The sequence below is a fragment of the Chenopodium quinoa genome, unplaced genomic scaffold (genome assembly GCF_001683475.1).
Source record: "Chenopodium quinoa cultivar QQ74 unplaced genomic scaffold, ASM168347v1, whole genome shotgun sequence".
Lineage (NCBI taxonomy): Eukaryota > Viridiplantae > Streptophyta > Magnoliopsida > Caryophyllales > Amaranthaceae > Chenopodium > Chenopodium quinoa.
Genome location: NW_018742798.1, coordinates 4,535,836 through 4,607,924, shown reverse-complemented (window position 1 = coordinate 4,607,924; position 72,089 = coordinate 4,535,836). Strand labels below are relative to the sequence as shown.

At 35.5% G+C, this 72,089-nt stretch overlaps 2 protein-coding genes across 3 annotated transcripts; both read left to right on the top strand.

Moving 5' to 3' along the window:
* Positions 1 to 28,553: 28,553 nt before the first annotated feature.
* On the top strand, positions 28,554 to 29,666 carry LOC110724938. The gene has a single exon (XM_021904426.1). It carries the CDS (start codon positions 28,554 to 28,556, stop codon positions 29,664 to 29,666), a length of 1,113 nt encoding a protein of 370 aa, XP_021760118.1.
* Positions 29,667 to 38,614: 8,948 nt separating this feature from the next.
* LOC110724991 lies at positions 38,615 to 49,583 on the top strand. Of its 2 annotated transcripts, XM_021904472.1 has the most exons (8): positions 38,619 to 38,777; positions 39,362 to 39,646; positions 40,735 to 40,787; positions 40,883 to 40,928; positions 43,256 to 43,333; positions 43,873 to 44,007; positions 47,222 to 47,301; positions 48,961 to 49,583. In XM_021904472.1, the coding sequence occupies exons 2-8, from the start codon at positions 39,392 to 39,394 to the stop codon at positions 49,046 to 49,048; spliced, it is 735 nt and encodes a 244-aa protein (XP_021760164.1). In that variant the 5' UTR covers positions 38,619 to 38,777; positions 39,362 to 39,391; the 3' UTR covers positions 49,049 to 49,583. The 2 variants fall into 2 exon arrangements, with proteins under 2 accessions (XP_021760165.1, XP_021760164.1); XM_021904473.1 differs by lacking the exon at positions 43,256 to 43,333 and having other exon boundaries at positions 38,615 to 38,777.
* The last annotated feature ends 22,506 nt before the right edge of the window (positions 49,584 to 72,089 follow it).

Below are 72,089 nucleotides of genomic sequence, written 5' to 3'. Positions count from 1 at the left end.
AGTGTTGCAATTATTATGAAATGTATGTAAAAGAATAGTGTAGCGATTGTTATGAAACGGAGGGAGGATATCGTTTTTGTCTTTTTTGTTACTATAATAAACCAATAATAAAAAAAATCGAAAAAATGATGAATCAGTTAAATAAAACAATTTATAATACATTTATTTAGAAAAAAAAAGGATTAAAAACCTTAAATTGAAGTGATAGATAAATATGAATCGCTAAAAGTATGATAATTAGAAGATAGTAATTGTGAAAGAGGGTGGAACTACTATATATGTATATGGTGAGTAATCACTCATCTTATGCCCTGTTCTTTTGAGCTTCTATGCCCTGCTCTGCTCTGTTGAAATCTACTCTGCTCTGCTGAAATATACTCAACTCTTCTAAAATCTACTCCGATCTGCCCTGCTTAAAAATAATAATTAATAATAGTTATTAAATTTAAATATAAATATAAATAGACATTATTAATATTTATTAATAATAACTAATATTTATAGACAATAATAATTAATATTAAATAATAATAATAATTAATATATAATACAAATTGATAAATATAACTAATATTTAATGATAATAATTAATATTTTATATTATTAAACGGAAAAATTGCTGGAAATAATCTCACCTTTGGGGCATCCGCGCAAAATAATCCCAGCTTTGGGATATTCTTAAATAACCTGACCTTTATACTCAATCCGCTTAAAATGGTCTCAACCGGTCATGTAACATGTTATAACAACCCTAACCACCCACCAGCCCTAGCCACCCTACCCCACCGCTCCTGACTCCCATGCCTTGTTGGCCACTCAAGCCCCCTACCCCAGCACCGACGCCGGCGCCCGACTCCCCGCCCTTAAACCACCACTTTGCCACCCTCTCCCACAAAAACCCAGGAACGTTTAAACCCCGACAGCTGCCCAAACCACCAACCCGCCTCCCTCCCCCATGAAAACCTAGGTAGCAAATAAACCACGCACCGTCGCGATTCTGACCACCAAAACCACCACCACGCCTCCTTCCCTTTCCCCGTTCCGATTTCGGCACCTCAACCCATCCCCGTCCCGATTACCGTTTCGATTCCGGCCTTCTTCTCCTAGAGTCTGGTTTGGTAGGTTTCGATTTTTCGAAATCCCACCTTTGGGGTTGGGCTGGGTGGGTGGGTTTAGGTCATCGGCACGGTGGTTTCATGGTGACGGTGGTTTCGGGGTTAAGGTTCTGGTGGTGTGTGGGGATGGTGGTTACAGAAACGTGGTGTTGGTTTTTTTTTATATAATTTGATTTTACTTTTTTTTGTTAATCTTTTTTTAATTTTAGACAAATCAAATAATTGTGACACGTGTACATTAAACTTAATAAAAAAAAATTACCTCATCAACCGATTACTAGTCACAAGGGACCATTTTGAGCGGACTGGTTTTAAAGGTGGGATTATTAAAAAAAATCCCAAACGTTGGATTATTTATCGCGGACGCTCAAAAGGTGGGATATTCCAGCAACTTTTCCTTATTTAACATATTTTCTAATGTTATAAAAAGAGTAAAAAAATCTTAAAAAATCAAGTCATAATAATAATAATAATAATAATAATAATAATAATATTGCGATGATAATAATAATGATGATGATTATGATAATAATAATATTAAAATAATAGTAATAATGCGATAATAATAATACTTCCTCCATTTTTTATTATTGCACCATACAAGTTGGCACAACAATTTTGGTGGTGAGAAAAGGGAAGAGAGATAAAGGTAAAAAATACAAAAGTGCCCATATAACGTAAAAATAAACTAAATAATGATTGTGAAAAAGTAAGGTATGTTGGGTATTTGTAGTGCGAACAAAGATTATTTTTGTCCTAAAATAAAAAAAGGTGCAATATTTGTGAAAATTCCTTAAAAGGGTTAGTGGTGCAATATTAAAACAAATGAGGAAGTAATAATAACATTTAATAATAATAATAATAATAATAATAATAATAATAATAATAATAATAATAATAATAATCTATAATATAATTACAGAGTCGTTTTGATGAGAGTGCTCCAAAACCAAATGCTCAACTCTCATGCATTTAGCCTTTTTTTTTAACAAAAAAAAACTATCAATCCCACTATTTTATTTTTAGTTTTTTTATCATATTTTTTTAAAAAAAATCAATAACTACCCATTCACTATTTCTTTTTGGTTTTTCTTTTTTTTTTCTTTTTTTTTCAAGGGACTACTACTAACATTTCACTTAGTGATTTTTTTTTTGGTAGGTTGTATAACATATAACATGCATTAGCACGAGTATACTTTTATCAACAATTCACTATAGCACTCAAAATCCCCAACATTTCACTTTTTTTTAGAAAAATTTGCAAATTGCAGCATTTAAAGTTCGTATTTTAAAAATTACAGCCATTTAAATTATTTTTTTTGCAAACTACAGCCCAAAAGTTTGTAAAAAATGTAAATTGCAGCCCAATTCAACTTTTTCATCGGTTAATGTCAAAAAAATCTTTGTTTAAGGTTTTAGGGGCCATTTTAGTGCTTAGAGGACCGAATTGAGCACGAAATTAGCAAAAAAATAATGCAAGTGTCTCATTTTTCTAGTTTCCCACAAATCGATATATTTTTGTTACGCAAAATAAGGCACTTATGTTATTTTTTTGTAATTTCGAGCTCAATTTGGACTCTTAAGGGCTAAAATGGCCCCTAAAACCTTAACCGAAGATTTTTCGACATGTAAATCGATGTAAAAGTTGAATTGGGCTGCAATTTACAAATTATACGAACTTTTGGGCTGCAATTTGCAAAAAAAAAATAATGACTGTAATTTGCAAAATATGAACTTTAAATGGCTGCAATTTGCAAATTTTCCTTTTCTTTAAACACTACGTACTAACATTTCACTTTGTTTTACGAGTATTTTTTTTGGTACATAGTATAATATATATCATGCATTAGCACGAGTATACGATTCCTTTATCGACAATTCACTATAGTACTCTAAATCTCCAACCCTTCAATTATATGCATTTTTTTAGAGACTACCCTCCAAACATTTTCCACTTCTTTAATCATAAATGTACAACACGTTTTTGTGCAATTGGCCTCAGCGAATAACTACTTGCAATAGAACAAAGTATGTAACTCCTAGAGCAAGACACTAACCCATATGACACTAACCAAGTAACACGAGTAACCCCTATAACATTAAACGGGTAACCTCTATAACTTTGAAAAAGTAAACCCCATAATAGCATTGCGTGGCCACCGACATAAAAGAGTAAGATTCTGTTTTTTGAGCTTCTAAGCAAAGCATAGAATATCATATTGCAGCATAGCATAGCACAGCACAACAGGTGTCAGCACATTATTAATACAATTATTAATACTCAGTACAACAGAGCTAATTAGGGTTCAACAAAACCGACCATTAAAGCTCAAGTCTAAATTACAACATCAAAATCAACTTTCCATATTTTGAATATATTTTTTCTTATATATCCCGTGCATTTTGCATGGGCTCACTCTAGTAATAATAATAATGCCCTGTTCTTTTGAGCTTCTGGACAGAGCAGAGCAGAGCAAATTTCAGCAGAGCAGAGCAGATTTCAGCAGAGCAAAGCAGAGCAGAGCAGAGCCGAGCAGAGCAGAGCAGATTTCATTATTATTATTATTATTATTATTATTATTATTATTATTATTACTACTACTACTACTACTACTAATATTATTATTATTATTATTATTATTACTACTACTAATATTATTATTATTATTATTATTATTATTATTATTATTATTATTATTATTATTATTATTATTATTATTATTATTATTATTATTATTATTATTGTAAGGAATTTTTCAAGCATTATCCCTAAGCTTGAACCCCACTGTGATCATACACTAAAGTACGGTGGCGTCCCAAGGGAAGGAAGATAGAGCAAAAGAATCGGTAACAAGTTTTAGGAACTTGTAAATCGTTCATGGGGTGAAGGTTACACCCTTTAACGATCCAAGAGATCGTCAACTCCAATAGGTCTGGAACCATGACTAGTAATTCGGGGATGAAGGTACAAATCCAACCTAAAAGAGATTGAACCGCCCTATTTATAGGCCTCTACTTTATTTTGATCGTATTCATGTGCGCTTTCTGACTAACATGCAATCAATAGGTTTACCCTAAACCTGTTTATCTATGTTAGTTGAATATTAATGCACAAACAAAACTATTATTGGTGATCACTTGAATTATAATCATATTAACCCTAAACAAGATTATTAATTATCTTATTAAAAGTGATTACAAGTACCAATTCCCTTTAAACATGCATAAAAGGCGTGATCAAGCAATAACAAATAAATATATATCAAGCAACATAATCATAATAAATAATAATCAAAACAATTATCATAATAATAATCATAATTTTAATAATCATGTTAAAGCATAATATTAATAGTAAGATTCTAGGCATGATACTAACAATATTAATACAAACCCTATCATGTCACTAAACATTAAAGATCAAATATATAGCCCTAACATGATACTAACATGCTATTAGAAAAGAATATAGGAAGCATCGCAGGAATCATAATTGATATAAGCAAATCACCTTAAATATCATACTAAAGAAAGCATCCTAACATGATACTAGGAACATCCTAAAAATGATACTAGGAATCAATAAAACATCCTAAAATGATACTAGGAATCAAAATAACAATCTAAGCATGATTTCTATATCATAAAATCAATTAATCAATTAAAGCACTTACTTGGATGCCTCGTACCTCTTTCTAATAACAAAATACACACGTTAGTAATTTCAAGGAAAATAAAATCAAAGAATTAAATTAAATAATTGAAAGAGAGATTAGGGACCAAACCCTCAGGAATTAAAACATTTCACGTCTAGGGCGAAGGCAAGCAACTTCGAATTTGGCTAGGTGTTTCTAGATCTTGTGAATGCGAAATTTTATTTGAAAAAAGATAGTTTAGAAAAGAGAGAGAGAGAGAGAGTAATCAAGAGATTCTTGATGAGAGTTGGTGATTGAAAAGGGGAGATATGACCTCTATTTATAGGAAAAAGAGAGTCGAAAAATAAAAAAAAGAATCCGAATTCGAATCGAAATAGAATTCGATGGACAAAAGTTTTTGCGGATTTTGTTTTTATCATATCTTTTGATCCAGAAGTCCAAATAAGTAATATAATATGTCGTTGGAAAGCTCTTAAAGTCTACTTTCCAACACAATTAAAATCAGATCAAAATATTATTTAAATAAAAATATATAGCCAAAATAGTGGAAGGGTTTCAGTTTTGGATAGAGTTTCATATCTCATTCATATCTTTTCGTTATAGCTCGGATTTAATATTATAATATATCATTGGAAAGATAATTTCAAGATCTATCCAACCATATAAAATTTGGATAAAGATTGTGAGGCACGAAAATAATATCTGACTATCTTTGAACATCTTTAAATTCGAATAGAATTAGGATTTAAGAAAAAGAAAGTTTTAAAAAAGGAAAGTTTTTATTTAACTCAAATTCTTTGATCTTATCTTTTCAAAAAGGATAATTAAGATCTTTTAGAAACTTATAGAAGCTTCCAATTAATCTGAATTAGTTTAGGAATAGGATTAAACCATTGGACCCTCCACATGATCATTGGGTCGTAGGTAAAATCCGGTTTGGGCCCAGTTTAGTATTTTAGCCATAACTTCCTCATTATTCATCGGAATTGGGCTTATAATATATCGTTGGAAAGGTCTTTTCAAGCCCCATCCAAGTACACAATTATTGGACCCATATCATGGACCAAATTAAACTGGAATGCACATTTTTTATAAATAGGGTGAGAAAAGAAATATTTTCAAAAACAAAAAGGAGATATTTTAATAAAAAACATCCTCGTCACTAGACTTTTCACACTTTCTCTTTGTTCGATAATCAAATGACATGAAAGGTATTCATCACTGGGTTTGGTTTTGAGGAGACACAAATGGGTGTCTACAGAAGCCCCCACTTTGACTGAGTTTGGAGAAACGCAAGTTTCGAAAACAAAAGTCAAAGTATTGATAGGGACGGAGAATGATTCAAAACGTTCTGCGATCCTAAATCATTCTTGCAACGCCGATACATGCAAACTAGCGTTAGTTAAAACAGATAAAAGAGTTAAGAAACGCGTATCTTGCACCGTTGAGCACACGTCTCTGAAAGTAACCGATTTGTTACTGTTTGTGACAACCTTCCACAATCTAGGGAACGCCATATTTTTGTTTTGATGTTCACTCGTCTCTGAACAATAGAGCTTTTTTTGTAGGATTTTTCACTTGTCTTTGAACAAAAGAGCTTTAATAGGATGCCCACGCGTCTTTGAGTAGGAGAGCTTGAAATACATGTCCACGCGTCTCTAAACAAAAGAGCTTGAAAGAAATGTCCACACATCTCTGAACAAAAGAGCTTGAAAGAAATGAATGTTTGTTGTGATAATATTCTGAAGAAAACTTCTGAAGACCAACGCTTGTCGATCTTTAAAGCTCGCTTGAACTTTGCTCCCGCTATGCCAGTACGTCGACGCTTTTGCTGCTTTTGAACCATTATGTCGATGCCTTTGCTGTTTATGAACCAGTATGTCGACGCCTCTGCTGTTTATGAACCAATATGTCGGTGCTTTTGCTGTGATGACAATCCTCTTTTCATTGGGAATAGTTGCCAACAAAACTCTTGTATGATGTATGACAATCCGATTTAGGGAAAGTTGTCAATGCTTCGTAGCAATCTGTCATAAGAACTTTTCTACGATCGACAATCCACATCTTGGAATATAACTCTTGAAAGCAATTCACCTTGGAAATTTGCCAATTTTATGCGACAATCCTTTTTATGAAAATATTGCCACAATTGACAATCCGTGTCTTGGAACATTTGCCAAAAAAAGAGTCGATCGACAATCCACTTCGGGAAAATTTGCCACTTGCTGAAATGAATGACAATCCACGTTGAGGAACTTTTGCCGAAATTTATGATGAGTAGAGACCTACGACAATCCTTTGGGAAATTTTGCCATAGGGAACTGGGTGTATGACAATCCAATCTCGGAAAACTTGCCAGCGATGACAATCCGAACTTGGAAAAAATTGCCAAACAGAGAAGGAGCACGACAATCCACGCTTGGAAACTTTGCCAGAGATGACAATCCAATCTTGGAAAAATTGTCGTTGAAGAATATGCGCGACAATCCATTTTTGGAAACATTTTCAGTTGAGGATGACAATCCAATCTTGGAAAAATTGTCGTTGAAGAAGATGAGTGACAATCCATATTTTGGAAATATTGTCAGTTGAAAAAGATGCGCGACAATCCATATTTTGGAAATATTGTCAGTTGAAAAAGATGCGCGACAATCCATATTTGGAAATATTGTCGTTTAAGTGCTTGCTTTTAAACCGATACATTGGTGCTTGTAATGAGCCAGTGTTTTAAGCGCTTAAGCTAAGTGAGACGATTTTTTGTCAGATCAATCACTTACTACGATTGTAATCGAGCCAACTACTAATCATGTCAATTTGCTTATAGGGGCTAACTAGTGTACCAAGGAACCCGAAATTGGTGTATGAGGTCGAAATAATCATTCTGAGAAGCTTCGAGCTCTGTCGGTGCTGAAATATTTCTGGCGCCAAGAATTGGCTCTGTCGCCAGACACTAGGATCTAGAGTCAGGCGTTGAACTCTGTTGATAGAAGCCAGATGTTGTTGCTAGACGACAACCTTGTCGTCTTGTGCTGGAGTCGGGTCTTCCCTATTCTGCTCTTGCTACCGCTGTTACTTGGTTTTGCTCCGAACTTTGAGCTTGGTCGTTTCCTTTCAACCAAATTCGCTCAAATCTTTTGTAAATTAAATTTTTTCATCTATAATATACTAATCTATGTAACTCCTCTTATCTTGGAGGAATCTCCTGTGTCATATTCGCGGTTTTTTTTAAAAAAACATCCGGGAATGTCCTCGCTTGCTGGGATGCACCTGCATTTATATCTTTAACCATAAGACTTTGCTTATCTTTCTTTAGGGTTAACCTAAGACTTAGTGTTTCTTGACTCATTGACTTGTTGTGACTCAAGGTATAAACTTGACTCGTTGTGATTGACTCGAGGTTGACTCGACTCGAAGTGAAATGATACGTGTGACTCATGACCCGTGTGTGCATTGTATTGTGATCGTGCGACTTGAAAATGCAAAAAAGTCAAAAATTTTCCATCATTTTTTGTGGAGGGTACCGACTCTCTCCTGAAAAAGAAAGACGCGAAAAAGAAAGACGCGAAAAAGAATCAAAGTTTTTGAAGGTGCATGTTGAATGAGCTTAATCCGTTAGCGTTATCTCTCACATTACAAGGATTGTAACATCTTAGACTATCCTAGTTGGCTCGATAATGAAAGTATTTAGGTGACTTAGGCGCGAAGGCTAAGTACTTCATACTTAATGATCCAATGATGATTGATGTTGATATGACATGGCATGCTTCAGCATTGTGTTAAGATTTCATGACAAAGGGTTCCTAAGGGAAGTATATTTGGTCATGTAACTGTGCAGTGTGTGAAAGTGATACTAAAGTTATGCCGCAAAGGCTAAGTGTGTGGGAAAATATTATTTCAAGAAGAGTCAAATGATGGTCACTCTTTAGTCTAGGTAAGTTAATGATGTAAGCATCAAGCCCCCAAGTCTAGCTCTAAGTAGATAGGGATGAGCATAGGATATCGATCCCTTGATATGATCATGGTGTAAGTGTGTGAATGTGAATATGAATGCATTTTTATTACGGTCGCACCTCGATGTGAGGTTGCCTACGTATCCGTTAGGAATCAGGTCGAATGTAGCTCTAGCCGAACCTCGCACAATGTGTGTATATCTCAAAAAGGCCTTTTTAAGGGTTGTAACGTGGTTAGGCTAAAGGTTGAAGAAGAAGGGGATAAAGGCTCAAGACCCTCGATAAGCCCCCAAGGTGTGCAACCTTGCTTTTGAAATCTTTATATTTTTATGCTTGAGGATTTTAACTCTTTTTTAGCTCTCTTTTTTGCTTTATTTTTTCTCTTTTTTTTTTTGCTTTTGCATTTTTTATTTTTATAAGTGTGGGCAATCCCGATCATGCGGTCTATCACTCACTTGGCATTCATGTTTCTCAGGCACAGTACCGAGCACTCGATAAGAGACGCAATCTGAGACGTGTTCTTATTGAAGATAATTTCATATCAAAGACATTGGAACACTTGCCCTTTTGTACACTTTTATTATTATTATTATTATTATTATTATTATTATTATTATTATTATTATTATTATTATTATTATTATTATTATTATTATTGCTTTATTATTTTTTTGAAATCACTCAAGCTTTTGAAGTTGCATATGTTACACACCATCCCATCCCAAGGTTAGGTAGATGTAGGTTGAAAAATAAAAGGTCTATCGTTAGACGAGACTCAAAGTGGTTTATGAAGAAAGGATTGCAAATTTGAAGGGTGAAAGGTGATATGTTGTGGCTACAAGGGGTGCCTCAAATCATTGGTATACCTTGTGCTTAATTTGACATGGATTTCTTTTTTATTTATTTATTTATTTTTTTGCAATGCAATGATCCTACAAAATAAATCTAAGGAAAGAAAAGGTGTTTATGCTAAACTTATTAGGGAAAGGGTAAATAAAAAAAATAAAAAAAAATATCATGAAATCTTGTCGTTGAAGCTTGCCTCTTGTCCCTTGGCTTATCATCACTTGGTGTTCTTGCCGACTGGAGGTATTGGAAGCCCATTATTGTCGATCAAATATTGGATTGCTTCCTTTAGCTTCCAACAGCTCTCAGTAGTATGACCCCTACCTTGATGGTACTTGCAGCGTACATTTGGGTTCCAACTAAGAAATCTCTTCTCAAGTGGGGGATCTTGAATGGGTCCAATAGGAGTAATGAGTCTCTTTGCATGGAGTCGATCGAAAGCATCATCGTAGCTAATTCCAATAGGGATGAAATCCTTTCTTAGTTGCTTTCTAAATCCTCGATTATCCATGGCGAAGATTTCATTAAGGTCGAAAGTACCAACACTGTTACTAGAGTAGGTGTTTTCGGAAGAAGAAGGATAGTCGTTCTTCTTTCCTTTATAGCCACTGTTGTTATCGTTGCTATTCTTGGCCTTCTTGTCCCGCGGGGGAACATGAAGGAGATTTGAATCAATGAGATCTTGAACACGGTCTTTGAGGGCGAGACACATTTCGGTAGTATGGCCACGACCTCTATGGTATCGGAAATAAGATTTTGGGTCCCAATTGGGATACTGTTTTTCAGGCGGAGGGTCTTGACTGGGACCAATGGGGTGAATGAGACCTTGATCGTAAAGACAGTCAAAAGCTTCATTGAAAGTCATTCCTATTGGTGTGTATTCTTCAATGGTCCGTTTCTCCCATGGCTTAGGAGCATTGAGTTCTTCATTAAATCCTTGGTGAGAATTTTATTCAATAACCATCACCCGAGTTGCTATTCCTTCTACCACATTCAAGAGCATGGCAACTACATCTTGCAGTTTTCCACTAGGTGAAAAAAGGCATTTGGCAGCGGTTCAAACCTGGTCTAAGGCACCGGTTTGAACCGCTGCCTATGTGAGGGGTGCTAAAAACTTGGTTTTTGGCACCGGTTCAAAACCGGTGCCATAGGGTGGAATAGGCACCGGTTAACCGGTGCCATAGGGTAAAATAGGCACCGGTTAACCAGTGCCTAAAACTGCTCTCCCGCCATTTTTTTTGGTGGTAGATATTTTAGGCACCGGTTGCTGCCTAACCGGTGCCTATTCACCAAATTTTTTTTTTCGTTTTTTTTTCCCATCGTGCAATAATATTTATAAAAAAAAACCTGTTTCCAGCAATAATAATAACCTGTAATTCTAGCAATTATATTAAATATAATAATTGATAATATTATTATTATAATAACTAATAATAATATTATTATTAATTATTACAATAAGATACAAAAATAATATTAAAAACAAGAATTCAATTATATATATAGATATAAATATTCCCAAACGCAATACAAAAAAAAATTGCTTACATATACAAATAATAGTAAGTACATATATAATGAATAATAAGTTATATAATTCAAAAGTTAACATAAATAATTTACAATTACAATGCCATTTACATGTTGAAGGTGATAAAAGACGCCAACATGTCACGAACTTCATTAAGCTCCTTGATTGTCAACGGACCATCCTTTTGGACCTTGCAAAACTTGAAATACAAAAACATTATTTTAAAAATAATTAATTAGGCAAACAATAATATGTATTTTATCAAATATTACCTATATGACTTCTATATAGCCCATTTCCTAATTACTTATCAAATGAACTATTTCTTTCTCATAACATGTCAATATTGGATAGTTGTATGTGTGTAAGCCCTAAAATTGTATAGGAGAGCATTTTATTAAGGTTTATGACGCTTTTTACTCAAAATGGCCCGAATATGGTCTATATGACCTTACTTTGCCCATTTCCTACATTTCTTATTAAATGAACTTTATTTATCTCATAACATGTCAATATTATCTAGTTATAGGTGTATAAGGAAAGAAATCACATCAAAAGAGCATATTAACACAAAATGGCCCTAATATGGCCCATATGACTTCTATTCAGCCCATTTTCTACCTTTCTTGTGAAATAGCCTTTTTGTTTCTCATAAAATGTCATTGTTGGATAATATTAGGTGTCTAAGACTAGAAATCACATCAATATAGAATTTTAAGAAGTTTAACAACGCATTTTACTCAACATGGCCCAAATAGGGCTTATATGACTTCTATGTAGCCCATTTTCTACATTACTTATCAAATGAACTATTTATTTCTCATAACATGTCAATGTTGGGTAGTTGTATGTGTGTAAGCCCAAAAATTGTATAGGAGAGCATTTTATTAAGGTTTATGACGCTTTTTACTCAAAATGGCCCGAATATGGCCTATATGACCTTACTTTGCCCATTTCCTACATTTCTTATTAAATGAACTTTATTTATCTCATAACATGTCAATATTATCTAGTTATATGTGTATAAGGAAAGAAATCACATCAAAAGAGCATATTAACACAAAATGGCCCTAATATGGCCCATATGACTTCTATTCAGCCCATTTTCTACCTTTCTTGTGAAATAGCTTTTTTATTTCTCATAACATGTCATTGTTGGGTAATATTAGGTGTCTAAGGCGTGAAATCACATCAATATAGCATTTCAATAAGTTTTAGGACTTACCTCATCAAGTTGTTGAGTGTCCGTACAATGAGTCACAATGTCAAGCATGAATCTCATCACATACAAAGCACAATCAAGTCCATTCTCTTGTTGTGCGCACTAGCATATGACAAACAAATCACATCAGTGAAACATGCAAAGGAAATGAGAAAATATTTACTACCATAGATTTTCAAGATAATCACAATATCATGTAAATTACCAACGGTGTCTTCCATGTTGGACCCTTTGGAGCACGACAATGTAGCTTCTTCATAACACTGTAGTATAAAAAAGTACATTCAAATTTGATTAGTCGTATGATTACTAAATTAGTTATTATTAGCAATAATCATCACTAGGTTGCTATATATATTTACTTTTGCAATATAGACTTCACGAGCCACTTCTCCGATGATCGAGCTGAATCAAGGTGATAAATTGTGTTAGTGGAATTACAAATCACCATGAGGCTCCAATGCTCCCTACATAAGTTCACAATAGACAAGGTAATTAATATTTAGGAGTCAACATATAATGAGCCCAAATCGATTGAATTTGACATGGTTAGACTTACTCTCTATAACATGGGGCGAATATGAACTTGTCTCCCGCACGCGCTGATTCCCTTATACTCTGTTCAACATAGTACAACACGTCATGGGGGTTGCCTATGATTTTAGTAGTGGATAACTGCTCGGGGCATAATCACCCAACTTTACAAGGAGAATCAGTGTCAGTTAAGTGCTCCTGTAGTGCTCTGCGTGCATGAACATTGAATAATTTATCAGATGTAGGATAATCACCATCAATTTGAATAACTTGAAAAAAGTATAGATTATGTGGGCATTGAAGTACCTCATGAATGTTTGAATGAGGGAAATGTTAAGCTTTGCACCACGTAGAAATTCCTTCACATCTTCTTTGCTGATCCATGCAATTGCATCCTCATCATAGTGGAACAATGCCTTAGGAAGTGCAACTTCCATGGGATCGACCAAATGACAAGCACGGTTGTGAAGAAAGGTCATGTCAGTAGAGAGCGATTGAAGAACAATGTCTTCAACAAGTGGAGTAGGTGGCATGGGTGAACCTTTCGAAGAGTGCAACTTCGACGCTTGTTCACTCTTGGACCGTTGTTCACTTAGTTTCTTCTTAGGTTGATCAATTCTTTTAGGCTTCTCCACCCTCTTTCTCTTTGAAGTTTTGCTTCCATTGGAAATCTGAAATAGTTTGAGAAATAATAAGTTTCAACTCACAATCACTTATACATATGTAATTATGATATGAATTGAGAATGTATAAGTTTAGTAGTTGAGAACTGAATAAAATAGTCAAGTGGTTATGAGTTTATAAGTTATAAATATGTGATTATGAGTTGTTTCAAATGACAAACACTTATAAATATGTGATTATGAGTTGTTTTGAGATGCAAGGAGTTTTTAAGTTGAGAAATGAATAAAATAGGCAAGTGAGTAGTTATTTCGGCTCAAAATGGCTTTATTTTGATGAATTGGACCCAAAAACTTAGAACTTGGCGATTTTTATGTAATTTCAAATGACAAACACTTATAAATATGTGATTATGTGTTGTTTTGAGAGGAGTTTATAAGTTGAGAAATGAATAAAATAGGCAAGTGAGTAGCCATTTCGGCTCAAAATGGCTTTATTTTGATGAATTGGACCCAAAAACTTAAAACTTGGCGATTTTTATGTAATTTCAAATGAAAAACACTTATAAATATGTGATTATGAGTTGTTTTGAGATGCAAGGAGTTTATAAGTTGAGAAATGAATAAAATAGGCAAGTGAGTAGCCATTTCGGCTCAAAATGGCTTTATTTTGATGAATTGGACCCAAAAACTTAGAACTTGGCGATTTTTATGTAATTTCAAATGACAAACATTTATAAATATGTGATTATGAGTTTTTTTGAGATGCAAGTAGTTTATAAGTTGAAAAATGAAGAAAATAGGCAAGTAAGTAGCCATTTCGGCTCAAAATGGCTTTATTTTGATGAAATGCGCCAAAAAAATTGAGAACTAAATAATTTACCTCCTTATTAATCAACTTCACCCATGCACGTGGCCAATCAACGAAGCTACCTACAGCTTGCCAAAGCGTTGTTATCTCAACCTCCTCTATCAGTACGGGTAGTGGGATGTCTTCGAACCCCGCAACCACTGAATCGATCCCAACCGAGTAATGATGTGGCCCCGCCGTAGCACCCGTCGTCGGTTGGGCACTACCATACGCCACCAAACTCAACACGGTACTATTTTCATGCCCCAGGGCTAGAAGTGCACACCGGGTGTCTTCCTACACAAGTATATATATAAAAAGAAGATAGTTAAATAGGACTTTTACAACAGCATAGATATAACAAAATTCATTAAGGTATAGGGTTACAAATCACCTGTAACTCTGGAAATTCATGCGATGTTGGATTTTCAAGCTCCCTCGAGTCCGCATGTGTAGGAGTAGGAACCTGCAACAGTACATCAATCATTGCACCTCAAATCTCAATTAACTCGATATTTTAAAACTTTTAATAACCCAATTGATTTTACCTCAAGTGGCACATCTTCACCACGTATCTCATCTCCTCCATGTCTATCACCTTCTCCTTGTCCTTTTGGTTCAGAACATGAGTCGACCGGAGTACTAGTGAGGAACGACAAAGTCGGTAAGTTCATCAGCTTCGCCCAAGCATTCAATTCACCAACTAACTCGTTGCGTACTAGTTCCTTAATTGATGCCACCTTTGCATCCAACTCCCCCGGTGAGTTAACACTGGCTCGAGATCTATCCGATTTTGTGTATTCGGGACCCATCACCTTATTCCATCCAAGCAATGACCATCCCGAACCTACTACTCGTTCTGGATGGTATGGCCTTCCCAAAGCCATGGTGAAAGGGTCATTCTCCACACTTGGTTCAAATTTTCCCTCCACCATCTCTTGAGTGTGCTCAAGCTATAGCATAAGGAAAAATGAGGTCAGTAAAACAGTTAATGGTTTGTACAGTGATTAGATGCAAAAGTGACTTAATTTCAACAATTTATAGGTAACTTACAAGCTTATTTCCCAGTTTTTTGGCTTCCGGACCCTTGATGAACCATTTTCCGGTTTTCTTATCAAACGAATGGAGAGAACAAAAGAAATCACCGGCACGACTCACCAATGTAGTGATCGTGGAACTAGAGGGTTCCTTCAATGCCACTAGAAGCGCTTTAGGGTCAATGGTCTAGGCGCAGTATCCTCTTCCACGGTTCCATCGAAAGCCTTTTTTTGCCTACGGTACGGGTGATCACGCCTAAGGAACCTTCGAGTCCGTAGGTAGACATCTTTGTGAGAATGAGTCAGGTATACGCTTGATGTGTCATCAATACATATGGGGCATTCTTTTTCCCTTTGACCTTGTACCCACACAAGTTGCCATATGCAGGGAAGTCATTCATGGTCCACATAAGGGCTGCACGCAATGTGAACATCTCGTTCTGATGAGCATCGAAAACGGAAACCCCTTCGTCCCACATCTTTCTCAAGTCGTCAATAAGCGGCGCAAGGTAAACATCTATGTCGTTTCCAGGTTGCTTAGGACCAGTTATTAGCAATGAAAGCATTACATACTTACGTTTCATGCACAGCCAAGGAGGCAAATTATAAATCACTAAAAGTACCGGCCATGTGCTGGGTTGGGTACTAAGAATGCCAAATGGATTCATCCCGTTCGTGCACAACCCAAGCCTTAAATTTCTGACTTCATTACCAAATTCCTCAAACTTCAAATCAATGTTCTTCCACTGTGGAGAGTCAGCTGGATGCTTCAGCATTCTATTTTTCTTTCTTCCCTCTGCATGCCACCTCAAGTTTTCAGCGTCTTTTGGTATTGAGAACAGACGCTTAAACCTTGGAATAATGGGAAGATACCACAACACCTTAGCAGGAGGTCCCTCCGTGCCAGGATTGCAACTCATGCGCTTGTACCGCGACCGCTTACATCGTGGACACTCCTGCAGTTTTTCATACTCATTTCGATACAAAATACAGTCATTAGGACATGCATGTATCTTCTTATACTCCAAACCAAAGGGACACATGAGCTTCTTTGCGTAATAATAAGACTTAGGAATTTCATTCCCATCAGGCAACATATCACTTAATGCGGTCAACAAAGAAGTAAAACTGATGTCCGTCCACCTATGCTTCGACTTAATGTTGAAAAGTGTTAGCACGGCCGATAGTTTGGAGTATTTTTTGCACCCAGGATACAAAGGCTTTTTGGAAGCCTCCGATAATAATTCAAACACTTCACCTTCAACACCTTGCAACATCTCATCCACTTGTTCATCCTCGACCTCATCCGCCTGATCTTCATCGGCTCCATCCTCACCATTATCAACAATATACTCATCATTCTCGTATTCCTCGTCCACATGAATCTCAGTGCTTCTAACACGCACATCATTCCGATCAAGATCCCCACTGTACTCTCCACTTTCTCTGTGCCAAATCCACACATGGTATAATTGCCTAAACCCACGACATAATACATGATCTCTAATGATTTCAACACTATCGACCACATTCACACAATTACAATCAACACAAGGACAATAAAGGCCTTTGCCTCCCAGTTTGCGTTGATAAGCTAAAGCCCTCTCGCAAAACTCTTGAACCCCATTCCAAAATTCCAATGTATCGCGTCTACCATACATCCAACCACGATCCTTCTCCATTTAGTAAATTGTCTATAAACATATATAGCAACATATAATTTATAATGTGTAAGTGCTACATATTTTATGTAAATCAAATTCAAGTACAAAACGTGAATATACCATTCATATAGTGAAAAAATGCATGTTTCCAAAGGGTCCTTATCACTCCAACCTAACCCATCCTTGAATGTCTACTCTCACTAGTGAATGTATGTCAACTTTTCAATTTTAAGGAAAATCCGGCAGCATTTCCCCCTAGTTCTCCAAGTACACGATGTAGATAATTAATTACCCACATATGAACCCAGAGAACATAGTGAGGAAATGGTAAGCCAAGATGTTCCTTAAAATCGAAAAGAAAACATACATTCACCACCTAAGTGAGAGTACACATTCAAGAATAGTCCCAACCGGGGACTATTCAAGACTTTCTCCTAATGAGAAAGCCTTGAACGGGTATCTAGGCATATGATGATGCAATTCAAGTATTCTATATATTGTTGTATTTATTTGCAATTAAACAATACACGAGTTGCAATTTCATGAATCACCTTTTATTAAATGGATAAATAGAAAGAAATATAGCTAATAAGTAAAGTTTATAAGTCATACCAGTATAGCAACTACCCACTTGAGCTCAATATGTAGTCCTCAAGCTAACTAAACTCGTGCTTCAATTCACATATGAATCTATATATTAAAAAAACAAAAATTAGCAACGTCACTAATTCTCTAATATATTCACAAATCTCTAATGTATTCACAATTCTCTAATTTATTCACAACTAATTAAGTGGAAATATCACTATTTCTCTAATTTATGCACAATTCTCTAATTTAATCACAATTCTCTAAATTATTCACAAATCTATAATGTAATCACAATTCTCTAATTTATTCACAATTTTCTAATTTATTCACAACTAATTAGAAGCAAGGTCACTAATATACACATTAAAACATACAAAAACTCAACTAAGGAACAAGGTAATGCAAAATTATTAATATATTCACAATTACCCATTAAAACAACCAAAAATTACACATTAAAACATACAAAAACTCAACTAATTAAGTAACATTTTTACTAATCTCTATTATATTCATAATTACTCATTAAATCAACCTCAAAATAACCCATTAAAACATACAAATTTTTCAACTAAGGAACAAGGTAATGCAAAATTAATCTATTGTATAATATGTATTCAAAATTTTCTTAACAATAATTGTTCAAAATGCTTGTTACCATCATATAGACTTCCCACATTGAATATCACACAAGTAGAGCAAATCTATTCAAGTTACAATGTAGCACAATTTTAATCTAAAATAAGATGAACCCATTAATTTTCTTCGCATTTCATATACAATCTAAGCAGATAGATAACAAATCTACCAATTTGCTCTACTTGAAAAGATGAACTTACCCTAAATTATTTAGAGGTGGAAGAAGCTAAGGGGATGAGAGAATGAGGAAGTCCCTCGCTGGTGGAGGTCGACAGGAGGTGGAGGCGGTGCGCGCTGGTGGAGGTGGAGGCGGTGCGCGCTGCTGCTGTTGTTATTTGTTTCGAACAGAGAAGGGCGGTGGAGGCCGGCCGTGAAAGATAGAGAAGGGCAGGGCAGGGAGAATGGAGGTGGAGGTGGAGGCGGTGCGCGCTGGTGAAGGTGGCGGCTGTGGTGGAGGGAAAAGGTGGAGGCACTTCAAATACTCTGAAAGAGAACGAAAGAAGGGATGAACGAATGAAGGGAAGGAAAGAGAAAGAGAAGAAGAAAAGAGAAAAAGACGTGGCATTTTTTTTTTTGAATTTGGCACCGGTTTGAATGGCACCGGTTCAAACCGGTGCCTTTTTTATTTTTGGCACCGGTTCAGGTTGAACCGGTGCCTTTTCTCTTTTGGTAAAATCCCGCCCAATTCTAGACCGGTTTTGGGCACCGGTTTAACCTGAACCGGTGCCATATGGGGGGTGCCTAATGCTTTTTTTCTACTAGTGTTCGAACGTCCTCTTTTAGACTTGACGAGTCTTCCGTGGTATTATCTAAGAGAATACTTTCATCCTCCTCAATCATGGCCACTTCATCAAGAGAGGCTATATAAGTTGTCTCAATCATGGGCTTACCTACAAGTGTGATAAGGAGTGAAGGATCGAAGGATGTTTGATCTTCTGCGATGGCTAGAATCTCGAAAGTTTTATTGTCATCAATCAGATCTTGAATAGCTTCTTTGAGTTTTCAACACTCCTCAGTGTCGTGACCCTTTCCTTGGTGATATTTGCAGTGCTTATAGGATCCCACTTAGGTGGCCTGGCTTCTGGAACTGGATCTTTGATAGGCCCTATGGGCATGATTAGTCCTTTGTGATGTAGCTTTTCGAAAGCTGTTTCATAACTCATACCAAGTGGAGTGAACACTCTTTTCGACCTTTGGATTTGTGATTTAGAGGCGTTCGTAGCATGTACTTCATTAATGGGAGAGGAAGAAGAAGGATGGTCGTTCTTCTTTCCTCTCGCACTATTATCTTTCAGAAGGTCATCTTCAATGTTAATGCCTATATTATACACAGCCCTGAAAGTATTCAAGTTGTGTTGGTATTTTAAGTGCTTTGAATACTTCCCTTGGAGATTCTTGATAAACATCCTCACAGATTCATTTTCGATAGGAACCTTGACCATATTAGTAGAAGTTTCCTTCCATTTGTTGAAGAAAGAAGTGAACCCTTCGTTTTCTTTTTGTTTTAACATCTCAAGCTGTCTGTGGTCTGTTTCGTCTTGAATGTTGCACTTGTATTTATCTATGAAAGCGTTTGTTATTGACTCCCAAGAAGAGGTTTTCTCTTTGTCAAGGGAAAAGAACCATTGTTTACAAACGGTCTCAAGATATAAAGAAAACAAGGAATGAAAGACTTTCCTATCAATCCCCTTAATGTTCATTATAGTTTCAAAGGCTCTTAGATGAAAGTAAGGGTTATCTGTTGCCTTGAATTTTGGGATGTCGTTGGCATTGAACTTATGTGGAAGAAGTTCCTTGTCCAGCGAGACCCCTTGTGAACTAATGCCCTGAAATTTATAGTCACTAGATAACTTGCTCAAGCTTTCTTGCATAAGGTTCATTTGTTGTTGCTTTACAGGGTCATCAATTTTGAGGGTTAAAGCCTTCAATGCTTCATTCACGGTAATCAATTGATTCCTAAGTTCGTTGAATTCTTATTGAGTTGCCATTATTTTTTAGCTTTCCTCTTTTGATGAATCGGTTTATCAAAAATTAAGACTTGAACAAAGGTGTTGTCCTTGATTAATCGCCCTTCTCTCCTTGACCAAGTACTGTGGAAAGGGAAATTAGGGATATCGATTGTTAATCATTTGACTCAAACAAAATTTAACATGCAATGTATAGAAGAATTTAGAAAAATGAGGGTGGTGATATGGAGAAACATGTAGATGGAGAGATGTGGAAAATTAGGAATAGAATGTACCCCCAACTCAAATGACGGAAAAAACCGACTCATGCATGAACCTAAGACATGGTCATGGTGATATATACTCAAAGTGTGTGCTAAGACTAGTGAGTGTAGGTGACATGTTAAGATTCGTGTCATGACCATGTGGCTAGACTATGCGACTAGACTCGAACAAAGACTAAGTTAAGACCTCACGTATATGAATTAAACTGGAAAGGTTGTGGTATGCACAAGTAAGAGATGCACAAGTAGTCAATGTTGGGGTTTGGTGAGTCCGACTCACCGCGGAAACGACCCCGACCCAAGGAACCATTCGTAATTAATAAAACCATAAAGCATAAATAAACACGAGAAAAGGAAGAACGAATCATACCCTTGAAGCGAGCTTCGCCCTCACAAAACGGGCTCTTACTTGAAAGCCATGAGCACCGCAAATGTCGTGCCTCCAACGGTATCCACCCACAAAGGACGAACACGACTTTTTAGGTCCGTTACCTTAGAGTTAGCAAGGTCCGACCAAAACCCAAGTGTTAATGGAGTTTAAGAGTTTTTCCAAAATATGGAATGCTCTTTCTAACTCCCACTCAAGCACTTTACTCCAAATCCCAAGGTTGGTATTTATAGAGGAAAGTATGAGTGGGAATTTCTATCCCATCAATGTGGGATCATGAAATTCCACAAATTAATTTAAAGCTAATTTAAATTAAAATTGCAAACTAATAAGAAATTTACAAGTGGCATTACCATGTGAAATGGGTTGGTGAGGACCACATGGAGAATAGGGGACCATACTTGTTCCCCACTCAATACTCTCCTTGTGCCACATGTCCTTACCCACTTGCTCCCATATTCCTCAAGCTTCTACATAGTAATCGGTCCTATGCTGCTGTTGTGCGTGGCTGCTAGCACGCACCTAGCCAGCCATGCTAGGCTCGGCTTGGTGCGCTTGCTAGCCACCTATGCTTGGACATTTTTGCCCCTAGCATTCGGATGCTCGGGGCATTCCGATGCTAGGGGTATTTTGGGAATATGGTCGATTTATTATTATTTTGCGCGTCTCGTCTTTTTATTATTTTTGACTCGACTTCCAACGATCGGTTTCGACGCTACAAGCTCGAATTACCGACGTCTAAATATTTAACACTCGGGCGACGAATTAATTTCTTCCGAATTAATTCGTCGAGTCGGTTCGTATATTTTTCTTGGGTGTGACCCGAAGGGTTCAGTCAAGATTAAGCTGTAATATTAATTATATTAATATTAATGATCGGAAGCGGCCTCCACCCAGGCATTCTGATCACTTGACCTTACTGAATATATTAGCTTTCTAATAATTCTAAACCCGCTATCAGAATAATACACTTGTTCGAAGGACACCATTCCTTTAAGTCAAGTAGTCACAACATGATGCAATGAGTTTGCAACCTAACCATGGCTCTAGTTCTCTAAAGTTCGGGATATGGGTTAGTCAAAGAGGGTCCATGGTTAATGGTCTGGATGCACCGCGTGGAAGCCTAACCGTGAAGGGTTAGCATGAGTGGATGGGACACCGCGAGTTAAAAACTCGCTTTCATGGTTTGGTGAATTCAACATTCTCGGATGTACCCTTTGTTGCACGGAGCGTTCAATCAGGTAGATGGAGCATGAATTCCCAGAGGGTTATGTCCATATATAGAACACATATGGGTTTCATAAAAGTGAGAAAACTCAATCAGGAAGTAGGATCGAGCAAACAGTGCTAAAACTGGTCGAAATTAGAACGCATATTTTTGGCTCGGTATTGGAAGAACTTGACGCCAGCAAACAGTGGTCGCGCCGCGATTTGGCTTTGGCGCCTGGCGACAGGAGTGTCGCCTGGTGCCAGAGTCAAATCCTCGGCGCTAGACTCTGTTTTCTGATGCTAGTTCCTACATGCCTCAACAGCTTCCTGTGCTCGATAAAATTTTCCAGTTTCGCGCAGCATTATTTCAATCCTAGTTGTGAAAGATATTCCTCAAATTTCCTACGTGTAAAAATCCTATGTAATTAAATCATTACGGATGGTCTTTCCAATGAGATCTTTTTTATGCATATGACAATAATGTTAATCAAAATTACGCACATGAAATACTTAGAACTTTTCGAGTCTCATCCACTTATTCTAAATCATTGCCGAAATAAATTTCAGGAATTAAAATAGAAATCCTCCCCAGCGGAGTCGCCAAAAATTATAGGGAATATTTCAAGCATTGTCCCTAAGCTAGAACCCCACTGTGATCATACACTAAAGTACGGTGGATTCCAAAGGGAAAGAAACTAGAGCAAAAGAGTCGCCAACCGTTCACAGGGTGAAGGTTACACCCCTTAACGATCCAGGAGATCGTCAACTCCAATAGGTCTAGAACCATGACTGGTAGTTCGGGGATGAAGTTACAAATCCAACCTAAAAAAGATTGAACCTGCCCTAATAATAGGCCTCTACTTTATTCTGATCGAATTCATGTGCGCTTTCTAACTAACATGCAATCAATAGGATTAGCCCTAAACCCGTTTAATCTATGTTGGTTGAATATAGGAAGCATCGCAGGAATCATAATTGATATAAGCAAATCACCCTAAATATCATACTAAAGAAAGCATCCTAACATGATACTAGGAACATCCTAAACATGATACTTGAAATCAATAAAATATCCTAACATGATACTAGGAATCAAAATAACAATATAAGCATGATTTCTATATCATAAAATCAATAAATCAATTAAAGCACTTACTTGGATGCCTCGTACCTCTTTCTAATAACAAAATACACACGTTAGTAACTTCAAGAAAATTAAAATCAAAGAATTAAATTAAATAATTGAAAGAGGTATTAGGGACCAAACCCTCAGAAATTAAAACCTTTCACGTCTAGGGTGAAGGCAACTTCGAATTTGGCTAGGTGTTTCTAGATCTTGTGAATGCGGAATTTTATTTGAGAAAAGATAGTTCAGAAAAGAGAGAGAGAGAGAGAGTAATCAAAAGATTCTTGATGAGAGTTGGTGATTGAAAAGGGGAGATATGACCTCTATTTATAGGAAAAAAGAGAGTAGAAAAATAAAGAAAGAATCCGAATTCAAATCGAAATAGAATTCGATGGACAACATTTTTTGCGGATTTTGATTTTATCATATCTTTTGATCCAGAAGTCCAAATAAGTCATATAATATGTCGTTTGAAAGCTCTTGAAGTCTACTTTCCAACCCAATTAAAATCATATCAAAATATTATTTAGATAAAAAGATATATCCAAAATAGTGGAAGGGTTTCAGTTTTTGATAGAGTTTTATATCTCATTCATATCTTTTTCGTTATAGCTCGGATTTAATATTATAATATATCATTGGAAAGATAATTTCAAGATCTATCTAACCATATAAAATTTGGATAAAGATTATGAGGCACGAAAATAATATCTGACTATCTTTGAACATTTTTAAATTCAAATATAATAAGGATTTAAGAAAAAAAAAGTTTTAAAAAAGGAAAGTTTTTATTTAACTCAAATTCTTTAATCTTATCTTTTCAAAAAGGATAATTAAGATCTTTTAGAAACTTATAGATGCTTTTAATTAATCCTAATTAGTTTAGGAATAGGATTAAACCTTTGGACCCTCCACATGATCATTGGGTCGTAGGTAAAATCCGGTTTGGACCCAGTTTAGTATTTTGGCCATAACTTCCTCATTATTCATCGGAATTGGGCTTATAATATACCGTTCGAAATATCTTTTCAAACCCCATCCAAGTACACCATTATTGGACCCATATCATGGACCAAACTAAACTGGAATGCACGTTTTTCATAAATAGGGTGAGAAAAGAAATATTTTCAAAAACAAAAAGAAGAGATATTTTAATAAAAACATCCTCATCACTAGACTTTTCACACTTTTGTTTTGTTTGATAATCAAATGACATGAAAGGTATTCATCACTGGGTTTGGTTTTAGGGAGACACAAATGGGTGTCTACAATTATTATTATTACTAATATTATTATTATTATTATTATTATTATTATCTTTATTATTGTTATTATTATTATTAAATATTAATTATTATTAGTATTATTATTAGTATGTATTTATTTTATTATTATTATTAGTATGTATGTATTTTATTATTATTATTATTATTATTATTATTACTACTACTACTACTACTACTACTACTACTACTACTACTACTACTACTACTACTACTACTACTACTACTACTATCGCATTTTTATTATAATCATTAAATTTTTAAAGTTAAATATTAATTATTATTATTATTATATTAATTATAATAATTATTTTTATTAAATATTATTATTATTATTATTATTATTATTAAAAATTAATAATTAGTATTATCTTTAAATAAAAGTTATTATCTTTATAATAATTGTTATTATAAAAATCAATTATTGTTATCATAATTAATATTATTAGTTATAAGTATTATTATTAATATTAGTATAATTACTATTATTATTACTGTTATTATTATTATTAAATATTAATTATTATTATTATTAATATTATTATTATTATTAATTATTAATAATTTATTATTATTATTATTATTAAATATTAATAGCTAATTATATTTTTTTATTAAATATCAATAATTAATTATTATTATTATTAAGTATTAATTATTATTATTAAATATTAATTATTTATTATTATTAAATATTAATTATTTATTATTATTCTTATTAAATATTAATTATTATTATTATTAAATACTACCTCCGTTAAATGTTATGTGCAACTTTGGGGTATTATTTGTGAGATATAAAATATTCCAAAGTTGCACATAACACTTAACGGAGGTAGTATTAAATATTAATTATTTATTATTATTATTAAATATTAATTATTATTATAATAATTCAATATTAAGTATTAATTTTAAGTAGAGCAGAGCAGGACAGATTGAAGTAGAGAACAGCAGAGCAGATTTCAGCAAAGCAAAGCAGAGTAGAGCAGAGCAGAGAAGCTCTAGAGAACGGGGCCTAATAAAGTCTACTCTACTCTACTTTACCCTACCCTACTTAAAAGCTCAAAAGAACAGGGCCTTAGTCATTTACAATCAAATACATACTAATGCAATAAATTTTATAAAGTTAATGTGTAACTTGACCTTACATTAGAAAAAAGATAAAGGGGGAGCGATTTTGTTTTGAGTAACTAAATTGGAGATTAGAGGGAATTGAGTTTATATAGTAGAGAATTGTTCTTTAGTTTTGAATTTTTTTCGATATCTGAAATATTACATATATATTTTAGTAAAAATTTTAAATTACCACCCAATTATGTATCCGTTTTTAAAATAATCACCTGTTTGATTTTTTTATTTTATTTTACCACCTCTTAAATTAAAAAAAAAAAAAAACTACTCAGATTATACCCACTACAAAATTCTGGTGGATTTATAGCATGTGGACCTAGCCAATGGCTAGTAACGACTATGTCTAAGCATTACAATCAACCATGTCTTCACTCCACCTCCCCTTTAAACCAATTTATTAAGTACAAGACAACCTAAAACCAAAAGAAAACAAGTAAAAAAAAACCAAGACCTTGTTATCTGAATTGCCACTACTACTGATCATGTTCTTCCTGTTACCACTAAAAGTTGTTAGGTGGGGCCCACATAAGAGAAATCCACCGGAATTTTGAAATGGGTGGTAATTTGAGTAGTTTTTGAATTTAAGGGGTGGTAAAATAAAAATAAAAATTTAATGAGTGATTATTGTGAAAATGGATACATATTTGGGTGGTAATTTAAATATTAATTTATATTTTAATTTTGATATTTTAAAATATAAGTTTTAAACAAATGTAATACACCCAATTTATTAGATACTTGGACCATATTCGTTATCCAATATTCGAAATTCGACTTATTGGATATAAATCAGAAATTAATATCGGATCGGATATTTTAGATTATCGGATCGAATTTTTGGATATAAGAAGGTTTTGTGTGAGTCCGTTTCACGTGAGTCCACCACCACTCCACCACCACCAACCCAAAAGAGCCCAAACCCAGATCGGTCCTCCTCCACCCTCCTCAACCTAGAAACGCAGCAATAATTAACAACCCACCTTCCTCAAATCGCAGCAATTGAACACCACCGTCATCGAACTCTAAACGCTAGACTCACCGTCAGTGTGCTGCGATTTGGCTGTGCTTTGATGGCCACCACAAGCAGTAAGGTTTGGAAGAAGACCATCAAGTGGACGTATACTCAGCCTGTCTCGAGACAGCGATACAAACATGTCGGTTGGCATGGATTACACGGTGGTGATGCCACCAACACTAGATAACCAACCAGGTGTTGAGCAAGGGACAAGAAGAACCTCTAACTCTTCGGCTTCTACATCTCCAATAAGTCTATGTTAATGAGAAGCCAAACAGGGGATTTCAGCCATAATCAATGGCTTTTCGAGACTAAAGGCAAGTATGGGATTGGGACTTCCTGTTGGTCGGATGAAGAAGATTAACCTTTGGGTTGTTGAGGAGAGAGAAACAGAGGAAGGAAGGAGGGGTTTTAATAATACTTGACTATTATAATCTTGTTAGAAGACAATGTGAATGCCAATCATTGATTTAATGTTGTAATGTTCATATAAGTCCAACCCTTGTGAACTAATATGTCTATATGTGTGTAATTACTGTACCCTTAGTTAACACTCATGGTTATATATAAAGAGTGTCATACACAAGAGAAAATTTACCGGAGCAATATATACTATCAATTTCTCCATCTTCTCTTACTCCTTTATAAAACTTTCTATCGGTAAAACTTTAACACGTTATCAGCACGGTTTTCCAGTCAGGTATATTTATACCTACTTCTAAAAATTTATAACAAGTAATATTATCTACATCTAAAATGTTTTGAGGAGTATGCTCTATAGTTGCCCATATTTGGGATCCTCTATACCAGAAACTCAAACATTTACTATATTATATATACCTCAAAAACAACGGTGAAAAAAAATAATTTCTTACTTATAAATTCATTACTATCCTCTTTGTTTGTCACGTTGATGTTTCTTGCTTTATTCATGTTGATGTTTCTTTGTTTGATTCATGTTGATATTACATACTCATGTCTTACGTAAATTTTGATCTTAGTTATTATAATTGCTTAGTAGTAACTTTGCATGCATATTACTAACTAGATTAACAAAAAGATGCAGCCTTTTATACTTATTATTTTTCTTACTTTTACATACTTTTTGTGTTTCTTTCCGTTTTCGAACCCATGATCTCTTGTAGATATTAGGGCTCTCGGACCACTATGGCTTGCATTCCCAGTGTGATAACCTTTTACAATTATAAATACATATATTTAGACCATAATTTTTGTCAGTATATTAGATTATTATATGATATTTTTTTACAGTTGTACAGAATAGTAACGGATAAACCTACCTCTATAAAAGGCAGATTTTTTCCCCCGATTTCACCACAAATCCCTTATCCCTTCCTACTTTTTATCCAAAAATTACCTAAAATTTTATCACCCCCTTTCTTCTTTGATATGTTCCCCGACGACGGCAATCAAAACACCCACAACTTCACTTTTGAGGAAGATTTAATGAAGATAAAACAATATTTCCTTCTAATTACGACGCTTGTAATTTTATTAGTAGCAATATTAATTTTTGTCATTATGTATAAGTAAAACTCACTTATTTTGTCGTTTTATTATATTAAAAGCTTGTTTTTGTTTTATTATGTTTGTTTGTTTTTATTAATCATCATCGTATAATGTTACCGTTTTCATTATAATTATTGTTACTACTGTTATTGTTGTTGCTTTGCTGTTTTTTTAACTAACATGATTAATTTTTTCCTAATCATATAATTACTCACAATAATAAACCAAGGGGGAGAAAAGACTATATTATTTATGGTTTATTATTAAATTTAATTATCACGTGTTTTATTAACTTAATTATAAATATAGAAGAACTAAACATGTGAGTTGTACATATAATTTGTTATTATAAACTAATTATCACGTAATTTGTTGTAGCTAAAATGGGAGACCTTATGAAAAGACAGTTCAGCATCTTAGATTTATCTGGAAAGAAATTTCTGGAATGGAAAGTGGATGCAATGATGAATTTGAAAGCTCAAGGCTTGGAGCACACCGTTAAAGAAAATAAAAGTCCCTCTGGTCAAACAATTGATACTACCACTTCTGCAATGACTGTTGTAAAACCTGTTACTGAACAAAATAAGACAAAAGCCTTAGTGTTGTTAAGACATCATTTACATGAAGGCCTTAAAACTGAGTACATGATGGTTGAAGATCCCAAAGAATTATGGGATTGCCTTAATGAAAGATTTGGACACCACAAAAGGGTGCTCCTTCCTAAGGCATTATTTGACTGGACAAATTTACGGTTCCAGGATTTCAAATCTGTAATTGATTATAATTCAACCATACATGAGATAGTGTCTATATTGAGATATTGTGATCATCCAGTTACGGATGAACAGATGATTGAAAAAACACTCACTACCTTTCATGCAAGCAACATACTGTTGCAAGAACAGTATCGTGAAAGAGGTTTTAAAAAGTTCAATGAATTAATGAGTGTATTGCTTGTTGCGGAACAAAATAGTGAACTTCTGTTGAAAAATCATAACTTGAGACCAACTGGGTCTTTGGCCACTCATCATGAGGCAAATGCAACAAATTCTTATCCACCCGAGTCAAATGCTACACGAAGAGGTGGACGTGGAAATTACAATGGTCGTGGAAGAGGCCGTGGAAATTATCGCGGCCGTGGCCGTGGTCGTGGTAGAAACAATTTTCAAAGAAATAGTAATTTTAAAAATTTTGAAAAACAGAAGGGACAGTCATCTAGAAGCCACAAACAAACTCCTTCGAAAGGAAAAGACACATGTTATAGATGTGGCATGACAGGACATTGGGGACGTACTTGTCGTACGACCAAACATTTGGTAGACCTTTACCAGGCTTTTGTAAAAGGCAAAGAGAAAAATGCAGAAGCAAATTATGTTAACGAGGAAAATAATCCTTGTCCCAGCCTTGATGTGTCTGATTATTTCATGGATAATGCTGAAATTGGAATTTCATTCTCGGAGAAAACAACAACAATGCTTAGGTTTCCCATCTACTAATGTAACATATGCTATGTTTTAATGTATTTTCTTTATGTCCTGTATTTTAAATTTCTAGTCATGTACTTTTAATCTCTATCATCAATAAAAGTTTGTATAATATTACTCTAAACTAATCTCAAATTTATTTTATAAAGATATGGATCTGCCTGAAGTTAGTTCCGAATATCAATGACTTTTGGACAGTGGAACAACACGTACTATCTTAAAGGATAGAAAATATTTTTCACAACTAAAGTTGTTTCAAGCAAATGTAAACACCATTTCCGGGTCAGCTAAATTAATTGAAGGATCTGGAAAGGCTTGTATAATGCTTCCAAATGGAACAAAATTAATAATCAATAATGCTTTTTATTCGAGTAAATCTCAAAGAAATCTCATAAGCTTTAAAGATAAACGCCAAAATGGCTATCATCTAGAAACAATGACGACATATCAAAAGGAATATATATGCCTCACGGCAGAAAAACATGGCAAGAAACATATATATGAGAAATTGCCAGCATACTCTTCGGGGTTATATCGTATAAACGTACGACCCGTGGAAATTAATATGGTATCTAACCAGAAGTTAGATGACAAACATTTGATTATTCTATGACATGATCGTTTGGGGCATCCAGCAACTGGGATGATGCAAAGAATAATAGCATATTCAGTTGGACATTCAATAAGAAATGTCAAAATTCCCCGATCAGATGAATTAACATGCTCTGCATGTTCACTTGGCAAATTAATAATAAGGCCATCTATGAACAAAATTGCTACTGAATCTCCAAAATTCTTAGAAAGAATTCAGGGAGATATATGTGGGCGAATTAATCCAGCATGTGGACCATTTCGATATTTCATGGTTTTAATTGATGCTTCCACACGATGGTCACATGATAGTCTGCTTTCAAGTAGAAATGTTGCCTTTGCAAAATTACTTGCCCAAATCATCAAATTAAGAGCACAATTCCCAGATCATACATTAAAGAAAATAAGACTTGAAAATGTTGGGGAATTTACATCCCAAACATTTAATGAGTATTGTATGTCAATTGGAATTGATGTCGAACACCCAGTAGCTCATGTTCATACACAAAATGGTCTAGCTGAATCACTAATGAAGAGATTACAATTGATTGCAAGACCATTATTAATGAGGTCAAAATTGCCATCATCTGCTTGGGGACATGCTATAATACATGCAGCAACGCTAAATAGATTGAGACCTACAGCTTATCATAAATTCTCACCACTACAACTTGTTTGTGGTCGAGAACCAAGTATCTCACATCTAAAAATCTTTGGTTGTGTTGTATATGTTCCCATTGCTCTACCCCAACGAACAAAAATGGGTCCACAAAGAGGGCTGGGAATTTATGTCGGGTTTGAATCCCCCTCTATAATTAAATACCTTGAACCATTGACTGGTGACTTATTTACGGCTAGATTTGCCTACTGTCACTTTAATAAAACAGTATTCCTAGCCTTAGGGGAGAGAAAGTGGACCCACGTAAGAAAGAAATTGAACTTATTTGGAATGCAACACAACTGTTGATGTTAGACCCACGAACAAACATGTGTGAACAAGAAGTCAAGAAAATTGTTCATTTACAAAGTGTTGCAAATCAATTGCCTGATGCATTTGTAGACACAAAGAAGGTGACGAAATCACATATACCAGCAGAAAATGCCCCTGCACGTATTGAGATTCCAACTGGTAATAAGGCCATAGAAAGTGAATCTCAAGCACGCAGAAAGCGTGGGAGACCACTTGGTTCAAAAGATTCTAAACCAAGAAAAATTGAAAAGATTGGATGGAATAGAAAATGAGACCAATAATGTTCCCCCGTTAGAAGGTCAAGAAAGACCAAATGTGGATGAAAGTAAAGAAAATGATGATAATCTAATAGGGCACGAACAAGAAGACAACCCTACGGGGAATGAACAAGACATTCAAAACATCGATAACAATGAAATTTCAATGAATTACGTCTCTACAAAGACTCAGTGGAATAGGAAAGATGTTATCATGGATGAAATATTTGCAAATTCCATCGCAATCGACATTGTATCTGATGAAAATGATGTTGAGCCAAGAACAGTAGAAGTGTAATCCCCCGTATTTTTAAATATATTATAAATGAAATTATATTTTATTTATAATATTTATTTGTATTTTTCCGGAATTTAATTTCAAAAGTTTCAAATTATTTTGGGTGGAAAATTATTTTTATTACAATATGATTTTTATGAACCATCATTATATAATTCATGTCCAAACAATCAAAGTCAATCTCACTTTACATACTTGATTGACCCATTAATTTTATGAGGCCCAATCTTACAACTTGCCCTACACCACTCTCTCTCCTATAAATACCCCATACATTCCCAAATTTTTCCCCACACAAAAAGGTTAGTAAATTCTTTTCTCTTTATTTTATTTCTCTTATTTTCCCTTTATTTTTCTTTTCTTTTATTTTTTTCCCCTTCTTTTTCCTTTTTCTTTTCTTTTCTTTTTTTTTCTTCTTTCCCTTTCCTCCTCCTTCACGTGAGGAAATCCTCACTCACACCACCTGCCGCCCAGCCACCTCCGGCGCACTCCCCCTGCCGGCCCACCAGCCCAGCCACCACCGTGGCCTTCCTTTCCTCTTTCCTCCTTTGTTTCATTATTTTTGCTTAATGTTTATTTAATTATTTTGGGTTTTGATTTTATAGTATAAAGATTATATTTATCAAAATCATGTTTTTGATAGTTTAAAGTTATAATTTCAGATTATAATTGTTATTATAATTTTCAGATTTTATGAATTATAAACCTAGGGTTTTAATTTATTCAAATTGGGATTTTAGGGTTCTAATGAGCAATTAATTTGGGGCTTTTATTCCTATTGTATTTCTATTGATTAATTAAGCATAAAAACATGTTTTAATGAAGTTTTAAGGACTTTTAATCAAATTTATATTGCTGGAAATTTGTTTAAGTGTTAATTTGTGATTATTGGTTGTTTTCTAGGAAGTGATTATTCCCTAGGAGACTTTTAATTGATTAAAAGTGGCACAAAAGATTGTTTATACGAGGTACGTACATGTCTACTTCGTTGTAAGTAGTATCATGTTTAGGTACCAAAGAAAAGAACTTAGTTTCATGATTAGAGAACACTTGGATGAAAATTGTTTGGTTATACATTTAATTAATTCATGTGCTTATGTTTATGAGACATGTTTTGGTGAATTGATTATGTTTGTATGGGATTATGGATGCAAACATGTTGAATTATATTGGATTAATTGTTTGTATGGAATGTTGATACAAGCATATTTTTATTGGATTGGTTTGTTAACCACATTTGGATTATTAAAGGATTGAAATTGAATGGTTTAAGTGGAATGAATTTATTAATTATTCCACAAGGTTGTTATTTATTTTATTACTCAATCATGACTTGTTAGTATGTTGAGTAAAGGTGGATTAAGCCGAAATGGTTAGGCGAGTTGACTATGTTCAACAATTTGGATAATTTGGAGGTTTAATGAAATTAAAGGTCAATTTGTGATGTGATCACCATTGTCCTAAATAAGATTAAAAGTAAATTGATGTATGATTTTTATGTATGGTCTATTTGATTGAGTCGGCTATTAATTAAAATTGTAATCACGTAAAGTGAAACATGGATGAGCAATAAAACTCTAGAAAGCGTGCACTTCTAGAGTATTGACAAGTATGGGTTGGGGTACACGGTGGTAGCCCGTGGCTTTCCGAGGCTTGTTTGATCGACATGTCCTCTTTTCTTTTGGTATTTACATTTTTATTTTATAATGAAAGTTAGATGGGATCCTAGTCTAACTTTGTGAGGATGGAGTCGCGCCCATTCTTGAATCGCGCTAAACTTTTATTTTAAATGGTCATTTGGGACCAAAATGATTTGGTGGATTGGACACCTCGTCTATTGCTTACTCCAAATTAAATTAATTAAATTAAATATAAACTTTTATTTTAAATGGTCATTTGGAACCAAAATGATTTGGTGGATTGGACAACCTCGTCTATTGCTTACTCCAAATTAAATTAATTAAATTAAATATAAAGAGTCAAGTGTTTGGAATTGATTAGCAAAGTATGTTGAGTCGATTGAATTGTTTAAGTGTGGAGTCTTGATTAATGAATTCGAGTTGTATATTTATTTACTTTAATTAGTTGAGCATGCTAGGCTTGGTACGTTGTAGCTTGTATGTACTCAGCTTTGCTGATTGCGTGCTTTTGTGTGTTTTATTTTGGTCATGGCCTTCGCCTTTCAATGACCCTGTGATGATCCAATTATTACACTTGTATTATTGGGGAGCAGTATTGCACAGATTAGCTTGATGATGTGAAGTTCGGGGATTTGACATACGCATTGTCAAGGGATTGGTGTGATTGAGAGTATTCGTTCTTTGTGTTGAACTTATTTATGTTTTACTATTTTAATTATGTTTTGGGATTTTGAATATTGGTTTGGTTTTAATAAGGGCCTTTATGGTTCCAATTTGTAAGCTTTGACTTATTGGGTTTCTAAATTATATTATTTTAATATTTAAGTTGGATTTCCGCTGTAATACTTTGATAAAGCCTTAATGTTTTAACACGTGGCGGTAACATGCCAATGGTTCCCTCTATTTTTATTTAAAGTAAGTGGTTTGGAAAAGGGAGAATTATTGGGGTGTTACAAGAAGAATGTCAACACAGGAGTGATTGGCCAAAGTGGAAGGAGGCAATGCTAGCTGAGTTAAAGTCACTTGAAAAAACGAGAAGTTTTTGGAAAAATAACCCTTACACCAGCCGATGTAAAACCCGTTGGATACAAATGGGTATTTGTGAGGAAAAGTAATGAGAAAAACGAGATAGTTAGATACAAGGCAAGACTTGTAGCCCAAGGATTTTCTCAAATTCCAGGGATTGATTTTGAAGAAACATATTCTCCAGTGGTTGATGGAACTACATTAAGATTTCTGGTAAGTTTGACGGTCACAAAAGGACTGCAAATGCGATTAATGGATGTAGTGACTGCGTATTTGTATGGGTCACTCGATACGGACATTTACATGAAAGTCCCCGAAGGACTAAAACTACCAGAAAACCACAAGCCTAAACAATTGCTTTCCATAAAACTAAAAAGGCAACTTTATGGATTGAAACAATCTGGAAGGATGTGGTACAACCGTCTGAGTGAATACCTTATGAGAGAAGGATTCAAAAACAACCAAGTTAGTCCCTGTGTTTTCATAAAGCGATCACAATCAGGATTCACTATCATTGCAGTTTATGTTGATGATTTAAATATCATCGGAACCCCAAATGAACTCGAGAAAACTGCAAAATACTTGATAAAAGAATTTGAGATGAAAGACCTTGGGAAAACTAAATTTTGCCTTGGACTGCAAATTGAGCACTTGAGTCATGGTATTTTTGTCCATCAATTAAGCTATACATAAAGAGTTTTAAAAAGATTCTTCATGGTCAAAGCAACTCCAACCAACTTCCCAATGGTTGTTCGTTCTTTGAACATGAAAAATGATCCATTCAGACCCCGAGAAGAAAATGAAGAGATTCTGGGTCTAGAAGTACCATACTTAAGTGCAATTGGAGCCTTAATGTACTTAGCTAACAATACTAGACTCGACATAGCTTTCTCTGTGAACTTGTTAGCCAGGCACAGCAATGCACCAACATATAGGCATTGGAAGGGAGTTCAACACGTACTCCGGTACCTACGAGGGACACAAGACCTTGGTTTATATTATCAACCAAAACAAGATGTTGCTCTCATTGGGTACGCAGATGTTGGATACTTATCGGATCCTCAAAATGCCAAGTCACAAAATGGATATGTGTTTACTTATGGCGGCACTGCAATATCATGGAAATCAACAAAGCAGACATTGACCGCGACATCATCAAATCATGCAGAGTTGATAGCTCTTTATGAAGCAGGACGAGAATGTGTATGGCTGAGGTCGATGATCGGTAATATCCAAAAGGAGTGTGGAATGAACTCAATAACAGAAAATCCAACCATCATCTTTGAAGACAATACAACTTGTATCGCTCAATTAACTGAAGGATATATTAAGGGAGATAAAACGAAACATATTGCCCCAAAACTGTTCTTCACACATGATCTGCAAAAAGACGAGGAAATAAATATCCAGCAAATTCAGTCTTGTGACAATCTTGCCGACTTGTTCACCAAATCACTTCCTTCGAAGAAATTTGAGCAGTTAGTTCACAAAATCGGCATGCGACATCTCCGTGAACTATGTTGAAATCACGGGGAGTATTATATGTACTGCACTCTTTTTCCCTTCGATCAGGTTTTTATCCCACTGGGTTTTTCCTGACAAGGTTTTTAACGAGGCAGTATACCAAAGCATATAATACTATATCGTTGTACTCTTTTTCCCTAGATATGGTTTTTATCCCATAAGGGTTTTACCTAGCAAGGTTTTTAATAAGGCAACAAATACCTTTTTTATGTATAAGTATGGGTATTCAAGGGGGAGTGTTAGAAGGCAATGTGAATCCCAATCACTGATTTGATGTTGCAATGCACATATAAGTCCAACCCTTGTGAACTAATATGTCTATATGTGTGTAATTATTGTACCCTTAGTTAACACTCATGGTTATATATAAAGAGTGTCATACACAAGAGTAAATTTACCGGAGCAATATATACTATCAATTTCTCCATCTTCTTTTACTTCTTTATAAAACTTTCTATCGGTAAAACTTCAACAAATCTAATTTTTTGATATATTTAACCTATTTTCTGATATATATATATATATATATATATATATATATATATATATATATAACTTATTTTTTGACAATTATAATATAGTATCTGACAATTATAATCTGATTTCTGACCATTATAATCTAATATCGAACTATTATTATCTGATTTCTGACCATTAAGATTTTTTTTTCCTCAATTTTTTTTATTCGGATCTTTAGATAGTTTACTCAACCTTAAGTCTTGTTTAATTCAACTTCTTTTTTACTTATTTCAAAGAAAATAATTTTAGATCAGAAAAAAATAAGTTTAGAGCAGATAAAAAAAAAAGTTCAAATTACAATATCATTTTATGTGCAATTTTGTATTGCTAAATATCTGTAATTTTGCTCTGAACAAAATTATAAAAATCACATATCAATAAAATACACATTATTACGAATCTAACAAGACCGCACTTGATGTTTTTATTTTATTTATTTTATAGATTATCATACACTTCAGGTCAAAGTTTGATAAGACAAATAGATCAAATCAAACAAGACCAGATCATACCAGTTCAGATAAACAAAAATAAACTAAACTAAACAAGCCCTTAAGCTAAAGTTTTGCTATTATTGTACTCCGTATTAGTTAATAATTTATTACGGAGTACGAAACATAAGAAGTGTATTTTAATTCATTCAACTCGGATTCTACAATCACGTGTCTAGGGATGGCAACGAGTCGGACTCGGAGCAAATTATGCTAAATCCGACTACGACCCTGCAAGAAGTTAGAGGCTAAATTTGACTCTGAATCCGACTTTGACTTTAATATCTGGCCTCCGACTCCAACTCCAACTCCAATCCGATCTAACTCTGGTATTTTTTTTTTTTTTTTTTCAGTTATTCAATTTACATTGAGAAATTGGACTATTTAGGCCTTTTGCAACCCGCACTACATACACTGATTATAAAAACAAAGCACTAATTGACTCCACAGTTAGATTATAAAATTACACATAACCCCAAAAAAAAAATCATATATAAGTTGGAGTTAGAGTCAAATTACGTTTTTTTTATTTTTCGGATTTTGTAGAGTTCGACTCCGACCCTTCTTTAACTCGGAGTCAGATTATTTTAACAGATTCAATCTTGACCTCGCCTTACTTTTTTCTCGGACTCGGAGCAAACTTTTTTTACAAATTCTTCTATGGACCCTAGTCCATTTAAAATAGCTAGACCTCTATTAAAACACAACCTTGTATAATGAAACACAACTTCATTCTCTTCTTCTTCTTCCCACCATCTTTACAATTTTTTTTTTTAATCTAATCTCTTTTTATTTCCTTATTGAATTTACTTCATTCTTTTTTTTTTCAAATTCTTCTTTTCTCTCTCCTCTGTTCTTTGATATTTTTTCCATTAAATTTTTGCATTTAACGTGATGGAACAAATTTAAATTCCCAAAGATATCAATCCAGGTTTGTTATTATGACCTTATTGTGATCAATATTAATTTATTTTTTGATTTTGAGATGAATTTGTGGATGAAATAGTTGTTTTAATATCAATTGAATTTGTGAAAGCTAATTTGATTAATTTCAATTCGTAATCGATTACCTGATTGTTTTTATTGTTCTCATTAATTTGTATGTAATTTTTTGATTTTGTGATGAATTTGTAGATGAAATCATTGTTCTAATATCAATTGAATTTGTTGAAGTTAATTTTGAACATTTAGTCAAAAAATCCGAACATCGCAAAGTTTGAACATTTAGTAAAAATATTTGAACAATCGCAATGACCACGCCTATATTTTTGAACATTTAGTAAAAAAAATCTGGACAATTGCAAAATTTGAACATTAAGTAAAAAAATCTGAACCTTTCAAATTTTGAACATTTAGTAAAAATATCTGAACAATCTCAACGTATGCTTGCACTTTTAAACATTTCGTAAAAAATTCTGAACAATGGCAAATTTTGAACATTTTGTAAAAAAATCCGAACACTGCACCACGTCCATACTTTTGAACATTTGGTAATAAAATCTGAACAATCGCTTGTAGTCCACCTATCCTAGATGGTCTAGGGTGCACAATAGACTTATTGGACTTTTTTCCCCTCAGATCGGGACGATGTAGGGTCGAATCCGGACTGGATTACCATCCCTACACGTTTCAATCAAATCGGGTCACCTAAAAAAATGGAGGGAGTATAGACTCGGAGTGAATTTAAAAGTTTATTTTTGCTCGTGTAACTGTGCTCGCTGCACCCCTCCACCCTCTCTCTCCTCCATTGCAGTGTTCGTTGAAGTAGCTTGTGGGCTTTTTCTCCTCCATTAAAGCTGTTTCCGAGGTAACATAGCTTATTTTTATTCATCGATTATCAATTTCATATATTAGGGTTTCGTTAATTTAATTGTCAGCATAGTCAATTTAGGGTTCGGATTATTGAATTATTGGTTATAAACAATCGAAGAATCTACAGAACCTAGTTTGATTATCAAGCCATAGTTATAGAGTAGCTGCTAATGTGTTGCAAGTTTTTGTTTATTCAACCCCTTTACTAGTTATAGTACTCAATAGACTTACTAAGTAATAGTTGGTTGCTAATGTCTTGCAGCGTTTTGTTTATACAACCCCTTTTACTGGTTATAATACTCGAAGGACTTATTAAGCCATAGTTGTTGCTAATGTATTGCAGCATTTTGTTTATACAACCCCTTTACTAGTTATAATACTCGAAGGACTTATTAAATAATAGTTGGTTGTTAATGTGTTGCAGCATTTTGTTTATACAATTCCTTATCGTAATACTCGAAGGATCTATTAAGCCATAGTTGGTTGCTAATTTGTTGCAGCGTTTTGTTTATACAACCTCTTTATTTGTTATAATACTCCAAGGACTTATTGTATTAGTTGGTTGTTAATGTGTTGCAGCGTTTTGTTTGTACAACCCTGGACGGATTTATGAAAAATGAGTATTTTTCCGTGGGCCCAGGGCAGCCGCCCGTCTTGCCATGGCTCAGGGATGGGGCTCCACGTGCTCCAGTTCAGTATCAACAACAGTGCCATCAGTCTCGACAGTCTGGTCCATTAGACACTTCTTACTCAAGTCATCTTGTACGCGGTCCTTTTTTGCATCCCTCTCATGCTCATATGTCATCTGTTTCAATCCCTGCCACTGCCAGAGGCGTTACCTTGAACAGTCATCCTCATACAAAGGTTCATTTCTTCTTTTCTTATATTTTTGACTTTATCATTGGTAGCAAATTTTTTTATCCCGATTATCATTGGTAGCCCTAAACTTCTGAAATTTGTCAAATGTGATTAATTATTGTTTTGGTTTAAATTTCGGTTTAATTTGACTTTATTTTTAACCTTGTATTTTATTTTTCATTGTTTAGTAATTCCTGTTATTTGGGTGGAATGTGTATCTTACCTAGCTAGATTTGGTGGGTATTACATTGTCATATACTTCTTTGAGCCTATTATTCACCAATCCTGAGTTCCTGACAGGTTTGGTTTATCCGCAAAAGTGGGTAGTTCATTATATTTGTTTATTGGATGGGAATCAGCTTCTTCTCTACATTAGGTTCCTTTCCATGTGATATCCGTACAAAATTTTCTAGGAAAGGTTCATGAAATCAACCATTTAATAGTTAGCTTTCACTGGTTCATAAAGCATAATGTAGGAGATCCAAGTAATCATGTGTATGGAGTACAGATGTACCAATGCTATGTTCAGATATAAGAGGATCTAGTGTTATGCTATGTTATATCTAAGTAAGCTACATGCAATTGCACTAATATAAATCAGATTTTGCTTGGCATAGAATGGTTAAGATTTATTTGGAAACTTTGCAGTTGTGCAATATATTGCTTATTGAGGACTGATGAGCTTCACTCATGCCCAACTTTTTTCTCCATCTTATTTTCAATTTCTGGAACAAACATGTCAACTGACAAGTGTACACTTGATTGTTTACGATTAACACGCTCTGCATAATTTCATACTTGTGGTGTCTTAACCTTGCCAACTGAGAGATGTCTTTCTGGTTGTCTGTGATAAATGTGCTTTGCGTAATTGCATTTTTGTGGCCTCTTTAAAGCTTGTGAACTGAGAGGTTCTTACTTGGTTGTTAATTATAAATTGTTTTTTGTAATTGCATTTTTGTGCTCTCTTTAAACCTTGCTAACCAAGAGATGGTTATTTGGTTGCTTGTATTGTGTTCAGCATTTGAATTTTTTTTCTTCTAAACATTGACTTTTTTTTTTTTTTTTTTTTCTTATCAAAATCTTCTTTTGTTTAGGCTGGTTCATTTTCCTACACTGCTCCTGAAAATAGTGCTCCTAAAGATCCCATGTGAGCAAGTTCTTCTGGTTTAGTTTGAATGTTCGATCCCCATGTTAATTTCTGTTTTTAGGTTTTAGCTATAATTAATTTTTTGATTTGTGCAGAGACAAAGGCACAGATGATACATTTGTCACTCTTAGGGATCGAAAGGTGAGGTACACTGTTTTTCTTTAGGAATCATGTGTATGAGATTTCTCACCCAGTCCCAGAATGATGCTACTTGCTTTCATCTCTGTTTTGCATATTCTCAATGCAATTAAGTAATGATATGGAAATATAGACATGTTGTAGGGGTAGGGTTTTTTTTTTTATTTTTTATTTTTTTTGTGCTGGTTTATTTTGTGCTTTAGGTACTTTTTTAAGTGATAGTCTGGAACTTGATCTTTTTATAGAATTTTTCAATTTTTACACTTCTGATCACTAAGATTTTGTTTTTTTGCTCTGCTGATCACCCTTGCTATAGCTTCTTATATATATATATATATATATATATATATATATATATATATATATACATATATATGTATACATATATATATATATGTATACATATATATATATTTGTTGTGAAAAATTCATTTTATTGCAAGTCATAAACTAGAGCTGGCAACGGGCAAACAATTTGGGACATAGGAAATGTTTAGTAAATTAACATTAGTTCAGTCCTAATATAATAAGAGATCAGCTTAAAAAGTCAACTTAATTTTAAACAATTTTAAAACTATAGCTAGCTTTACTCCACTCATATTAGACTTAGACCTTATTAAGCTATTACACTGATTTCAAGCCTATCAAACTTGGCACTGATAGAGTGCTAAACTACTTGGTTAAATAAAACATAAACTCTGATAAGTTTATGCAATGATGCAAATAGATTAAGCTTGGAATTCAAAAATCCTATATAACAGCTCGTACCTTTTGGGGAGGTTGATTTCCTTGTATCAAAAGAAGACGGTGGCTACAAATTCGTTTTGTGGGGTTTGGTAAGGACAATGGGAAGTTGTTGTGCAAACGTGCAATGCTAGTATGGCTATTTTATGGTGTATTTGGTTGGAGCAAAATTCCCGTCTTTTCTCACTCTTCCTAATTTACTAGATTTGGTCTGGGACAAAGAAACTTATCTCAGCGTCATTGAGGGCTAAGACTGCTGGGGCATTTAAGAGCTGTTCGGCTGGGGATATGCAAAGAAACTGGCTTAATCTGTATATTAGATTCGTAAACAGAGGAAAATTTGCCTTTTTTCTCTGTATGCAATTTTTCAACTGTTAAAATTTTTAAAAACGAATACATGTAACAATTTACACCTGTGAGCATCATTCTCCTTTATGTGAAAGAAGATGTGAGCAAGTGACCTGAGATCCTTTATTCCTTAGTTCGACTAGGATTAAGTACAAAGAATAAAAAGACAAAATATGACATTTTTTGCTGCACATTTGCACTAGAGTCAAGACACAAATCAGCTGCAAAATCTATACTTTTCCAACCTCTTTTGTTGTTGATAACATCATCACCATCACAGCAGTAAGGATTACTGTTGTGCTGCATATAAACTAGTAACTCCTTATAATAATTATGTAAACCAGATTGCGTATACTCCCTCCATTTTTTTTAATGTATCCATTCACTGTAGACTCTTGTTTGTAAGAGAAGTATGTGGATGTAGTAAATTGGTGGGTGAGTGTAAGAAAAGCATATAAGTAGGGGAGGTAGTTGGAAGGTGTAAACTTTATGGGAAATAGGAGTAAGAAGGAAGATTTTGTTTGCCAAAAGTATAATGAAGTAAAAGTAGGTAGAAAAAGTGTTGAACAAAACTCCCTCTTTATGGAAAGTGGGTACATGAAAAACAGAAAATAGGAGTAATAGTTTTGTATATCATCGTTGTCGCTGCATAAAAATAATAAATAAAGTGACTGCCTTTATAATAGTAATTAAGTCAATTGATTTTGCTTCCATTTCATTTTTTATTTTTATTTTTATTATTTATTTTTATTTTATTTATCTCACTCAAACAAAGCAGTTACTGTAGTATATGGTTGGGATTGAGTATGTGACTGTATATAGTCAAATAAGGCCGTGGAAGCTGCATTGGCTCAACTTCCATTATCAACAATTAAACTGCAATTCTAACGTCCCAATCTTACACCTTGACTATTAAATTTGATCCCTTTGCTCCTTTATAACCAGGATAGCTTGAAAAGCTCTCTGAGTTTTGAGCAGTTCACCAACAATCTCTGCTCATCATTCTCCTCCATAGTAGAAGCATCTTCTACTGGAAATTCTTTTTCCTTCAAGTTCCTCACTAATATATCTTTTGTAGGACCATTGTATGCCTATTAAGGCAGTCACTTTGCACATTCTCATTGGTGGTTATTTTGCAGAACCAAATTGGAAAACATGTGCAAAGTGACTGCCTTAATTCTGCACATGCTCATCAAAATTCTACACTCATTATATCTATCTTTTGCTACTTTTTTTAGGTCAGGGTATCAGATGGGGCTTCATTATATGCGCTTTGTCGATCATGGTTGAGAAATGGATATGTAGAAGATAACCAAGTATGTAGAATTCGTTCATGATTAATCAATGGATCTATCTTTCTTATCCTATGCAAGTGTATGCAGGCATGTTTAGATATCTATGTATCTCCAGGCAATTTTTTGTTTGATCAAAACCATATGAGTCTTGGAATATAAGACAAGGAAAGTTGTTATTAGGTATACCAAGTTTATATCGTGAACTTAGCAGTTGCCCTTACAAAATACATATCCTGTCCACTGGCAGAATGAAGGTAGTAAATAAGAATGTAAAGAATAAGAATAATATGTTATTTTATAATTAAAACTTGTTTTTTTGTTGGCTAATAGACTCTATTGTTTGAAGATTATCATGAGCAAACCACCTCTTCTCTGGTTCTCTCTCTGTCAAGTAGCTAACAGTTATAATCTCTATTCATCCATGGTTATTAAGTGAGTATGTATTTATGTTGGAGTTTGAAGTACCAATGAAACTTTTCTTACTTTGCATTCTTGTTCATTGTTCATCTCTCTCTCTCTCTCTCATATTTTTTTTTCCTGAATTGTTTTGAAACTTGCAGCCACAGTATGGCGATTTTTTGAAGTCTCTTCCGAAACCCTTGCCTCTTCCTCTTCCTTTGCCTCTGCCTCGGCCTTTGTATGAATCTTCTTCGCCTAAGAGAAAGGATAGAGATGATGAAACAGAAGCTGACGAGGTTGGTTTTTCTTGGACTATACTGTTATTACTGAGTCCTGTCTTTTATCTTAAATATCTGTAATTGCATAAGGGTGATCTTGCACTCTGTACTCCAATACTTGTCATCTTTTAGCAAAAAATTTGCATATTTGGTTGTTTGTTTGTTTGTTTGTTTTATTTTTTATTTTTTTAATTTTTTAATTTTTTATTTTTGAAGTTGGACCATTTGAATTATTATGCTTATTAATGCATAATTTTGATTGTGAATATTTTTTTATTGTCTTTCAGCAAAAAAAATTTAAAATATGATATATCAAGACGAAATTAGCTTGCCTTTTTTTCTTATGTACTTATGCATAAGTCACAAAATATGGTCAAAGGACAGTACGGATGTGTAAAGTCCAAATGATACAAGTATTAAACAAACGGAGAAAGTATGTAATTATGGAAATAATTAATTATATGCTAGATTACTTAATTTCATAGTTTTATATGTTGATAATTTAATAATTCGTTATATGTTGGTAAGTATGATTCAGTTAGTAAGCTAAGCAGTAGGCAAATGTGGATGTCATTAGAGTAATCAATCATGATAAGTTTTTGGATGTTAAACTTTTTATTATGAAATCTGGATGTTGTATTAGTATTTTTGTATGTTAGATTATTTAATATCATAGATTTAGAAACCATGCCACTGCGTCTCCCCCTTACGGCCCTACCTTGGTGCAATGCATATCATAAGATGCAGAAAACCACTAAGAGGCAAGGCACTGCGCTTTTGTGGTTTTTGTTCAAAGTGTATTCCGGAAGGCATAGAAGAACGCTGATCACCTCTCTGGCAAGGTGCAAGGTGCAAGGTGCAAGGTGCTGCGTTTGTGTGCTTTTTGTTCAAAGCGAACCTGAGTGAAAACCTAAAAAAAAACCAAAATTTCTTCAAATTAATTCTCAGTCATCAATAAATGTTTCCAAGCCCCTCAATTAGTTGCATGAATTTACTTGATTTTACCCTCCAAATAGAAAGCCCAAATAATTGAAAACCCTCTTCTCTTTTCCTTCTTGATCTGGAAGCATTTAACTCTTGATTTTACTCCCACTCTGATTTTGCTATTCTCTTTTCCTTCTCAATCTGGAAGCATTTAATACTTGATTATATTCCCACTCTGATTTTGCTAGTCACATGATACCCCCCTCTCTTCCTCTTTCTGATTTTTTAAAACTTATATTGGGCTTTTTTTTTTTTAAAAAAAATTTAATACCAGAATTTAAAAAATATAATAATTAGTAAAATAAAGTTGTGCAGTTGCACCTCATATACAAAAGACGAGTGCTTTGCACCTAGGCTAGGTTTTGAGGACCCTTTGCTCTGTTTAAAACTAATTTTATCATAATGCACTATTGTAGTGATTCACATTAACTTCATTTTTTACTGGAATGTTGCATTCTTTTAGATTACAGAATTGGAAAATTTTCAGTGAATGCCATTAGTTTTAATTAGGAGAGAACTTCAACAGAGTTATGGGGTGATCATCCCTCTGATGCCTAAGCTAGTGTTACTTTGCACAACGGAGAGAGAGTAGTTAGTTTGGAGAATGTAGATTAGTGTTATCAGAATTTCTGTTAGAGCCTTGTCTGTGAAGTTGAAATTTTATATGAATGAGGGTAGTTAGTTTTGAGCTGATTGTAGGGCTGGGTTGGACTTTTCAGGTCAAAGTATCAGGCTGAGCTAGCCTTTAAAACCCTGAAATTTTGGGGGTTTAAGATCTTGGGTCAATTCAGGCCAAAATCTGGTTGGGTCACCCTTCATGGCCAGGATGGCTGGGGTTATAAGTAAGAGGTCAGTTGTGAGGGAATGCTATTCTGAAATACTGAGTAATCTAGTTTTAAGGTCTGGGTTGTATTATCTCCTTTGGTGATTCAATTCAATAATACAAATCTGTCAGCTTTTTTACTTTTCCTGCTTTTCATAATTAATTGCTATTCAAGTGAATTCTATCCCTGTAATGTAACAATAGCACCTGATAGAAGGGAATGGAAAGAGAAGATCTTTGTTGATGACCACCGGAGATAAAAGTTTGGTTTCACGTAGCTGACCCGTTATGTTAAAATAAAGACTTTGCAGCGCCTAGAAACTCCTTGAAGAGAATCGAAAATCTTGGCCAGTTGTTATGCCAATAGCAGTGCCGGGCGATGTGAGGGATAACAGAGTGAATTATAACCAGCATGGATCCATGTTGATTCTTGGATCACAGATCGGTGTATTGTTGTTGTGGACTTTCTTAGTGCTTTACTCTCTCTTGGCCTGCTGATTTACACTATGTTTGGATAACAATAGTGAAGGGAAAGGGAGGGGAAGGAAAAAGAGGGAAGGGAAAGGGAGGTGAGGGGAAGGAGAAGGGAGCTTCCATTTTCCTTCCAAATCTCTCCAACAATGGAGAGATGTGGTTTATTAAAAGGGGAAGGAAAATGGATCCTTCCAATCCCCTCCCCTTCCTTCCTTGCATTAGCATCCAAATAAAGGATGATGTATCCTTCCTTTTCTCTTCTCTTCCCTTCTTTCCATTTCTCTATATCCAAACATAGTGTAATTTTCTCTCTCATGCTGGCCGATTACTATTGGCCTGCTAGGGTAGGACTTGTGACCTTGAGTAGTTGAGTTAATTTTGTGACGTGAATCTTAAGAGCATTGTGTGTGTGTGTGTCTAGCTCATTATTAAGGTAAAAACAACTGCTTGTTTGCCCAAAAAAAAAAAAGCTGCTTTCTTTGTTCCTTAAAATGTTGCAACATTAGGGCAATTGGGCTTTACAAAACACACTTAAAACTTGATATATCCTTAATTATATAATTGTAAAATTTATAAAAAGTAGATGTGAAAGTATGTATCGCGACAAATCTAATGAGACATCACATGACTATTCATTTTCTTACTTATGTTACACTGTGATTTTTTGTTTGTGTTTTTTTTTTCCCTTACGTATATAACACAATGTGTGTGTGTGTGTGTGTTTTTTTTTTAACACACTGTGTGTTTAAAAGAGGAGTGTATAAATATTTTTCAAATGCGTGAATATTGTAATATTAAAAAAAAAAGTATTAGTTTATTAGTGGTGGGGTGTGGAGTCATGGACGAATAAGATAAGGATTTAGCATGGCAGCTCAACCTTTTGTTGTGAAGATCGTCATGGTTTGACATTTTTCTGGAGTGTTAATTCCAGTTCTCTTTTTCTGTATGCAGGTTGAAAAATCAGTTGAGATGTCAAGTGCTGAAGAGCTTCTAACCAGGCATGTTAAGCGAGCTAAGAGAGTTCGAGCTAGGTATTTACTATTTTTTGGACATTTTACATTTTACGCAAATGCTATCTCTAGGTCACTTACTCCCTCCGTTTCTAGATTATTGGGTTTAGGGTCTTTTAATAATTGCAGCATTCTCACATTTTGAAAGTTTTAGATTCCAAATATAATTTTCCTTTCATAACCAAACAGCCAATTAAGTTTATTAACCAAAGAATATAACCCGACCACCCCAAGCAATATAATAAAAAAATCCAAATAATTAGAATAACCCCACCACCCCAACCAACACAGAAATTAAACTAACACCACCGCCCACCGCCCAGTCTCCCACCTCCCTTTCGCACCATCCCACCCTTTATCTCTCCAAACCTATCACCAACTTCACAAACACATGTACCAGCCACCACCATCGTCCCTCTTCTTAATTTCTCCGCTTAAAAGTTAGGATACTGATCACACAGCCTCACACTGTCAACAACTACCGCCAGCCTAGAATAAAAATCCTAGCTGTTGGTCTGCTGCAAAGTGCAAACCACAACCAAAATCCATTGGAATGAATAAGTAGGCAACCACTAGCATTGAAGCCTTTTCCACAATAGAATCTCATAACCTCTACCATGAAATCCCAAGCTACTTTTGACAGTAAGCCCCATATTTCAACCCTGAAGGTCCAATGTGGCTGGGTAGGCTTTGAAGCCTCTGGTTGAAATGGAGAGACATGCCAGTAATTTACCACTTGAGATGTGAGAGAGAGAGGGAGTATTACAATGGCCTTTTCAGTCTTGTTCTCTGAAGTTTTCAGTTTAGAGATGTGGAAAAGATATGAGAAACGCAGAACAACCCCCCCCCCCCCCCCCCCCCCCCCCAACACCTTTCCTCCGTTCCAAATTAGTTGACATGTTTTAAATTTGACACTACAAAATCTATTTTGACTAGCTATTGTGATTTACAGATAAAATAAAGTCATGTGAGATAATTTGAGATATTTAATGCATTGGTAAATGTCATATAAAAGAAAGGTGTCAGCTAATAACAGAGGTAGTATATAATTACAACTTTACAAGTATATTAATAAAGTCCAGACAACTTCATTGTTAGAAAGTAACTTATCCACCGTTTCCCACTTCTTTCAATAGATCCCAATTCTATTTGGTCTTCCTCATAGATGCCTAGATGGGTTAGATTGTAACTGTTTTTTTAATTTTTTTTTAGAAAAAAAAATCTAAACAATTTTTTCCCACAAAACAGTGATCTTATAAAAATCTTAATTTTAGTGGAATGTGAAGACATGTTAGTAATCGTGAATCGCTTTATATTCGTAGACATCTCTCTCTGATAAACGGGCCTGGGCCACACCCGTCACAACTGTCCACTTTATACGACCAAGGAGGTTTCACCTCAAAACCATATGGCAATGAAGGGAGTAGCTCCTTAACCTTATAAAGTGGGCACAACTTTCTTATTTCTTCAATGTGGGATACACATCCCAATACAAACTCCCACTTATAAACTCAACCAATGTGGGACAACACACCCTCTGTTTCGATTGTGTTTGTAGACATATATAACTTAAAGTGTATGAGCTAATTTACTTTGACCTTCCTGCTATCGTTTACCATGTACTAGGATATGCGTGTAAAGTAAGGATGGACATTTTAAAACTATTGCTTCTCTTTGCAGATTGAGGGAGGAAAGATCGCAACGAATTGATAGATACAAAAGTAGGCTGGCTCTTCTTCTTCCTCCTAACGGAAATTTGCAGGAATGATATAAGCAATGGAAAATTGGTCCCTGATTCATATCCACATTCTACCAGGTCTGCTATATTATGCAATGTTTGTTGGCAGATGATGTCTACCCTTTCAAGTGTGTTTGATGAAGCAAAGTTCCATCCTTCAAGTTATCACTTGCTTGTTAATTTCCTAAAACGTTTTTCTGAAAAATATTTGCTTGTAATTATTTAATATTTTATTTATTCATTTTAGAAAGGGGGGCTCCGATAGCTGAAAAAACCGTGACTTTTGCAGCCATCTAAATTAGGAGATTTTTCTCGAAGTTAATTTTCTAGTTTATCATGTAAAACTAAACTACTCGTAGCAAATATTCCTATTATCCTAGTTCTAGTCCCATATTTTTATTACAAATTAATATCTAGACATGTTTATTGTTAGTTTTGGATATTGTTTTGTTTTGTTTTTATTTTTTTTTATTTTTTTTGGGAATAGGCTTAAGCACACACTAATCTATTTTTTTGAGACGGTTTGGAAGGACTTTTGAAATGATTTTATAGACAACGTTGCATACGCTGATCGTGTGGAATTCAGTTATATTCGATGGCTCTTTACATTTTGGAATAAGTAAAACAAGGTTTATTTACACTACTCAGTTCACCTAGCTACCAATTCTCTCCATTAGCCCACCAATTCTGAACAACGTCCACAACATTTCCTCTTTCCCAACAATGTACCAACATTTTTGATAAAAGAGGGTATGCATACCATCAATTCCGGGAGCTTTGTTTTGGTGCATTTGGGAAAGAGTATTACAAATTTTCTCTGCCGATGGAACAATAGTCAAGTTTTGGTTCATCTCCTCATTCACCGAACAAGTCAACCCTGCAATAGCCAATAGCCACCTCAAAATCAGAAGGCAATGATGAGTTAAAAATATTAAAAAAAAACTAATATAGCACATGTGTGATGCATGGTTTACTAGTAATCTTCATTTTAACACACATAAAACCTTACAAATTGAGTAAAAGAATAATAAATCTTTTCTGTAAATTAGGACATTAATCAAAAAAATCTTTTCAATATTAATCAAAAAAAGATTTATTATTTATATAGTTTATTGATTAGTATTTCATGGCCTAAGTTCTAAATTATTTCTATATTCTAAAGCTTTCTATGCTTTAAATTATTTCATTCTATGTTCTATATTTGATATATTTATGGTCTATATATGTTCTAAATTATTCCTATGTTGTAAAAAATGTTGATGATGTGTAAATTAGAGCAGGTTGTAGGAAAATTTAGCTTATGATGCAATTTTAGCCAAGAACCTAATAAAGGTTTCAATTAGCAAAATTCAACACACACACACACACACAAAATCTTGCTATGGTGGAAGTGTGGTAGCTCATCAATTGATACATTTATAGTAATGGAGTTTGATTTGTAGAGTATTGCAGCTTATTATAGGAGAATAATCACAATTTGGAATGCTTCCTGTTTGGCTTACGGATTGAACTTAACGAATGGATTGTATATATTTATATGAAGTCCAAAGGGAATCCATTATGTGTCATAGGAGAAAGCTGGGAATTCTAATTGCAATACAATTCCCAATTTCCCAAGACAGTCCTAGGGGATGCCAAATTGCTTATCTGCAATTCTGAATTTGATTCATTGATCCGAATTGTGGATCAGAACTAATAAAAAGTTAAGAGTAGTAGGGCTAATAGGCAACCAAAAGTTGGTTTTCTTCTTTACTTCGCCTAGCTAGTGTTCTACATTCCAATAATAGTGATCAGTTTTAGGCCACTGACAGGGTAAAGTCGTATCCCCTAATCAAAAATAAATTACCTAAATCACTAACTACAGTAGATAGGGAAGTAGGGTCGAACTCCACAGGGAAACAAGTCTTTTTAATTCTAATTAATTGTTGTAATCTAAATTATCTAAGTAACCAATATTTTAAATATGAATTCTATACTACGAATGATGAGTTTAGGGAGAAAAGAATCAATAATAAGGAAACCTAGGGTCGCAGGTTCACCAATAATTAATATTTCGGGATAGAACGGAGCAATTAATAATTAACAATGCATCAATAACATGATTAACAGGCTCTCGCAATTTATTAACCAACATGGATTTAACAGGCTCTCGCAATTTATTAGACCTAAGTTCCTATTAAAAAATAGCCTTTAATATTAAATCAACATCTGCTCGATTCATCAATTCAATATTGCTAAACATTCACAACCAAATTACATCTGCTCGATTCATAATCTAATTGCAAAGAATTAAAACAATTCAATAAAAAATTATCATGCAATATCAACAATCAATAATTACAAACTATCCCTTCATATTAATTATGGATCCCCATAAACCCTAGAATTAAACTACTCACTAATCATCATAACTAATCCAATCAAATAAACAATTTAAAACATAAACAAGAAAACAATTAAAATAGCTGAAATTAGAAAGGGAAGAAATTGTACCAAAAACAAATCTGGAATTAATGAAGGAATTAAGTACAAGAGTTTAGAGAGAATTCTAGAGAGAGAAAAACTAAGTAGAGAGAGAAAGTCTAAGAGAAAGAAGTCCTTAATTATCCGTACAAAATGAATATAAATATCTCCCCTAAAACAAGAATTAAACAAAGCTTAATCAGGCTCTAACAAAACACGCGCCCGATCGGGCGAAGGGGGCGCCCGATCGGGCCCGCCTTTTTTTCTACGCCTATCTTTCAGTGCTGCCTCGATCGGGCGCGCATCTCCTTGGCAGCTGGCATGCGCGCAGCTCGCCCGATCGGGCGAAAGCTTGCCCGATCGGGCCCGGCTTCATCTTGGAAGTTTGGACTTCGATTTGGGCTAGATTTCTCGGCCCAATCCATATTTCCTCTCGGGTCTCGAATACATGGTCCGATTACCTCGGGCTCCGAAAATGGTCGTGCTCCTCCAATGCTCGTAGTCGCTTCATAAAAATCCCGGAAAAATAATCCAAAGGTGCAATTCCCTGCAAAACTTAACCAAAACTACGAAAACATTAGAAAACACATATTAGTAATAAAAGTGGCCCTAAAGGGCCAAAAACACTACTAATTATGACCGAGGGACGAGGGTAAAATACTATATAAAATGGACACATCAAACTCCCCCAAGCCAAACCTTTGCTTGTCCCTAAGCAAAGGGCTCATCAATGAACATATAAAACATACTTCACCCCAATCAACAAATCAAAAGCCAACGATTCAAGGTAAAATTAAACAAACATGCTTCGACGTCAATCAATCTTATTCATCTAATCACCCTTCCTCCCCAACAATTGTCAAGTAGAGCAAACCACAAGAGCATATAGAATTCAAGACTAGTGCTTACACACTCGACTCTCATTTATGTGGCGAGTAAAGAATGTACTCGATCGCTCTCCACCCAACCCCTTTAATGTGAACAATGCCCTCCCGACTCACATTCTCATGTGTATAAAACAATGAACACTCAATCCTACTAGTCGACTCGAAATATGTCAAGTCATAACTTGCATTGAAAGACAACACTTTCACATTTACACAACTTCTATGCACAAGGTCGGAAGGTCTTTTAAGCTTGTAACGTAAGGCTAGGGTAAAGGTAGGATAAATTTGGGATTATGTGAAAAAAAAGCTATGCTTAAAGGAGCCATATCCTAATAAAACCCATGATAAAAAATAATGATCATACACATCTCCAACATAACCAACTCCAACAACAATCCACCAAATATACTCCAAACAATATAAACAATCCCAACACTTACAATTTCACTCATAAAAATATGCTAATATGGAACAAGAGTGAATAACAAACTTTGAACTCATAACTTGAAATATTTACATTGAAACTCAACCTTTTTTTTTTTCCTTTTCCTTGAATTAACCTTCACTTAGAACATTTGAACATCAAACACTTTTTCTCTCTGTTTTGTTTTTTTTTTTTTTTTTTTTTTTTTTTTTTTTTTTTTTTTTTTTAGAAGTTCACTTTCTTTTCTTTCATATTTCTCATTTATTCCTTGAACTTCTTTTTTCCATCACACTTTTATTTTTCAAAAATATACAACTTTCAAATTCATAAAAACAAAAATATGATCAAGAACAAATTACTTCTCAAAACCCACCTAAATTGTGCAAATAAAGTGCACACCACAAACTCCCTCACCTCACTCACTAATAGCTCCCCCAAGCCAAGCTTGGGAATAGTAACCAATGGGGCAATTTAGGCTTGCAATGCGGCTATGGACAATAAAAGGGCACAAGCAACAACATGGGTGACAAGAAGGGAACAAATGTATCTAAATATCTCTGAAGGCTACCTAAGGAATGAACGCCTTCGTCCTCCTCATGTGCATATTATAAAGTCATGAAACACTACTCATAGTTGCAAATCAATTCTCAAATTCATTGACATACAAGGAATTATGGAACTATCACACATTTCCTAACCAAATCAACTAGTCAGGCACTATATTCACAAGTAGTTGGACAAAATTGACGCAAGTTAAGGAATCCAAACAATTAGACTTCAAATCATGACCAACAAATCCACAATGTTCATCATCAAATACCAAGAATCAAAACAATTTTCTCAAGTATGGGGCACAGGGAAGCATGATTTACAATTCATTGGAACGTATTTTTGATTTTTATTTTTTCAATTTTTTTGTATTTTTCATATATAAGAAAGCAATAAAAACCTATACTAGAAAGCAGATAAAGAGAGAAAAGGAAGAGAAATTCCAAGGTGAAAGAACACCCCCCCAAGCCAAATCAAGCAATGCCCTCATTGACTTGGGAGAGTAGCCTACTCCTCATCCTCATCCATCCTAGAGTACCCTCCACCGTGGCTAGAGCCGGCCCCTCCATGGCTAGAGCCACCACCACCATACCCCGAACCACCGGCATAGTAGTTAGGGTCTACATTCCCACCCATACCCCCATATCCGTGGACCGAAGAGTAGTCTACATAAGTACCATAAGCACCGGGGTGAGAATACCCTCCTTGGGGGTATTGGAACCAATCGTGAGTAAGGGAATCGGGAGGAATAGCCCCCCGACGGGCATAATCATCATACATGGGGTAAAGGCCCCTCCCTAGGTTCCTCTCAATAAGGCCAACCCTCCCATCTAGGGTGCTTAACCTAGAGTCTAGGTTTTGCATCATGCCTTCTACCCTTCCTTGCCCCGTCTCAATACGGTCTAGTTGGCTCCTAAAAGACGAAAAGTCATATGGGGCATTTGGGTCGACATTATAGTCGACCGAGGAAGTAGGAATTGTAGGCATGTCGTAGGTGAAAGGTGGGGGTGGTGTGTAGTGAGGTGAATGGTGAATGGGGGATTGGTGAGGTTGTGGTGAGGGGTGAGGTGGTTGAACCTCACCTTGACCATCTAACTCGAAGGTATAAGAGGGCTTCCCCCTCTCAAATTTGGTCAAGGCGGGGTTGGGTAAGGTAAATGCTTGGTCTCTCCTACCCGATTGTCGGTGGACAATCCACCAAGTATCACTCCCCACCGGTTGTACCCAATTCAAACTCCCAAAATAAGGTAGGTCCATTAGGTTCGATCCCACAACTTTTCTATGGCCATCGGGGTTCCAACCTAAATGCTTCCTAGCTATATGGGTCACTAATCCCCCAAAGTAAATAGGCGCTCTAGACCTACTAGCTTCGGCCGCATTGGCCGCCCTTTGAAAATGGTTGGCTATCCTATGGGGTAAATTTAATTTTTCAGCATTAGGAATTATATACGAAGCCAACAATTCCAATTCATCCCTCCGAACATTTGCCGGTTCATGCCTCCCAAAAATAGTGAGGCCGGCAAATCTTTGCCAAAGTTTGGGGACGGGATGTTGAATCCACGTCCCTTTGGCATGTTGGAGGTTCACCAAATCCTCCCCTGTTAACCTCTTGTAGACCACGGCGGTGTGGTCTTGAGAAGGTTCAATAGGCTTGTCCAATTCCAAGTCAAACAATTTACCAAATTCCTTTAAAGTTAATCTCACATTATTGTTTAACAATCGAAATTGGACGTGAGTGATAAGTGCATTCATTTTGATAACATTAAAACTTGATATAAATTCCAATGTTAAATAATCATAAGTATCGTGGCACATTTGAAAAAAACCACTCATGCCTATGCCCTTAAACAATTTTTCTACATATTTGTCAAGACCTAACCTAGCTAAAGTAGGATGATGTATGAAACGGGTAGAAATTACCTGACGATCGATGAGGTTGATCATCCGAACCCGTTGCTCCTCCGAAACGATTACAACTTCCTCCCATCCCGGAATTTGAAGGTCCGGGTTGATTGTTGGTTGTGCCGCACTAGAGCTCTCACCCCTTTGATTTCTTGAACGCTTGGAGGCCATTGTCGTTGAAAATAGTAGAAAATTTGAGGTTTCTCTCTCTTAGGGTTTGAGAAAATTTGAGAAAAAAATTGGGGAAAATTAGGATAGAGTGTAGAGAAAGGTGAGGGAAGATGAAATATGTAAAAAATTTTGATTTTGGATGGAGGAATTGGAGAAGATCTTAGATTGAAGTGAAAGTTTAAGGTTTGAAAATGGAGGTTGTAGAGAGAGAAAGTGAATGAAGAAGAAGAAATAAGGAGGAAATGAGGGAAGAAAGAAGAGAAAAGAAAATAAAGGGGGTGTCGTCCTGATGGCGCGCCCGATCAGGCGAGCCTCGCCCGATCGGGCGAAGGTGTGATTCTCCAAAATTCAAGCTGCGCGCCCGATCGGGCGAGCTCCGCCCGACATTTCTTTTTCTTTTACTCGATTTTCCAAAAATTTTGCCCGATCGGGCAAGCTTCGCCCAATCGGGAAAAAATAACCCTGGAATCCACTTAGCTTGCGCGCCCGATCGGGCTGTTTCGCCTGATCGGGCGAAATTTGCTTCGATTCTTAGTTCACTTACACGCCCGATCGGGCAATTTCGCCCGTTCTGGCTCACTAGCGCGCCCGATCGGGCCCGAGAGAGCCTTTTTCCTCCGATTTCGTTTCTTCTTCAAAATTTCTCTAAGTCTTTATACCCTGTGAAATTCATACCTGTACAACAACACTTAAAACCGGTGAAATATCACTCCCCTCGCCTCTCTAAAAAAAAACAATAAAAATAAAAAAAAAGGAAAAATAAGGAAAAGGAAAAACTAGCCTATAAAGCATGAAATACGGGTTGCCTCCCGCAAAGCGCTGGTTTATCTAGGTCCCGCACAACCTTCTCACCACCTTGAAACTCATGTTGGAGGTGGAGTTAGGAGAGTCTCCTCCACATCTCTAATGGTACCACCTTCATGATACACTTTCAACCTTTGGCCATTCACCTTGAATTCTTCACCTTTATCATTCACCAACTCTACCGAACCAAATTTGTTTACCTTTGTGACAGTGAAGGGACCGGACCACCTAGACTTCAACTTTCCTGGGAAAATCTTCAATCTAGAATTAAAGAGAAGAACCTTATCGTCCGGTGCAAACTCTCTTGGTAGGATCCTCTTGTCGTGCTACTTCTTGGTCTTCTCCTTGTAGATCCGCGCACTATCATATGCCGACAATCTAAACTCATCCAACTCATTGAGTTGAAGGAGTCTCTTCTTACCCGCGACTTTAGAATCCATATTAAGCTCTTTGATTGCCCAAAAAGCTTTGTACTCCAATTCTACGGGAAGATGACATGCCTTACCATAAACCAATCTATAAGGTGAAGTACCGATCGGTGTTTTAAATGCAGCTCGGTATGCCCAAAGTGTGTCATCAAGCTTCATGCTCTAATCTTTTCTTGACTTGGCTACTACCTTTTCTAGGATCGCCTTGATTTCCCTATTAGAGACCTCAACTTGACCACTAGTTTGAGGGTGGTAACTAAGCCCTGTTCTGTGATATACGCCATACTTCTTGAGGAGGTTATCCAATTATCTTTCATGGAAGTGGTACCCCCATCACTAATAATAGCTCGTGGAACACCAAACCTGGGAAATATGATCTTCTTGAAGATCTTAATGACTACCTCGGAATCATTCGTTGGTGAAGCTATGGCTTCAACCCACTTGGACACATAATCGACGGTGACAAGTATGTAACAATTCCCATTGGAAGATGGGAACGGCCCCATATAATCGATACCCCAAACATCAAATATTTCAACTTCTAGGATGCCAGTTTGGGGCATCTCATGCCTCCGCGAAATGTTGCCAGTCCTCTGGCAAGAATCACAAGCCTGCACAAAAGTGTTAGCGTCTTTAAACATAGTAGGCCAAAAGAAGCCTGACTCATTGATCTTGGCCACCGTTTTAGTGGGGCCATGATGTCCACCATAGGGTGAAGTATGACAACTGGTAAGGACGCCGTGAACCTCCCATTCGGGAACACACATGCGAAATAATCCATCTGCACACTCGCGAAACAAAAAAGGGTCATCCCAAAAATAATGTTTAACATCATAGAGGAATTTCTTTTTCTGTTGGTAGGACAAGTCAGGAGGTAGAGTACCACCCACTATATAATTAGAAAAATCAGCGTACCAAGGGTGATGCTCTACAGCTGCATACAGGTTATCGTCAGGGAAAGAATCATCTATAGGTAAAGAATCCTTACCCTCATCATACCTGATACGTGACAAGTGGTCTGCCACTACGTTCTCTGCTCCTTTTTTATCTTTTATTTCAATGTTGAAATCTTGGAGCAAGAGGACCCAACGGAGTAGCCTTGGCTATCAAATATTTTAATGCTGCATGATCAGTAAAAACAATAACTTTAGAACCAACTAGATATGATCTAAATTTCTCTAAAGCATATATAACAACAAGAAACTCCTTTTCAGTGGTGGCATAGTTGACTTGGGCTTCATCTAAGGTTTTTGCTAGCATAATAAATAGCATACAAAACCTTATCCTTCCTCTGTCCGAGCACGGCTCCTAGTGCAAAGTCACTTGCATCACACATGATCTCGAAAGGGAGGTTCTAATCGGGAGCACATATGATGGGTGCCGATATCAAAGCCTGCTTAATCCTGTGAAAAGCCTCAAGACACTCGTCAGTAAAAATAAATGGGGCATCCTTGAGCAAAAGCTGTGTCAGTGGTTTAGCAATTTTAGAAAAATCTTTGATAAAGCGGCGATAAAACCCTGCATGACCCAAGAAGCTTCTAACTCCCTTGACATTAACTGGGGGAGGTAATTGCTCAATCACTGATATTTTAGCTTTGTCTAACTGTATGCCCTTATCAGATATAATATGACCAAGGACTACTCCCTCTGTCACCATAAAGTGACATTTATCCCAATTAAGCACTAAGTTGCACTCCTCACATCTTTTCAAAATTTTAGCGAGATTAATTAAACATGAATCAAAAGAAGAACCATATACGCTAAAATCATCCATAAATACCTCCATAATAGACTCTATGAAATCAGAAAAAATGCTCATCATGCAACGTTGAAAGGTAGCAGGTGCATTACATAAACCAAAGGGCATTCTACGATATGCAAAAGTGCCATAAGGGCATGTAAAGGTGGTCTTTTCTTGATCTTCAGGGTGAATCGGAATTTGGAAAAATCCCGAATACCCGTCTAAATAGCAAAAGAATTTGTGATTAGCTAACCTCTCAAGCATTTGATCAATAAAGGGGAGAGGGAAATGATCCTTTTTAGTGGAGATATTAAGTCTACGATAGTCTATGCACATACGCCACCTTGTTACAGTTCTGGTGGGAATTAATTCATTTTTATCATTGGTTATCACAGTCATCCCACCCTTCTTCGGTACTGCCTGTACAAGACTTACCCACTTGGAGTCAGAAATAGGATAGATGATACCTGCATCGAGTAATTTCATCACCTCTTTCTTGACTACTTCCTGCATGTTTGGATTTAATCTTCGTTGGGGTTGAATGCAGGGCTTATAATTTTCCTCTAGATGAATCCTGTGCATACAAAAATCAGGGATAATACCCTTAAGATCATCAACACTGTACCCTATAGCCTTCTTATGGGTTTTGAGAACCCCTAGAAGTTGGGAAGATTGTAGGTCAGTGAGTGCAGTACTGATGATCACGGGGTGTAGTTCCTGCTCATCTAGAAAAAACATATTTTAAATGAGAAGGGAGAGGTTTTAGCTCAGGTTTCTTGACCTCTGCAGGTTTTGATTCCTGAACTAAATTTACTACCTTCATTGTCTCCTTGGGGCTTAACTCTTCTAAGGAAAGAGCTTTTTCAATATTTTGTACCTCATTACCCCAAATGCTTGCATTATCGCTAGATAAATTCCCGCAGAGAACTTCCTCCAAGGGATCCTTAGCAAGAACCTGTGGCAAGCTACCAACACAAATATTGTCCATTATATCAATTGTATCAATATAACAACAATTTTCCTCCAACATAGGCCCTTTCAAAACCTTCCCTAAATTAAAGGTAACATTATCGTCACCTACAGAAAGGGTTAGTTTACCATTTTTCACATCAATAATAGCTCCTGCAGTGTGGAGGAAGGGCCTACCTAATACAATGGGTATTTGTGTGTCCTCTTCCATATCTAAAACAACAAAATAAACTGGAATGAAAAATTTACCAACTCTGACAGGTACGTCCTCTAAAATACCTAAGGGATATTTTACCGAACGATCTGCCATTTGCAAAGTTATATTAGTAATTTTTAATTCCCCCATATTTAATTTAGCACATATAGATGATGGCATGACACTGACACTAGCACCCAGATCACATAAAGCTTTATCAATAAAAACATTCCCAATGTGACAAGGGATAGAAAAACTACCGGGATCCTTTAATTTAAGAGGTGATTTATTTTGCAAATAAGCACTACACTCCTCTGTGAAAGCTACAATTTCTACTTCATTAAAGGCCCTTTTCCTAGTCAGAATGTCTTTCATGAATTTGGCATAAGCAGGTATTTGAGTGATTAAATCAGTGAAAGCGACTGTTACCTGCAGGTTTTTCACAACCTCTAAAAACTTACCGAATTGTTTATCAAGCTTACTCTTCAGTTATCTATTAGGGAATGGAAGCTTGATAACTGGGCTCTGCACAACTCCTCCCTTATCCTGCAATTTACCCTGCACAGAAATATTAGTAGGGTTAGTATCTTTTTGTAGCCCTATAGGGCTAGCAGGATTACCGTTTGATATAGAGGAATCTAGATTAGAAACTGGTCCATCTTCCTGTGGCATAGGAGGTCCATCATAATGGGAACCACTCCTTAGAGTGATTGCATTAGCATGATCTGTAGGATGGATAGGCTGTGACGGTAGAGCTCCCTGCTGACGGGATTGTAGGGTAGATGAAAGTTGTGCAATTTGATTGTCCATGATTTTGTTGTGGGCTAGGATAGAATCAATTTGCGCATCCCTACTCTCTATGTGCTTTTGCATATTAGATAGCATCGCTCTAATTTTTGTCATGGCAGGGTCGGAAGATGATGAGGGTGATACTTGGCTTTTCTGGCCGGCATTAGGATGATAATATTCTTGCTGTGGTGGGGGTTGCTATTGTGGTTGTTGTGGAGGTGGAGGGTTTTGTACATTGGTACTCCGGTATGAAAGGTAAGGATGATTTTTATAACCGGCATTGTAGGAATTGGAATAGGGGTTATTTTGCCTATAGGTTTAAAAGGCATTAACCTATTCCATAGAGCTCCTACAATCTTGCTCCCAATGACCTACAATTCCACAATTTTCACAAAAAGCTTCATGGTTAGCAACAACAGAAACATTAGCTACAGAGTTAGGAGTAGTAGTAAGATTATCTAATTTTTGACAAATAGAAGTTAATTGAGCTTGCAAAAAGGATACAGAATCGACATTATGTTTCCCCTTATTTGCAAACCCCCTCGGATTCCCATATTGGGAATTGTGTATTTCCATGTCTTCGATAACCTGTCCTGCATCATCCACATTTAAATTCATAAACCTCCCACTAGCTGCCGAATCTAGAACTGATCTGGAAGAATTTCCAAGTCCATTATAGAATGCTTGGATCAATTTCCATTGTGCTAGATTGTGGTGGGGGCACTCTCTCTGTAGATCCTTGAACCTCTCCCAAGCCTCATATAGTGTTTCGTCGGCCTCTTGAGCGAAGTTCTGAATAGCACTTCTTAGCACCGATGTTCTCTCTGCAGGATAATATTTATTATAAAAGTTCAAAGCAAGAGTTTCCCAGTCAGTAATACCAAGTGCAGTTCTATTCAAACCATTAAACCATAATTTTGCTTTGCCACATAAAGAAAAGGGAAAAAGAATCTCCCTGATTTGGTCCTGCGTAACCCCGGCTTGTCTAATAGTATTACAATATTGGCAGAAATCTGCGATGTGAAGATTAGGATCTTCACCCTTAGCTTCGCTGAACTGCTTCCTCTCTATCAAAGTGATAAATTGGGGCTTGATCTCAAATTGAACTCCATCTAGAGCCGGAGTAGGAGTAAGGTGCGGGAAATCTGTGAGCTTCGGTTGCGAATAATCACTGAGTTTCTTCTGGGCCGTCATCTCTGATTCTGAATCTGAAGGAATATCTGTATCACTAGAATCAGTGGGAGGATCTCTTCGATCGTTGTCCTCCTCAGAACCCGCCAGAATTTGTTTGTAGAGTCTCCTTTGCCTATGAAAAGAACGTTCGATCTCAGGATCAAAAGGGATGTCACCTGATCTAGAACACCTGGGCATAAACAAAGAACTAAAGACAAATATGATATTTGCCTCAAAGAACTAATGTTCTCTGAGGCAAAAGGGGGGATAATCTAGACTACAAAAATATAATTAGAAAATAAAAATAAAATCGTTTCCCCGGCAGCGGCGCCAAATTTTGACAGGGTAAAGTTGTATCCCCTAATCAAAAATAAATTACCTAAATCACTAACTACAGTAGATAGGGAAGTAGGGTCGAACTCCACAGGGAAACAAGTCTTTTTAATTCTAATTAATTGTTATAATCTAAATTATCTAAGTAACCAATATTTTAAATATGAATTCTATACTACGAAGGATGAGTTTACGGAGAAAAGAATCAATAATAAGGAAACCTAGGGTCGCAGGTTCACCAATAATTAATATTCCGGGATAGAACAGAGCAATTAATGATTAACAATGCATCAATAACATGATTAACAGGCTCTCGCAATTTATTAACCAACATGGATCTAACAGGCTTTCGCAATTTATTAGACCTAAGTTCCTATTAAAAAATAGCCTTTAATATTAAATCAACATCTGCTCGATTCATCAATTCAATACTGCTAAACATTCACAACCAAATTACATCTGCTCGATTCATAATCTAATTGCAAAGAATTAAAACAATTCAATAAGAAATTATCATGCAATATCAACAATCAATAATTACAAACTATCCCTTTATATTAATTATGGATCCCCATAAACCCTAGAATTAAACTACTCACTAATCATCATAACTAATCCAATCAAATAAACAATTAAAAACATAAACAAGAAAACAATTAAAATAGCTGAAATTAGAAAGGGAAGAAATTGTACCAAAAACAAATCTGGAATTAATGAAGGAATTAAGTACAAGAGTTTAGAGAGAATTCTAGAGAGAGAAAAACTAAGTAGAGAGAGAAAGTCTAAGAGAAAGAAGTCCTTAATTATCCGTACAAAACGAATATAAATATCTCCCCTAAAACACGAATTAAACAAAGCTTAATCAGGCTCTAACAAAACACGCGCCCGATCGGGCGAAGGGGGCGCCCGATCGGGCCCGCCTTTTTTTCTACGCCTATCTTTCAGTGCTGCGCCCGATCGAGCCTATGCTCACCCGATTGGGCGCGCATCTCCTTGGCAGCTGGCATGCGCGCAGCTCGCCCGATCGGGCGAAAGCTTGCCCGATCGGGCCCGGCTTTATCTTGGAGGTTTGGACTTCGATTTGGGCTAGATTTCTCGGCCCAATCCATATTTCCTCTCGGGTCTCGAATACATGGTCCGATTACCTCGGGCTCCGAAAATGGTCGTGCTCCTCCATTGCTCGTAGTCGCTTCATAAAAATCCCGGGAAAATACTCCAAAGGTGCAATTCCCTGCAAAACTTAACCAAAACCACAAAAACACTAGAAAAAACATATTAGTAATAAAAGTGGCCCTAAAGGGCCAAAAACACTACTAATTATGACCGAGGGACGGGGTAAAATACTATATAAAATGGACACATCAGCCACACTGGTTCAAGTTGACTTCCTCTTTATCTATTTACCTGATCTTCTATTCTAGTGTATTTTTTTCTCATTTTTGTTTAAATGTTGCTAATGGGGTAGCCCATTTTGATTTTGTGGCTAAAACTAGCAAAGAGTATGGTGTGATGACGGTATGGATTGAGCAAGTTCCCATAGTTTCTAGTAATGTTGTGTATCTTGATGCTTCAAGTATTTAATGAATAATATCTTTGCTTCTTGTTAAAAAAAAAATAAAAAAAAATCTATTAGCTGAAGTGGTAGAGTAAATAAAAACTTATATTACACAAATAAACCTACATGGGGTTCGAACCCTTTTTTTTTTTTTTTTTTTTTTTTTTTTGGCATTTGCACAGTGCTTTGCCCGTTGAGCTAATAGGATAATGTATACAAACCTCTCGAATTAGAGAAAAAATTACTAACTATATGAAATTATCACAAAAGTAATTTTTTTTGTTTAGTTATATCCCTAAGCACTTCTATACACTATTTTTAGCGCCATTTTTCTTGTAATTTGATGATTGAACACTTGCATTTAGGTGGGTTAATTATATTTGCTACACTATCATTAGTAGTCCTTTAAGGCAAAGGCTATCCCAATTTAAGACTAGTGCTAATTAAGCAAGCTTAGACAAAAAATTAAACAAAACAAATTAACAATAAAACAAAAATGATCATATTTTAGAACATGTTGCAAAATACACAAAAGACATACAAAAACAATATAATTTAATATAGGGTAATGTTATATGTAGTCTTAAGGGCTATATATTAGCATTAAATATACTCTTGGAAATTGTATAAAGTTAGGAATTTATGACAAAAACACGAGCAAATAAGTGTAATTAGTGTTTATATTCTGATGATTTCTTAATTTTTTGCGATTGTCAAGTGTAAATTTAATGCTTATATGTAGCCCTAAGGGATATGTATACATTTTCCTTTAATATATATGCTAAATAAAAGTTTAGAGCATGCTAAGAGTGTTAAATAATAGTTTGGAACATAGTGAATTTCTTTAGAACATAGGGAATTACTCTAGAGCATACATAAAGAGTAAATTTTAGAACATAGAGGGAAAACTTTAGAACATAGTGAATTATTTTATGTTCTAAATTTCCTTATAACATAGTGAACCAGTTAGAACATAATTATGTTCTAAATTTGCTTTTGCTTAGAACATATTGAAATACTTTAAAACACACTGAATTACTTTATGCTCTAAATTTGCTTATAACATAGAGAAATATTTTAGAAAATAGTTATGTTATTAATTTTCTTTGGAAAAATTGCTGAGAATAATGCCACCTTTTGAGCGTTCACGATAAATAATCCCACATTTGGGATTTTTTTTAATAATCTCACTTTTATACCCAATCCGCTTAAAATAGTCCCAACCGGTCATGTAACATGTTATTACAAGTTACATGACACGTGGCGGCCTGCGATTGGTTAAAAAAATAAAAATAAAATAAATTTTTAAAAACAAGTTGAATATTTTTTTAAAGAAAAAAAAAATTAAAAAACCATCCACCACCCACCAACTGCCGCGAGTGCCGCCTGAGCCCAACCCCTGCCCTGCAGCTCTGGCAAACCAAGCCGTCCCTAACCACAGTGTTGGAAGCGCCGGACCCCCTCCCCTTCCCTTGAACCACCAACCCCCTCCCTCACCAACCCTTTCCCCTTCCCTTGAACCATCAGCCTGAAGGAAATGTGTCCTCGACTTTAGTGCAATTACTTAATATAATTATGGATCGTATTATGGAGATAGTAATTCGTTTATTTGGATCGTCTATTCGTCTTGCTAGAGAATGCTATAGAACTTTGGGTTAGTAAGTATCAAACCCGAAGCCCTCCTAAACGGATCCTACAAGGTCACACATTAGGATTGGATCAATAAAGAAACCCGAAGCCCAAAGTGGGCCTTAGGGTGACCGGCCAAAAAGGGAAAGGGGAGAGAAAACCCTAACCTAATTAATAATAATATGATTATATATTAATTAGTTAGGGATAATAAAAATACACAATATTCATTTTTTGAAAAACAACGTAAGTTTTTTCTCTCAATATTTTCTCTATAAAATGGTTCTCAACTCCAAGAAAGGTGAAAAGTTTTTCCCGTCCAACTAGCATTGGTGGAGTGTTGATTCAATCCGGTGGACCAAATAGAGGAGTTACAATTGAGGCTCTTTATCTCCGGTAGAGAAGTAAATTACTAAGAGGATTCACGCTTCAAAGGTTAATTCTAAACTATTATGTGATCCTTTATTTGTATATGCATGAGATCCTGTTTAGGTGCGTATGAATGAGATTCATGAAATTCCGCTTAGAGTACCTAAAACCCTACAGTGGTATCAGTTAGCCCCTTGCATATAATTTACTTGTCACAATAATATGATTATTTTGATGTGTGAATTAGGCTAATGTTAATTCGATTAAGGGGAGGAATTAAATTATGGATTAAAATAACCTTATTAAAATATAATTTTAATTGATTGGAATTGATTAAATTGTGAATTTAATTTCTCAAATAGCCTCTAACCATATGATTGGAATTGATTGGTGGGCCACGGTGGTTGCTCCGGTGGTCGGAAATGGCGGAGGGGCAGCAGGGGGTCGGTGTGGGCAAGGGCAGAGCTGAACGTGCAATTGTTGCACGGTTCCAGCTCTGCTCGGACTGGTTGGCGTGTTGGGCTGCTGCCAGGTGCGCCAGCCAGCGCTGCTGCGGTGGCTGGGCTCCGGCCTGGCTGCTGCAGCGGCTTTGACGTGGCTGGGCAGCAAGCTCAGTCACCCAGTCTTGTTTTTTGTTTTAAAAAAAAAAAAAAATTCTGATTTTATTTATTTTTGATAATATTAAATTTTTAGGGGATATTGAGCAATTCCAATTAAGGTTGTTTTAACTTGATTATAAGATAATTACATAATTTGATTTTTTAATCTAATTAAAATTAGTTGGTTAGCTTATTTTTAGGATAATATCTTTTAGGTGATTAGGATTTCAGTTTATCAAATATGATTTATATTATAGGATTTCCTAACTAATTGATTTATCCACTTACCATAATTAAGAATATCTTATATTTTAATTATTGACAAGTATAATATGTGATATTATTATGTGGCATTTTTATATATGATATATTATTGCTATAAATGACTAGTATGACCCTAGATTTAAATTATAAATACGATCTGCGTATCGTTATATATTTTTGTAATTTAAATAAGATTTGCGTATCGTTAAGTATTTTTGTAATTTCATTTAATTAGGAATTAGTTTAAGTATTTAAATTCTTAATTAATCCAAAGAAGAGCCCGATGAGAAGGCCCATGATGAAGGTGGATGGAGATCCATGAAGAGTCCAAGGAGGTGCCCATTCAGGCTTAGTTCTTAGGATTAGGGGCCATACTAGCTCATATTTAATTTTGCATTTTATGATTATTCTTAAAATGCTTATAAGTTTATTGTATGTATGTTATCAATGCGCTAGAGTTCACTAATTAATAACGACATAATAAACTTAGGTCCCGCAAATATTGAGATTTGCTTTTCCAAATATAAAGTACTTATTAACCCTTATTAATAGTAATAGGTCATGCCTCCGCAGGGTATTGTTATTAATTTTGGGAGGTGAGGTGAAATTGCGAATTTTGCACACTTAATTTGGTTAACCTCAACAAAATCATCAAAAGCGTTTTGGATTTTGAAGCAAAGGGACAGTTAAGCATGAGATGTTTTTTTGTCTAACCAAGAATTACAAATGTTTTAATTAGTAAAGAGTTTACTTACCTTGAAAATGTAATTTTAAGAAAAGACCTCCGTCTGCTTAACGTTGCATATTGATAGGATCTTGGAATCTCTTATTCAAATTGGGACATTAAAATTGAATAGAGTGCTAAGTAACCTAGAAACTATTGTTTTAGGTGCTTTTATAAACATAAAATTGAACTTTGCCTTTTTCTGTCTGTAGATAACATGACTAATAACAACAACAACTCGATTTTTAGCATCCGTCCCTTCCTTGAGAAGGATAGGCTGAACGGAGAAAACTTTATCAATTGGGAAAGGACCCTAAGACTTCTTTTAAATTCAAAGGGTAGAGAGGATGTCTTAGAAAACCCACTTCTAGTAGTGACTGATGAATCATCTGATGCTGATAAACATCGTGCTAGGCAGGCTAATGATAGGTCTATTCTAATCACTTGCTTGATGGTGGCGGCTATGGAACCGGACCTCCAAAGGAGGTTTGAGACCAAAGATGCTTACACCATTATGCAAGAGCTTAAGGCCATGTTTCAGAAACAGGCCAGGATTAAGAGATATGAGATTAATAAGGAGATTTTGGAATGCAAGATGGAAAATGGTGAATCTGTTTGCCAACATGCTTTCAAAATGATGGGTCTTTTTGAAAGCATGGAACGTCTTGGATTCCCTTATAGCCAACAGTTGGCTACTGATATCATTCTCCATTCATTGCCTGACAACTTTAATCAGTTTAGGATGACTTTCAACATGAATGAGTTTGAAAAGACTTTGACTCAATTGCATGGGATGCTTGTCAATGCTGAAAGGAACATTCCCAAAGAGCCAAAGAAAGAAGTTTTAATGGTTCAAAAGGGAAAGGGTTTAAAAAAGAAGGGGGCAGGCAAGAAAAACAAAGGCAAGCAAGTTGTCAAAGTTTCTGAAAAGCCTAAGCAGACCGCTAAGACAAAAGTTGCTGCGGAAAGCAAATGTTTCTACTGTGAGAAGATAGGTCACTAGAAGAGAAATTGCCCCAATTACTTGGAGGACAAGAAGTCAGGTGCTTCCACTTCAGGTATTTATGTTATAGAAGTTAATTTGACTTCTACTTCTTCATGGATATTTGATACCGGCTGTGGTTCTCACATAGTTAATGATGTGCAAGGACTAAAAAGAAGTAGAAAACTAGCAAAAGGCGAGGTAGACCTTCGCGTCGGAAGCAAGAGTTGCTGCACTTGCCGTCGGAAGTTATAGTCTACATTTACCGTCTGGATTAATTTTAGAACTTAATAATTGTTATTTCGTTCCGTCAATTACTAAGAATATTATTTCTATTTCTGTTTTGGATAATGAAGGTTTTTGTTTTGAGATTAAGAACAAATGTTGTTCCATTTCTTACAATAACATGTTCTATGCTAGTGCAAAATTGATTAATGGTTTATATGTACTTGATAGAACTGTACAAGTCTAGAACATAAATAGCAAGAAACAAAAGTCGAATGATTTAAACCCAACATATCTATGGCATTGCCGGATGGGTCATATAAACCACAAGCGCATCCAAAAGTTACGAAAGGATGGAATCCTTACATCATTCGATTATGAATCATTTGATGTATGTGAATCATGCTTGTTGGGGAAAATGACAAAGTCACCTTTTATTGGAAAGGGTGAAAGAGCCAATGATCTCTTGGCACTTATACATTCAGATGTTTGTGGGCCTATGAGTTCAAAGGCAAGAGGTAGGTTTAGTTACTTCATCATTTTTACTGATGATTTAAGTCGATATGGGTATATCTACTTAATGAAGCATAAGTCGGAATCATTTGAAAAGTTCAAAGAATTCCAAAATGAAGTACAAAATCAACTTGGTAAAACAATAAAAGCATTACGATCCGATCGTGGTGGCAAATATTTGACCCAAGAATTCGATGATTATCTAAAGGATTGTGGAATAATTTCACAGTTAACTCCACCAGGGACGCCACAGTTAAACGGTGTGTATGAAAGGAGGAATCGAACTTTACTGGATATGGTTTGATCAATGATGAGTCTTGCTGATCTTCCGATTTCTTTTTGGGTATATGCTCTAGAAACAGCTGCACACACACTAAATAGAAGCCCGTCAAAGGCTGTAGAAAAGACTCCATATGAGATGTGGAATGGAAAGGTTTCAAACTTATCTTTTCTTAAAATCTGGGGTTGTGAGGTCTATGTGAAACGTTTACTATCAGACAAACTTGCACCCAAATCAGATAAATGTCTCTCTGTGGGATACCCAAAGGAGACAAGGGTTTACTACTTCTATAACCGTCAAACGAACAAAGTGTTTGTTGCTCGTGATGGTGTCTTTATTGAAAAGGAGTTTATTTCCAGAAAGACAAGTGGGAGCAAAATAGTTCTCGAAGAAATTCGAGATTAGTAACAAATGGATGTGGATCAAACCACGTTAGAGGCGAGGGCGCATGACTCTGCTGTGACAGGTTAGATGTCGGAGCAAGCTAATTCATTAAGCGAAACTCATGTCGTCCCACTTGAATCTAATTCATGCGAAAATCTTCAAGATGTTGAAGAGAATATTTCTTTTGATGCTCAAGCCCCACGTAGGTCGAGTAGAACAAGGATCCCAAACAAGTAGTTGGTTGATTTCCTGTCAACAGAAGACTCTGAAATATTGATTTTGGAAAATTCTGAACCTACTACCTACAAAAAAGCTTTGACGAGCCCATACTCCGAGGAATGGCTTGAGGCCATGAAATCCGAAATGGACTCCATGTCTGAGAACAAAGTTTGGACCCTAGTCGACTTGCCTGATGGGGTCAAACCTATTGGATGCAAGCGGGTGTTCAAAAATAAAAACAGACAAGAATGGAAATGTCTATATCTATAAAGCAAGACTGGTTGCAAAAGGATTCAAACAAATAAATGGTATAGACTATGATGTAACCTTTTCTCCAGTGGCAAAGATTAAGTCAATTCGGATACTTTTGGCGATTGCTGCACATTACAATTATGAAATTTGGCAGATGGATGTCAAAACCGCCTTCTTGAATGGGTTCTTGATGGAGGATGTGTATATGACACAACCTGAGGGTTTTGAGGATCCGGAAAATCCCAAAAGAGTTTGCAAGATTCAGAGATCCATTTATGGATTGAAGCAAGCGTCTTGGAGCTGGAATCTTCGATTTGATGAGGCAATCAAACAGTTTGGTTTTCTCAAGAGTGAAGAAGAATCTTGTGTTTACAAGAAATTTAGTGGGAGTAGCTTATTCTTCTTGGTTTTGTATGTAGATGACATACTACTCATAGGAAATGACATACCAATGCTTGAGTCAGTCAAGGAATGGTTGAGAAGTTGTTTTTTCCATGAAAGACCTTGGAGAAGCTGAGTACATTTTGGGAATCAAAATCCATAGAGATAGGTCTCGAAGGATTCTTGGACTGAGCCAAGAGACTTATATTGATAAGGTTCTTGCAAGGTTCAACATGGAAAACTCTAAGAGAGGATTCATTCCCATATCACATGGCATTTTGCTTAGCAAGAGTCAGTGCCCATCGGAGCCTAATGAGTTGAAGCGGATGAGTAGCATACCCTACGCCTCGGCTATAGGTTCTATCATGTATGCCATGATATGTACTCGACTAGATGTTGCATTTGCTCTGAGCTTATGTAGCAGATTCCAAGCAAATCCAGGTGAAGCACACTGGACTGCGGCTAAGAACATCCTAAAGTACTTGAGAAGGACTAAAGGAATGGTTTTGGTCTATGGAGGAGTAGATGAGTTGGTTGTTAAAGGTTATACTGATGCAAGTTTCCAGACCGACTGAGATGATTACCGCTCGCAATCAGGGTACATCTTTTGTATGAATGGAGGAGCATTGAGATGGAAGAGTTCAAAGCAAGGCACTGTAGCAGACTCTACGACAGAATCAGAATATTTAGCGGCGGTAGAAGCAGCTAAGGAAGCTGTTCGGATAAAGAAATTCCTAACATAACTAGGCATCGTACCTAGTGTTCTAGAAGGAATTGAGTTGTTTTGTGATAATAATGGAGCTATTGCACAAGCAAAAGAACCAAGATCAAATGACAAATCCAAGCATATAATGAGGAAATATTACCTCACTCGCGAGATTGTAAACAGGAATGATGTTAAGATCTGCAAAGTTCACACGGATGAGAATGTTGCTGATCCACTCACTAAACCTCTCCCTCAACCCAAGCATGAATGTCACGCTAGGGCGGTAGGGTTGAAACAAGTGTTAGAATGGCTTTAAATTGTTTTTTTGTTTAGAGAAACTTGTTACAATTTAAAGACATGATTTTCATGTTTTATGTTTATATAGTATGAAATTTTTCATCTTATTTAATTTTGGTTTAGTATTAAATAAAATGTCCAATATATTTATTGAATTTAATGGGCTTGTAAAATACGTGATTTGATGAATGAAACCCCATAAGTGAACTGAATTCATAAAATATTTAAGTTCCTAATCTGAGTTGTTAATTTAGACATAAATGACTCAATAAAAGGATTAGCATATAAGATTGATTGATAGTGTCGTTTCATGCGCTATGGAAACATGGAGATGTTTAGTCAATCATATGGATATGTACATTCGATACATGATCGAACAGACCTACTTAGAAGTTCTAAAACTTCGCAAATTATATTAGTGGATTCCTTAGACATGAGTGGAACACTACTCAATTCAATGATTAGTGTAACTTTGATGTTGTCAAACGTCATGCCGTAAAAGGGGACTATAAAGGCGACACTCGGGTTGTGCTAAAAGTTGAGTGGGAGTTTTGGTTGCCACAAGATTGAATAGGTCCTCCTATGTTAGATAGGATGGGTGTCTTGGCCTCTTGAAGAGTAAAAATTGAAAATGCATGGCCGTGCTCAAATGGATCATAAGATGATCATTTGCTTAGCAATTCAAACTCGGATTTCAAGAAATAATTTGAACTCTAGTATGGATAGCATAGGGATGTGATCATACTATCAAATTAGACACTAAGAGACTTAAGGAATTTAAATATTGCATACTTGTCTCGGACAAGTGGGAGATTGAAGGAAATGTGTCCTCGACTTTAGTGCAATTACTTAATATAATTATG

Excerpts from the sequence above, each read along its gene's own strand:
- LOC110724938 (XM_021904426.1), top strand. The coding sequence starts at position 28,554 with ATGGGAGACCTTATGAAAAGACAGTTCAGCATCTTAGATTTATCTGGA.
- LOC110724991 (XM_021904472.1), top strand. The coding sequence starts at position 39,392 with ATGAAAAATGAGTATTTTTCCGTGGGCCCAGGGCAGCCGCCCGTCTTG. Across the intron at positions 44,008-47,221 it reads ATGAAACAGAAGCTGACGAG|GTTGAAAAATCAGTTGAGAT; the intron begins GTTGGTTTTTCT and ends TTCTGTATGCAG. Across the intron at positions 47,302-48,960 it reads GCTAAGAGAGTTCGAGCTAG|ATTGAGGGAGGAAAGATCGC; the intron begins GTATTTACTATT and ends TTCTCTTTGCAG.